At 40.7% G+C, this 72089-nt stretch overlaps 1 protein-coding gene across 2 annotated transcripts; it reads left to right on the top strand.

The window, feature by feature from the left end:
- The first annotated feature begins 28254 nt into the window (after positions 1-28254).
- On the top strand, positions 28255-69765 carry LOC100553778 (homeobox protein box-5). Of its 2 annotated transcripts, none has more exons than XM_062984646.1 (3): positions 28255-29011; positions 57556-57749; positions 68046-69765. In XM_062984646.1, exons 1-3 carry the CDS (start codon positions 28270-28272, stop codon positions 68295-68297), a joined length of 1188 nt encoding a protein of 395 aa, XP_062840716.1. In that variant the 5' UTR covers positions 28255-28269; the 3' UTR covers positions 68298-69765. The 2 variants fall into 2 exon arrangements, with proteins under 2 accessions (XP_062840716.1, XP_062840717.1); XM_062984647.1 differs by lacking the exon at positions 68046-69765 and adding an exon at positions 61314-61528 and having other exon boundaries at positions 28300-29011.
- The last annotated feature ends 2324 nt before the right edge of the window (positions 69766-72089 follow it).

The raw sequence follows: 72089 nt of genomic DNA, 5'->3' as shown, positions 1-72089 counted from the left end.
ACCACTTTGGCGGGAAAAGGCAAAGAGACACTCCAAGCAATCTTGCTGGACACTTGATCAGGAGGTGACAACACAGGTTCCTCGCCTTGAAAATGGAGAAAGCACCTCTCCAGAGCCAGAGATGAGCACTGCCTACAGAAGCCAGAAATGAAAGGAGAAGCCTTTGCCTTTGTTTGTGTTTGTATGTCTCATTGTATGTGATTGTAAAGGCACTGAATGTTTACCTATGTCTGTTGTAAATGAAGTAATCCGCTCTACCCTAGGGGAGAAGGGTGGAATATAAATAATGTGTATTATTATTATTATTATTGTTGTTGTTGTTGTTATTATTATTGTTATTATTAAGCAATAGGTATATAATGTGGACATATGTATGTTTGCATGTATTAGTGGGAAAAACAACAACCCTAGAGTGGTCATGGCTATGTGACTGAAAATAATTTTATACAGGATATACAACTGACCTGCTGCATCCATGGGTTCTGCAGCTAACCATGGATCAAAATATTTGCGGGGGGAGATCTCAAAAGCAAACCTTGATTTTGTCTTGCACTGAACACTATGCTGATGTGCAAATATGTCATATTACAACCTTCTACCATTTCATTGATCCTTAGGCTCTCTCCACTTCCTCTGGCAATCACTGTATTGCAGGTTGACTACTAATGCATCACCAAAAGAGAGGGCAAAAGAGGGTGTTTTGTTTTCATAAAACTGAAAGTTAATTCACATGCTGCTGTGTGCCTTCAAGTAAATTCTGAGTTATGGTGACCCTAAGGCAAACCTATCATGGAGTTTTCCAGGCAAGATTTGTTCCTCTGAGGCTGAGAGAGTATGACTGGTTCAAGGTCACTTGGGTTTTCAAGTCCTGTTCTACAGAGTCATGGCCCAATGTTCAAACACTATAGATTGCTGCCACTCACAATTAACATATATACATAGACGAAATATTAGAAATCATTTTTTAAAATCATTAATAGCAAATCAAAAACATTCATCCAAGTGCAACATTTCAAAGGTTCTGTATCTTAATATTAGATTTGGACTGAAGAGAGTGCTTGAAATATAGAATACCTTTGTGTATTGGTTGTGACGATGAATGTGTTTGTGGTGGTACTTGCCACAAAGACCAAACAGCAAACACTTATTCTTGGTGACTCTCGCATGAAGGTGACGGTGAATCTGCTCTATGTTTTAGTCTGAACTTTAGATGAATGATCTAAGGGTGTATTTATCTACACTGTAGAATAAATGCAGTTTGACACCACTTTAAGTCCCACAGTGCAATTCTGTGGAATTCTAGTGAGGCATCAACACTCTTTGGTAGATAAGGTTATTACCTTGTACAACTAGAGTTCCCAGGATTCCATAGTATTGAGCCATGGCAGGTAAAGTAGTGTCAAACTACATTAATTTCACAGTGTATATGCACCCCTAGTGTGCTGAAATTATTTGGGATTTAAGGTTTGATATTTTGGATGCTTCCTTTAAACTTCAGACTAAAACTTAGCACTGATCCACACACTCCCTTGATATGGGAGCTCCCAGTCATGGCTGGTAACCAATGTGACTTATAGCTCATCTCAAGATGTGAAGACACTGACAGGAGGAAATGTGGCTTTAGACCTTCTAGAGGATCACTCCATTCATTGGTCACCCTGCCAACAACACCTTGGATGTTCTTCCACCAGGACTGTACCCCACCAGCCCAGTTGTGGACTTCACTTTAAGGACCACCTTGTGGCTGTAGAGATGGGAGGTGGGTAAAGCAACAGAACTGAAATCTGCCCGCAGCATGTCTGCCTTGCTTGCTAAGAGACGCCGAGGCGCCTCTTAATAGCCCTTTAATTATACATCTACCATCACTTATTCGTTTTATTCTTCTTCTTTCCTCTCTTTTTAAAAGCCTGGGTTCTCTAGATATGTAAATATACCACACAGAACAAGAGTCCCGCTTAATTACAAAGTCGAGAACACACACTCTGCAGGCAGCCAGACTGAGGCTGGAGAAAGCAGGAGGAGGTAGGGTGCAGGGTGCCTTGGGGGGGAACACGGTGTCTACAGGAGCTCATCCAAGACAAAGGTGGTCTGAAGCAGAATTCCGGTTCATCCTTCTGAGGGCATTTCAGGCAACGCAAGGTTGGGCTTAAATCCATGGCAAATGCCCCCATCCCATATTACCCATTCATTTAATTGTAATTTGATAGACTACAATTCACAACTATGATACTCACTGAAGCGATGGGATATGTTTATTTGGAAAGATCTCCTGCAAACCAGGGAATGATTAGAGGCTGATTTGCTACAAGGGTTAGGTCACAACTAGGGAATTCATGTCCCATCAAATGCTACGGGTGGGTTTTTGTACCGGGAGGGCCCTTATTGTTATGGGCTCCCAAAGTACTGAAGAAAATGGAGGAAATGGAGGAAATGAAGAAAGTAATGCACAACCCTAATGTATACTAAGTATGATCTGAGTCAGTCCCTTACATGCCGCAGAGGGGTTGAAATCCTGTGCAGCCTATTAGTTCCACATGTAAAACTATGGTAAAGATGATCAATCAGCATCCCATATCTGTTAGTGAGCTCTACAAATTCCCCTCAGTCGTAATAGCTGGTACAAATTGGAGTAGGGCTGGAGAAGTGAATGCCTATTATTCAGTAGCCAAATCTGAAATGATTATTCATCTGCCAAGATCCACTGGAGTCCTGAAGAGGTCTCCGTTGATGATGTAAGGAGTTCAAATCTGGCTACAGGGTCATAGCCAAATGCTGTCCTGATCCCCCTGTTCTCTCTAACAGCCACATAATGCTCCAGTTTGTCATGGAGGAGGGCTCTTTGCCCACTGAAGATTGAGAAAGGGAATTCCAACCTCTGCAATGATGAAAAAAAATGATACACTCAAGTGCTAGGTCAGTGATTCTCGACCCTCCTAATGTCACGACCTCTTAATACAGTTCCTCATGTTGTGGTGACCCCCAACAATAAAATTATTTTTGTTGCTACTTCATAATTGTAATGTTGCTATTGTTGTTATTATTATTATTATTATTAAACTTTATTTGTACCCCGCTAGCATCTCCCGAAGGACTCGATGCGGCTTACAAAGGCCAAGGCCTCAACACACAATATAACAATACAAAACAAAAGGCAAATTAAAAACAATTAAAACAGTATAAACAACAAGCAATAAACAATACGCTAAAACACAATAAAACTGGGCCGGGCCAGAGTAATGGGTACAAGATTAAAAGTGCTGATGTGACAGGTGATATATAAGGCTTATAGGGCAAGTGCAGAGTGCGATATACGATCTTAGTTCTAATAAAGTGCTTATGGGATTTGGTGTTGGAGATTTCCTATTAATCTGGGAAGGCACATTGGAATAGCCAGGTCTTCAAGTTCTTTCTGAAGACTGCCAATGTAGGGGCCTGTCTGAGATCCTTGGGGAGGGTGTTCCAGAGTCGGGGGGCCACCACAGAGAAGGCCCTGTCTCGTGTCCCCACCAACCGCGCTTGCGACGCAGGTGGGATCATGAGCAGGGCCTCTCCAGATGACCAAAGTGAACGCGTGGGTTCGTAGACGGAGATGAGGTCACGGAGGTAGGATGGTCCCAAACCGTTCAGGGCTTTGTAGGTAAGCACCTGCACCTTAAATTGGGCTCGAAAAGTAAATGGCAGCCAGTGGAGCTCCTTGAACAGGAGGGTTGACCTCTCTCTGTAAGGGGCCCCAGTTAACATCCTGGCTGCTGCTTGTTGGACCAGTTGGAACTTCCGAGCCGTTTTCAAGGGCAGCCCCACGTAGAGCGCATTACAGTAGTCCAGTCTGGAGGTGACCAAGGCATGGACCACCCCGGCCAGATCAGCCTTCGCGAGGTACGGTCGCAGTTGGCGCACGAGTCTCAATTGTGCGAAGGCCCTCCCAGACACCGCCGACGCCTGAGCCTCGAGCGTAAGCGATGAATCCAAGAGGACTCCCAGACTGCGGACCTGTGGCTTCAGGGGGAGTGTAACCCCGTCCAGCACAGGTTGCCACCCTATACCCCGGTTAGATTTACGATCGACCAGGAGGACCTCTGTCTTGTCGGGATTGATCTTCAGCCTGGTCCTCCTCATCCAGATTGACACAGCGGCCAGGCACTCGTCCAGCACCCGAGAGGCCTCCTTGGAATTAGGTGGAAAGGAGTAGTAGAGTTGTGCGTCATCCGCATAGAGGTGACACCCAACTCCAAAACTCCGGATGACCTCTCCCAGCGGTTTCATGTAGATGTTAAAGAACATGGGAGACAGAATAGACCCTTGCGGGACCCCACAGCTCAAAGGCCAGGGGTCCGAGCAGGCGTCTCCCAGCTTCACCATCTGGGATCGACCCTCCAGGAAGGATCGGAGCCACGACAAAACCGTGCCCCCGAGATCTATCCCAGAGAGTGGCCCCAGAAGGATGCCATGATCGATGGTATCGAAAGCCGCTGAGATGTCTAAGAGAACCAACAGGGTCACACTCCCCCTGTCCAGCTCTCTACGGAGGTCATCCACCAAGGCGACCAAGGCTGTCTCGGTGCCGTGACCAGGCCTGAAACCAGACTGTGACTGATCTAGGTAGTTGATGTCATCTAAGGGGCCCTGGAGCTGGGAGGCAACCACCCGCTCCAGCACCTTACCCAATAAAGGGAGGTTGGAGATTGGTCTGAAATTGTTCAGCACCGTGGAGTCAAGGGAAGCCTTTTTAAGGAGTGGACGAACCACAGCTTGTTTCAGGTAAGATGGAAAAACCCCCTGCTCCAACAATGCATTAATGATCAACACAAACCAATCAACCAACCCCTCCCTGGCCGATTTAATTAGCCAAGACGGGCAAGGGTCCAGAACCGACGTGGTTGCCCTCACAGCCCCAAGGACCTCCACCACGGTCTCAGAAAGAACAAGCCTAAAAGAATCCCACAAAATCGGACAAGCAGATGCCTCAATCACCTCCCCTGGCACTGTGGTGGAATTGGAGTCGAGCTCAAGGTGTATCTGAGCGACTTTGTCTGCAAAATGCTGTGCGAAATCGCGACACCGAGTTGCTGGGTCGTCAAAATCATAATGTAAATATCTGATATGCAGGAAGTATTTTCATTCACTGGATAAATTTGGCACAAATACTCGATACGCTTAAATTTGAATACTGGTGGGGTTGTGGGGGGGAGATTGATTTTGTCATTTTGGAGTTGTAGTTGCTGGGATTAAGAGTTAACCTAAAATCAAATAGCATTCTGAACTCCACCAATGATGGAATTGAAGCAGACTTGGCAAACAGAATTCCCTTGAGTAACAGAAAATACTGGAAGGGTTTGGTGGGCATTGACCTTGAGTTTTGGAGTTGTAGTTTACCTACATTCAGAGAGCACTGTGAACTCAAACAATGATGGGTCTGGACCAAACTTGGCACGAATACTCAATATGCCCAAATGTGAACACTGGTGGAGTTTGGGGAAAATAGACCTTGACAGTTTGGAGTTCTACATGCTAGGATTTATAGTTAGCCTACAATCAAAGAGCCCCTTGAACCCTACCAATGATAGAATTGGGCAAATTGGGCTTTTGGTGGGAGGATTCGCCATCTGTTTCCAAAAAGGACGAGAAGGACAGGCAGTTTATTGACACGGTTTCTTAGAGTCACTGCTATGTAACATAGACTGTGATAGAGGTTTTACCAGTCTTTTTCAATAATTTTGAATTATTGAAATGATGTTTGTTTCAGCTAGCCAAGGTAGACGAAAAGACCCAAGAGATGACTGCTTAAAAGCAGCAGCAGAAACAACAACAACAGCAACCCTGCCCCAAAGGTAAAGCTGCTGATGGGCAAATGGAATGCAGAATTTCACAAGAAAGGATCCCATGCTGCAAGCTGAGAGGAGAGACATTCCAGAAAAATGATTAAAATGCACCAAAGCTGAGATTCTCAGGATCTTGGATTCTGCGCTGGGAACCAGTCTACACCACTCCTCCAGGCACACAAAACAAATCTATAAAGGGTGGGGGGGGGGGGGGAGAGAGAAACAATGGCCCAGATTTGAGACACAAGTCCATCTTTGCGGGGGGCACAAGTTGGTAATAAGGTGAAAGTTTTTCAGGAGCTTTTTATTTTCAGTCAAATGGAAGGTAATTGTTTCTGTTTCTGCTACCTCTTCCCTGGCCCCCTTCATCAACTCTGCTTTGTCTTGTTATGGAACGAATCCTTCTATTTCCCTTGTCAATCACTCACTTTCCTCCAAAACCTGGGCAACAAAGCAATTTTCTGTCATTAGCAAAGAAAAGCCATCACAAGTGGGGGACGGAGAACACTGACAGATGTGGGATCACCTTTTCCTGTCAACTCTTTAAAAGTATTGACAGACACCCCCCCCCCCCCCCAAAAAAAAGCATCTGCTTTGATGTGTGCAAAAGGTGCTAAGCCCTCACTGGATTATTTCAATAAAGCAATCCATGAAGTTTCAAATCTACTTAGAAAAAATCTGGACTTCCAGTCTGAAAGCCCCACCAAACCCCATGTGTGAAGATAAGTGGTGCGTGTATGTGTAGGTGTGTGCCAGCACAGAAGTGATGTCAAGTTATGGGATTGCCCCACACTCCCCCTCTTGCCTTCTCCTCCCAGTAATAAAAAGTTTTAAGATTTTTAAAAACTTTTAAGTAAACTTCATGGCAACTGTGAAGTTGTTTTTAATAATAATAATAATAATAATAATAATAATAATAATAATAATAATAAGTAGTAGTTATGGAGCTATGGAATTGCACGATGTTGGCGTTCTCTCCCTAACAGGATCACAAAGCAGCAAAACAACACAGTTGTGGCAAAACTGAGAAGTATGATAGTGAGGGTGACCATCCTGATACATTGCCAGGATCAGTGATAACATAAATGCCGCAGGATGGCAGCTTTGTGTGATAAAGTACTAGGTTTTGATCTCAGCTTTGAAGAAACTATCCAAGCTGTTTTAGTATCTTCAGACTGGGTTCAACACCTGGAATAATTCCATCAAAGTTGAGACTAAAAGCCAGATATGATTTACTCCCCTGCACTAAGATGGAAGCCATTGGCTGTTCCTATATAATAGCAGTTACTTGCATTGTTACAGGGAGTTATGATGGCAGAACGTTACTGTCATGGGGCCAGGCTGTGGCACAGGCTGGTAAGCAGCCAGCTGCAACAAATCACTCTGACCAAGGTCATGAGTTCGAGGCCAGCTCGGAGCCTGTGTTTGTCTCTGTCTCTGTTCTATGTTAAGGCATTGAATGTTTGCCTTATATGTGATGTGATCCAATGTGATCCGCCCTGAGTCCCCTTCGGGGTGAGAAGGGTGATATATAAATACTGTAAATAAATAAATAAATAGCTTTCTTTGCCAAGGCTATCCCACAAAAACCTACATCTTAAGCTAACCAATACCCCAACCAAAAGGTTCTTAAGGAGCTACAGATTTCAGTGTTGAGACGGGATAACTGCAGGGTGTTCTTGGTCATGGAGCATGTTAAGATGGGGAACTGGATAGATGCCTCAGGAGTTAATGCTGCTTGTATTGTAACAAGTCACCACTTTCTGGTGCCTTGGCCTGCAACATCTCTTAACCCTATTGCTGCCTGGCTTAAGAGGTACGTGTTGGGGGTCACCTTTGGTCATTAGGGAAAGGTAAAGCCTAGTTGTTAAGCCTAGTTGTGTCCGACTCTGGGGGTTGGTGCTCATTTCCATTTCTAAGCCAAAGAGCCATAGACTCCTCCAAGGTCATGTGGCTGGCATGACTGCATGGAGCTCTGTTACCTTCCCACCGGAGCAGTACCTATTGATTTACTCACATTTACAAGTTTTCAAACTGCTAGGTTGGCAAAGCTGGGGCTAACAGCGGGAGGACACCCCACACCCCAGATTTGAACCACCAACCTTTTGGTCAGCAAGTTCAGCAGCTCAGCAGTTTAATCCTCTGCACCACTAGGGGCTCCTACTTTTTGTCATTAACAACCACAAAAATGAATCCCCAAAGTTAAAAAATCATAAATTCAGCTTGAAATACTGAATAGATGCTAGCCATGATCTTTTCCTGAGACCACTCTCTCCTTGAGGTTTAACCATCTATCTGAAGAACTGAGCTGTTCAAAACTTGATACTCAAAGTATCAAGGCTGGTTACTTACAATCCAGTTGTTGATTCATAGCCTTCAGATATAGATTTATAACTGCTCTGTGTTCAGTTATAATATGTATTCATGATACTGGCATTATTGCTACTCCCATAAATACCCCCTAATTCCACCTTGAACTTCAGAGAACGGCAGTGAACAATTAAGATCTGTTCAACTGGCCATCAGGGTACAGCAGCATGCCCTTTCCAGCTCCCTTCCTCCAGAGATCTGCAGTGCCATGAGAAATTGCAAGGGGAGCCCTGTTTTTAATTATTGCGGCCTCATCTGTGGCTGGAGCATGATGCAAATGTCACCCTGATGCATCCCATTCAGTAACAGAACAGACCTTTAGCATTTTTTGCAGCTGCTGGCTGTTAAAATTGCTTCTGGAGATTTTGTCCAGAAGATGAAACTTTGTCATGCATTTGTAACTAAGTCACCAATGTAGTATCTTGATTCAAGAATCATAAGAGGACAGAGCTACAAGAGTTTTAAAGCTGCCATCAAGTGCTAACAGCAGACTACCAGTCTGGATGGGCACACAGAGGTCACATGGCCACAATCCCCTCCACTATAAAACAATCTGCAAGTCTAATTAAATGACAGCACAGTCATCCCTCCACATATGCTGGGGATAGGGTCATAGGGCCCCAAGGAAAGTGGGGAAACCAGGAATTTTAAAAATGCATTTTTCATTTGAAAGAACAACTCTCTAGGAAGCTTTAGGTCTTCCAGCTCAACGCGATGGACATATTTCAGTGGGAGTCATGCTGGAAAGCCTAGAAATTCATAGAGAGAACACTTCTCTAAGAATCTCTAGGCCCTTTAGTGTGATTCTGCTTGAAGTTATGTTCGAGTTACACTAGAAGTCAGAGCGATTGCTATAAACAACATTCTAATCTATGATCAAATTCATAAACATCAAAACCACAAATGTGGAGAACTGACTGTAATTAGTTTCAAATTTGCATCAGGTTGTAGTTATGATTGGAGAGTGGAGAAGCAGGAGTACTTGATCGTTTTTTGCAGGCTACCTTTAGCTCTTTACGGTGGTCATTGAGCTAATAGTTCTCTACAGAGTTATCCAACATGTTGGATACCATTTAAGATATAGGGTTCATCACCTTGGATAGATCCTTTACACTTTGAAGTAAAACCCAGAGCAGATTCAGAAGAACTGACACTGAATTCACTATTCCATCTGAGTACCTGAACTGTTTCCATCCCTGACAATTCTGATATGAATTGGAACTTTAGTTTTGGTGCCTAGTTATTGTGTCCCCCACTCCCCACCTTTCTTCCATTGCTCACTTTACCATATAAGCCCATAAGTTTTTTTGGTAGTCTCCCATTCAAATACTAACTATGGCTGACCCTGTCTAGAGTCCAAGACCACATGGGATCTTGTGCCTTCAGGTTATTTAGACCTATTTGTAGATACTTTCGGGGGGGCGGGGGGGCAACTAAATAACTCCTCTGGAGGTTTGTTCCTCTTGAGGTGGTTATATCAGACATGATTCCACTTTTCTTTAGTAGTTGATCTTTCACCAGGGCCAGAAGTAAACTAAACTACTTCCAGCCTTGAAAACAGCTATTTGAAAAGCCTCCAACCACCCTGCTGTTTCAGGTGCCTCCTGCTTACACAAACAAATTAGCCCCAGAAAATTGCATCCAGGTTGAAACATTTGGTATCCAGAACTATACCACATTACTGGGAAATAGTATTCCTATCGCTAAATCCATGACATCCTCCTTTTCATATTCTTCATGATGATAAATTCCCAAGAGGTGATCATGCTACTGTCTATGGTGGCAAAAACAATAGAATTTCCAGCTTACATTTCCTTATCATTTGTTGAATTCCTTTATCCATTTCACACAAATTGAGATTTTGTTCTCCAGCCAATATAGATTCGGATTTCTTTAGGATGAGTTGCTGAATTCAACAAATAAGAAGAAATGCAGAGGCACTGCAAGATAGGCAAAACAAAAGACAAGGGGAAAATCTACGGAGACTCTGAGCACTGGATTCAAACTACAGCAAAAGAGATTCCATTAGGAATATTTTCCCGATAATAATAAGAGATGTTTAACATTGGAATATGCTGCTTCAGAATGTGGTGGAGTCTCCTTTTCTGAATGTTTTTAAGCAGAGGCTGGATGGCCATCTGTCAAGCGTGCTCTGATTGTGTGTTCCTGTGTGGTAAGGGGTTGGACTGAATGATTCTTTTAGTCACGTCTAACCTTATGACTCCATGAAAGTTGGTATAGCATTGGGCTAAAAACACAAAACTATATATCCAACCTCTAGTTTGAATCACTACTCTTTATTAACTCACTTGGTGGCCTTGAGTAAGACCATGTCTTTTAGGCTCAGCCTTCCCAACTGCAAAATGGGTATAATAATTCTAACTTCACAGCAGGAATGGGGATTCTGTTGCTCTCCAGATATGGGACGCCAGCTACCATCCCCTCAAGACGGCATGATGGTCAATGCTTAAAGAGATCCAAAGTCCAATACCATCTGGGAGACCACAGGCTTTACCTTCAGAGGTTATTGTAAAAATTACTGCCTTGAAACTTTGGAAACACTAGCAAATGCACAGTATTATTAAAATCAGATAATTAATTTTGACAGTGACCTACATTTTTTGTGGTTTTCTGGTGCTGCTGAATATCTGGATGTAAACAACACAACGCAAGCCAGGTTCAGTTTGCTCCTCATTCTTTCTTCTGCAACCTCTTGGACTTAACAGCAAACATGGCCAAATGATCATTAAAACATCCCCTTCGAGCCACTCTTGTGTGCTGTAAGGGACACAAGGGCTGGAGTTAATTATTGAAATAATTGATTGAATGTGTCACATTTCTTGTTGACACATCCACACCTTTGCAAAGGGGTTCCAGATGTGGGCTGCAATTACACCCGTCCCCATCCACCCAAATCAGCTTAACACGTCAGGCCAAGGAGAGGATAATAAGTGGTAAAGGGGGGGGGGGGGAATGCATCTGGCAGAAAATTACATTTCTCAATTATTGCCAGGCACTCAGAAAGCAATGCAAGAAAGAGTGAAGCAATTGATAGGGGAACCCAGACAACATCTCTTCATACTAACTTCGATTACAAGGTGTTTGGTCTTCTCTGCCAGGGAGTACTGGTGCCTAACCAAACTACAACTCCCAGAATTCCATAGCATTGTTCCATAGCAATTAAATTGGTGTGAAACTTCACAAATTCCTTAATGCAGAAAAATCCCAATTGTCTCCTGAAATCTGAATAACATATTTATTTTTCTTTTATTTAGGGACTAGCGCTTTTGGGAACTAGAATTTCCAGCATCCCTAACTGCTCACCTTTCCAAACTCTGCTACAGAATGACATCAATTCAAAGTGTGTCTCTTCTTAGCTTCTAGCATAGCTTGGTCAGATAGTGAATCCATTTCAGGATTTAGTTTAGACTTTGAAGGAGTTACTCAAGCTGCTCAACTATCTTTCCACAGCAGGTTTAGCACCAGGGAGAGTTCCTTTAAAGCTGTCCAAAACCTGAACCAGATTTACTGCCCCATTAACATGGGATCGACTTGCTGCCACTGGTCCAGCGATGTGTGCAAGATTGGTCATACAACCGGTTCTACAGACCTGGTTGTATTTTGAGAACAGAATTCCCAAATTGGTTCAAAACATGTACACCTATCATGGCTCAACCTTACCAAAGGAAAGTGGAAAATCCACTCAGTTTTCACACAAGCAAATTTGAGTTGTGGGCATCTTGAATAGTCGCTACTGATGCACGATCCACCCTACACTATATGTGTCATTAAAAGAAAAATGACACAAATATTGCATAAAATTCAAAACTATCACCAGTATCCTACATTAGCTACCAAGTTGTGAATGCAAAATTAAGTTCCAGCCCCCTAAATACAGCGATTTTTAGGAGGGTTTGAAGCTGGGGGCGGCGGTGGTGAAAGGACTGCCAATTTTTGCAGCAGTTTGACACACTTTGGTGGTTTTTAAACCAAAACGTTGGCTCAGAAAACCTTTAATGCAAGGTGGAGAATGCCATGAGAAGCATAATTGAATTGAATTGTTGCCAATTGTACGCCGCCCTGAGTCCCTTCGGATGAGAAGGGCGGGATAGAAATATTGGAAATAAATAAATAAATAAATAATGGGGAGCCTCAATAACCACTATATTGGGATTTGGGTCCATACACAGTCGGAGGCCTGCAATGTCCTTCCTGTATTTGAGCAGTAGTCTTTTAGAGGATTGACCCTCGTAAAAGAGGACACCACAGGCTAAAAGAGCTTGTAAGAGACAATTGCAGCGTAATAGTTGTGTAAACTACCGCCACAGGCTTTTATCTTGGGGGAAGTGGGAAGAGTTAAGTCAAAATGCATACATGTACAAAGTGGCCTATTTGAGGACACCCAGTCCTCATCCCCACTCCCTCCAAAGGGTTTTCTCCTTGGCCCATTCCTTGTGTGTATTATTCATGGCTTGTTGCTGCCACTGCCACCGCTGCTGGGTGAACATAGCTGCAGCCGTGTGTGGGAGTGGAGACGCCAGACTGTCTGTAAAGCACTCGCTTGTCTTGTTATTAACTTCTCCTTGGGCTTCCATTAAACTGGAGCTTCTGTACTTGGCTTCAGGCTCGGCCGTTGTTATTGTGGTTTTTCATTCAGACTTTCTTTCTTTTTCACCCCCTTCCTTTTCTTTTCCCTTGGTTGTACTGCTAATGCACAATTACGGCTGTCTGGGTTTTCATTATCATAGAAAGCCTTCTGTGCAAGTTTGTGACTTGAAACATGTTTTTTTTCTCCTCCTCCTCCCAGTCCAAATATTAAGGATATTTTTTGGCAGGGGAAGTAAAATCTAAGACAACTCAGAAAGATTGTATCTAACCTTCTCAACTTTGTTATCTTTATGCACACACCTTGGAGTGCTTAACAAAAGGATGACTAAGACAAAAGAACAACAATGATCTTTGCCTATTTACTTGTGTGTTTGTCTCCCTGTCTACCAACCTATGGGATCTGCTTTATGCCTTATCAGCCTTTTAATCTTCATATGATTTCTTCTTCCTTATAACTCTTATGATGATTCCCTTTGTTGGTTTTTTTTAAAAACTATGAGCAGTTCTTGCACTTTTGCACAAACACCCGTTGGTGGTTTTGTGTTATAAAAAATTATTTGATGAATGAAATGCCCTCTATTTTGGGGTCAGCACAGTGTGATCTCTGAACTCAATGTTAGTGCCCTTGCAAAACCTACCATCATTCCTACCAAACCTCTTAGTCTCCCCAACTTTGCCTCCAAACCACTTCTATCCTCACCCCACAAGCACCACAAAATCTTATAGTACTCTTATGCTACCATGCAATGCCTTGATTTTCCTCTGCAATCTCTCTCAAAGAGGCAACCCACAACAACAACAACAACAACAACAACAACAATCACACAATCCTAAATGCTTGGGAAGTGTTTGACGTGATTCTGTGATATGAAATCCAGCATATATCTCTCATTTGCTGTGCCATATTCTGTCAATAATAGTAATAATAATAATAATAATAATAATAATAATAATAATAAATTTCTAACCCGTACCTCTTGCCTCAAAAGGACTCAGGGCAGCTTCCAAATATAACATGAAAACATGGCAAACGTTCAGTGCCGTAAAAATAAAAACATTTACACATACAATTAAATCAGAGAGAACAGCTTTGTCTAAAAGGTTATAAATCAGTCAGTCAGGCATCATTGATTGTACAGTTAAAATCTGTATAAATATATATATATATATATATATATATATATATATATATATATATATATAGAGAGAGAGAGAGAGAGAGAGAGAGAGAGAGAGAGATCTTCAATAAAATTGACTTAAATAGTCATTGTCAACTTGGTCCACTAAGATGGCAGCAGTGATATTATTCATCCCCCTCTCAGTAAGCCAACGAACAAAAATAGGTTTTTAATTCTTTCTTGAAGGAGAGGAGTGAGGGGCCTGTCCTATGTTCTTTTGGGAGTTTCAGAAGACCCCATCTCTCCTTCCGACCAACTGCGCTTGAGAGTGGGGTGGGACCGAGAGAAAAGCCCCCTCCCATGCGGAGTCTGAGCAGGTTTATAAATGGGGATGTGGGATGTCAAATAAAACTGAAGCCGTGTCATTTCCTATTGCTATTTTGAAAGGGTCTGCAGAAGAAAATGGCAATATTTGGGTTTTTCTGGGACATGTGTTTTGTAGGGAGTGTGGCCTCAGTTCTCGGTCTGTTTTATCCCAAAAGTGAATAAATCTGTAAATTTTTCTTAGTTCTGCATTTGAATTTTTGAAATGGATAGTTCTTCCCATATTGAATATTGAAGTATCATTATAAAGCTTTGCTTGGAAAGAAGAAGAAAAGGAGGAGAAGGAGGGGGAAGGTCGGAGGGTAGCATCATGAGCTTGTTGTAGTTATATATTCCAATGCAGGATCATGGCCACTGCTTTTGATAGATTTCAACTGGTTTCCCCTGACGTTAAGTCCAGTCATGTCTGACTCTGGGGGTTGGTGCTCATCTCCATTTCTAAGCTGAAGAGCCAGAGTTGTCCATAGATACCTCCAAGGTCATGTGGCCAGCATGACTGCATGGAGCATTGTTACCTTCCCGCCTGAGCGGAACCTATTGATCTACTCACATTGGCATGTTTTTGAACTGCTAGGTTGGCAGAAGCTGGAGCAACAGCAGCCGCTCACTCCGCTCCCGGGATTTGAACCTGGGATCTTTCGGTCTGCAAGTTCAGCAGCTCCGTGCTTTAACACACTTCACCACCGGGGCTCCTGGACACCTTTGTAGCTATAACTCTCAATCCAGGATCAATAATGAATGATGATGATGCATTACATACATGCCCAGTCCTTCTCTCTTTCTTTCTTATTTCCCCCCTTCTTTCTTGCTTTTACTATTTCACATGCTTCTTTAATGAACCTTTGAATTCCATCACAACTTCCATGGCACATATGGAGTCTGGGATACTTGTCCTGGTTTTCTTCTGCCTTATTTTCCATGGGTGACTTCAGCTCCATAACCACCACCCCATAAAAACCTAACCCAGAATATATGTTCTCCCCTGCCTGGATCAAAAAAGGAGGGGAGGGGGGCAATGGCAGACCCAGAGGTGTCAGCTTGCTGAGTGAAATACAGTGTTTGCACTGCCTTGTAATGTTTCTTTTGGGAAGCTCTCTGCACACAGAGGGAAAGAAAGCCACAGCCACTCTCTAATGAGCATTTTGGAAACCTTTTCCTGGGTAGCTTGTCAAGGAATGATGGTAACCTTCTGAAGGGGGAGGAAGAAACTAAGATCTTAAAATGGGTTTGTAGACTTTACTACACTGCGATCAACCAGGCCAAGGACAGAGGTGGTTTCGGTTTGGATGATAAGGGGGCAAAAGAACTCTGGAGTCTCTTCTCCCCACTGGGCTATATTTTTATTGCTATTTTTATCCCAGGCCAGGGTGGGGGTGCCAGTTCTGCATTTGCGTGTGACAGAGTTGTTTCCAAATGACGTTGAGTGGAAACATGGTTGAGCGATGGTCTCATCTGGAGGCGTTGCATCCTTCCAGACATCTTCTGCAAAATGTCCTCTTTCGCGATGACAAGATCTCCTCCTCATAAGCAAACAGAAATGCAGAAACTAGAAAAGGGTGACTGGAGAAGCAGGAACAAGGAAAGGTTTGGATTGCAGAGCTCAACATAAGCTTGGCTAGGTTTCTTTGGGTGCAATGTCACGGTTGCGGGCAGAATTCTGAAATGTTCATCTTTTGGACATAGTCCCCCAAATCTCCTGGTTAGTATGGCAGAATCTAGGAACTGTAGTCCAAGAAAGTGACATTTCCAAGTGACCATGACAATGGTGGGAAATCTGTGAGTCCTAGTCCAAGTATCTCTCGCAGGATCCAGTCTTGGATAGAGAACAGGCCTCTGCCTGAAAGCATGCTCTACTGCAGTGGTTCCTAACCTTTTTTTGACCAGAGCCCACTTGATCAGGGCCCACTTTGACCAGGGACAACTTGAATAGTGACCACCTGGGTCAGGGACCACTTGACTGAGGACCACTTTAACCAGGGACCGCTCTCCAACATTAGTACCAAAAGGGTTACAAATAGGTTTTTGGTCAACTTTAGAATCGGCTTGGTTATTTGGGGTGCTGATTCGGAAAAGTGCATTGGATAGACCACATCAGTTCTAGTTTCTGATACAGAACATAAGCCATTCAGTAGTCACTATCCGCTCGCCCATAGAAAACCATATTTAATAATCTAGAGCTGATGTGGTCTATCCAATGCAATTGTCAGCTCTGCGGAAAGGAGAGGAAATAAAATAAAATAAAATAAAATAAAATAGGTTTGTGGACCAGATTTTTGTTCTTGCGGCCCACTGCTGGGCCACGGCCATGGGTTGAGAAGCACTGCTCTACTGGAAGACTGTCCAGTCTAAATCTGGTTGATTTATAGATAAAAGAACAGAAGTGTCATACCTTAGATAACAGATGCTTCATCCATTACACATAAATAGTATGAACTTTGTGGTCACAGATAACTAAAACACAAGATAGCCATCATATAAAACATAACGCAAAAATAAACAATATAAAATAGCATATGTAATAACTATTAATGGTTTCTTAAGATCTCCAAACATAATAAATATAGCACAGTTGGCTTGAAAAAATATTTTTAAAAATCTTGAAAGCAAACTGTGATTTTGCCATTTTATATAAGAAACACTATTTTACTATGCCACTAAATATAATGGGATTTGAACATCCACAGCTTTTGCTATCCACAGACGATTCTAAAGCCAAACTCTAGAGCAGGCATGGGCAAATTTCAACCCAACAGGTGTTTTGGACTACAACTCCCACAATTCCTAACAACCTACTGGTTGTTGCAGTCCAAAACACCTGTCGGGCCAAAGTTTGTCCATGTCTGCTCTAGGGGATAAAAAAAGGGGGGGGGGGGCTCCAAAATATTACATATATGTCTGCATGATAATTTTATGACTCTTAGCAATAGTGATACACTTTGCAACAATTTCCATTACACTTCTATTAGCTTTTGCTAATAAATAAAAAGACCAATGAAATATCATCTGGGAAATTTATTTTTTAAAAGTTGACTATGTGTGTATTATTCATTTGTCTCTATAAAACTGACGAACAAAAACACAAGATAAGAAGCTTTACTAATTTTTCTCTGCTTGGGCAACTACAATTTTTGTAAGGAATTACGTGATGTTATTCTCCATGATTTTGGAAGAAATTTCACGTATCAAACTTATCTAAAAAGTGACTTTCTTAAACTCAGCACATAACAACAATCTTAATTAACTTGACTATTTCATCAGCCAAAAGCAAGCAGACACTTCCCATTGAAATACTGGTAATCTTACATTGGTTAAAATTGTTCTTTCATGTCTTTTTGCACTACAAATAAGATATGTACAGGGTGCATAGGAATTCATTCATGTTTTTTCAAACTATAGTCCGGCGACTCAACAGACTGTAGTACTGTGAATTTCCCCTCAGCTTAAAATGTCCAAAGACCCCTGAGTTAAGGAGATGACAAAAGGTAAGATACAATACTCTCATTGGCCTCTGGGTAAGTCCATCCAAGATTTTTTTTTGCACTTACTTTTTGATTAAAGTTTCTAAACTTATACAGGAGTGCATAAGTTTATTTAATATTAATACAATATAATGAGGTCTCTGTTCCCTCCTGCTCTGACTGTCCTGGTCCTCATCTGAGCTCCAGGAAGGCCTGCAGGTTCACACTGCAGAAGGAAAGTGTGATGTGGCTGCCAAAGGTCTCCATGTCGACAGGTTGCAATAAAGACAGGTGACGGCTGTTTTTTTTTCCCAGAGAAAGCGGCTCGAGAGCTTGGATTTCCATTTCCAGGCCACTTTGGGGGGCAATTATTGCATCAAATTGTGGAGCCACTGCCTTCTCTTCCCTGGTGGAAAGCGATGCCTGTAGTCTCGGAAGAAACTCAACACCAGGCAAGGTTTAATTGCTCTGGCAACAGCAGACTCAGACGAGCAAAGCTTGGCTTGCCTTTGCTTTCCTTTTCATGGAAAGCATGGCTTATTGCTGCATAGCGACACACATTGAATCAATGGGCTGTATCTCAAAGGCAAGCTGGATATCCTATTGCACAGATCAGACTTTTCACCAAGCATTTCTGTATTGCGCTCCTCTGATATAATTCCGTTTGGTTCTGTCTTTCTGCTTGGATAGGCTACGATATTCAAAGGTCTTGGAACCACTAAAAGCTATTGAAGATAAACAGATGCCCTTTGCCCTAAGATATTCAGGCTGGCTGAAGATTAGGGTGGGGAACTTTTGTCCCTACAGATATTTGGATTACAGTTCTCACAATCCAATACCATTGGCCATACTATTTAGGAGTTCTTGAGGTTAAACCTCAAACATATGGAGAGAAATATTTCCCCATACCTGCTGTAGCTAATATAGATGCCTTGTTTCTACAAGACTTTAGATAATTGGATTTAGTGAGCTTTTTGGCATGTGGAGAAGGGCCCCCAGTGGCACAGTGGATTAAACCACTAAGCTGCTGAACTTGATGACCGAAAGGTCGGCAGGGAACAGGGTGAGCTCCCTCTGTTAGCACCAGCTTCTGCCAACCTAGCAGTTCAAAAACATGCAAATGTGAATAGATCAATAGGTACTGCTCTGACAGGACGGTGCTCCATGCAGTCATGCCGGCCACATGATCTTGGAGGCATCTATGAACAACGCTGGCTCTTCAGCTTAGCAATGTAGATGAGCACCAACACATAGAGTCAGACATGACTAGATTTAATTTCAGGGGAAAAACTTTACTTTGGCATGTGGATGCATATACATGTGTAAATATGATCCTTGCTTGTTACTGTTTCTAAGCAACTCTCACAGTTTTTAACTGGGAACAGACCATTGATAGGGTTCATTTTACGGATATGGATGTCAACCCCAACTCGAAATACGCTGTCATTGGATGCCAAGATCGTAACATCAGGTTGGTTCACTACCTGCCATGAACACTAGTATGTTGGAGACACTGAACTCCAAATCTCTTGATAATCTCTCCAAATGGTTTCATGTGTATGTTAAACAGCATTGAGTACAGAGCCAAACTCAGCAGCCACCTGTAGGGGCTGAAGTTTACCCATGCCGGCCATAGAATCAGATTGGAATACATAGAATATGCCTAGAGAGAAAGATATCATTGCAGTTTTAAATCCATGCACATCTATATTCAGACTTTTCAGAATCAAGGAGCTATTGATATGAAGACCAGAAGCGTAACCGAGGCAATGACAGGGTAAGTGAAGCTCATTAGATCTAAACAAATAGCTCTAGGTGATGTTTTGAAGTTCACTTATGAATAATAGAAGCAGTTGCAACCTCTTCCTTTCCCATTGTTGATTTTGGTCCTGAGTCAGTGGTGTGAGCGAGACCAACATGCTTTGTGTAGCTGTCTTCCTATGATCTTCGTATTGTCTGCCTTACTCAATACAGATTTCATTTATGGCTCTGCATCTCAGGCTGTCAGTTCTGACATTATACACAGTTGCCTTTTTCAGACAGGGATGATTAAATCATCACTTGGAATTGCATGACTGACAGCACAATCCTAGAGGTTAACTGAAAAAAATCTCTCCAGTTTTGACTGATTCCTACGTCCAACGTAATAGCTACATCTCCCATGATTCCATAGCATGGAGTCACTGCAGTTAAAGCGATATCATTCATTCAAAATGTCGATGCAACAAGACTCAACAGTTGTCCCTCTCTTCCCACAGCAACTCGCCTGTTGCACAAGAATTCTTAAAATTATATATTGAGGTTCTGAAATCAAACCAGTGGGATTTTTTTTAATACACTAGCATATAATTACGTAATTTAGCCCTGGAGACTTGTGATTGTACTGTGATAGACAGGTAATCTATACTAGTATGGCTATTGTGGTCCCTTACAGTAATGCCAGTGACTGACAGATTTATAACTCACTTTTTTCCTAAGCAGGATTCAAAGTGGTTTAGAACATGAGTGGAGGTTTTGTTCATTGCATTTCAGGGAGAAGGGAACCACTTTCATCTTGAACAGGGAACCTAATGGCTATACCATTAGGAAGAGCGAGGCAACTGCTCTAAAAAGCAGATGGAAACTATTCCTCTGATCCATGGTTCCCAGTGTGAAGCACACACCTCACAGGGGGGCAATTTATTTTAAAAGAGGGGAAAATTTGGGAATGAGTTATTAACAGTTGATTTTTTTTGCATTTCTTATGATTCTAGGGGCCTCATATATAAATATATATTGTGACATACACATTTTAAAAATTAAAATCAAAATATACATGGCAGTCAGCTGGTGACACCACGTTAAAACAGTGGATGTGGCTCTCTTAATGAGACTTGCAATATTATCACAGGATGTCTACGCCCAACACCACTGGAAAAATTATACTGTTTAGATAGTATTGGACCACCTGATATCCACCGAGAAGTAGCAACCAGCAATGGAAGGACCAAGGCATTGAAATCTCCGGCCCACCCTCTGTTTGGATATCAGTCAGTATGCCAACGACTTAAATCCAGAAACAATTTCCTAAGATCTACAGAGATACTTGCAGGAACACCTCAGCAAACAAGAGTCCAAAAGTGGCAGGTTAAAACCTGGAACCTCAATCAGTGGCTGATACCAGATGAGAGAATCCCTTCTGGGCACACAGAAGACTGGCAACATGGAAGGTGCTGAGCAGACTGTGCTCTGGCACCACGAGATGCAGAGCCAATCTTAAGAAATGGGCTGTAAAGTGAAGTCCATGACATGAGAGTGTGAAGAAGAGCAAACCACAGACCACTTACTACAATGCAACCTGAGCCCTGCCACATGCACAATGGAGGGCCTTCTTACAGCGACACCAGAGGCACTTGAAGTGGCCAGCTTCTAGTCAAAGGACATTTAGCATAATGCCAAGTTTTTAACTTTGTTTTTGGTTTACATTATAGCAATATTCTCAATTTGCTTCTGACATGATAAATAAATAGCTGATGACAATGGAGAAGGAGAAAGCCTGCTCACAGAGAGGAGTGGTAAGAGCGTAGATTTAACTACAGTGTGCATGAGCACATAAAAGTAAGGCAACTTTCATTTCAAACACCCCACTCCTCTCAATGTTCTTTCAACATTAAAGGTTATACAAAATACATAAAATGTCTGTTCTGCAGATGAATATGAAAAAAGCACAATTATTACTTTCATAGGCAAGTCAATATCTATGAAAAAAAATATTAAAAAGATGATCAGTCACAAGAAAATTAACATCAGGTGACAGGATATTCTCATATTTTCTCACCAAATACCCTCAATGAAACTGGACATTTAAATTACCCTGAATTCAATACAGTTGACTCAAATCAATTTGTTCTTTTGTTTTGCTCTTTCATAGATGCCATGTTCTTTGGAAGCTTGTTTAGACCAAGTTAATGGCCTTTTAGGTTTCCTACACATAAATAGAGTTCACTTTATGAATAATAAGAATTATATGTCATGCAGGGGGGAGATGCTTAGGTGGGACATGTCCAAAAAGAAGGTTGGGAACCACTGCTCTAGATCCTTCCCCAGATAGCCAACAGTCTTCAGAGATGATGGTAGACATTTATTTCAAACTAGCTTAAGTGCCCAACGTTGCCCGGGTTATTTGAAAAAGTCGTTTTTTTAATTTTACAAAATGCATAAGATTGTGGGTGAACTAAAACTCACATCGTGCCAGTTTAGTCCCCTGAAACTCCATCAGTAAAATTTGTCATGTTGGGCAAATTTGCTCTAGGTGCATCATTGGTAGGGTTGAGTGTGCTCTCTGGCTGCAGGATGAACTACAGCTCCCACCATGGTAGGTCAGTCCCCCTCAATTCCCTCCAGTATGTTCCGGATGTCATGGTAGTTCTGTGTGCCAAGTTTGGTCCAGATCCATCATCCGTGATAGTCACAGTGTCTCTGAATATCAGTGAATTACAACTCCCACAAATGAAGGTCAGTTACCCCCAAACCCCTCCAGTATTTAGATTTGGGCATATTGGGTATACGTGCCAAGTTTAACCCAGATCCATTATTCTTTGGGTTCACAGTGCTCTGTGGGTGTAGGTGAATCATAACTCCTATAAATTGCCTCCAAACCTCTCAAGTATTTTTCATTGGTCATGTTGTTCTGTATGCCAGGTTTGATCCAGGTCCAGTGCTGGTGGGGGGGTCACAGTGCTGTGTCTTGATGCAGGATGAACTACAACTTCCGTCATGTTGAGTCAGTCCCCCAAACCCTTCCAGTATGTTCAGCTGATGATAAATTCTGCTCTCTTGCGATGCACCATAGAAAAGAGTAGGAGAGACAGTGGTCAGGGCCATGCAATATCCACAGCAATGGAGAGACTAAGAAACACTGGGATGTCTATGGTGGAGAAAACATATAAAACCTAGGATGAAATTGTCTCTGAATGAAAGCATTCCCTTGGGTGGTGGTCAGTCTTGTGTTTGTGGAGGACACTGGCAGGGGCTGTACATGTACACCCCAGCCACATACACACATACATATTTTCACTTTTATTATGTGTATAGATAGATTAAGCCAAGCCATTGGTCCATGCAGGATGTTACTGTCAACTCTGGCTGGCAAAAAAAAATCTCCAAAGTTTCAGGCAGGACTCTTTCCTAGCTCTTCCTGGAGAGCCTTGCTTATCTTGCAAAATTAGTTGAGATCAGGGATGGTATGGTGAGAATAAACCATTCTCATTGAAATGGCATCACAATCCTATTGTGATGCCAGCTGTTTTCTTCTCTATAAGGATCTGATAAGTCAGAGTACCTTATCCTTATGGGTCAGTCCTGACTAGTAAAGCTATGTCTCTTTCAAAGGCATAAAAAAGAAACCCAGGTGTATCTTAGAGCAGGGATGAAAACCACATGGCCCTTTAAATGTTGACTGAAACTCCCATCAGTCCAAGTCCAACATAGCCAATACTGAATAATGCTGGGAGCTGTCATTCAATAACATGGGAAAGGAGTGAATTACACTATGGAACAACATTTGAAAAATCTTCTGTTCCTGGTTTGAAAATGTTATTTCCTGCTTAATTGTGTGGTCCTAACTTTGAAAGTAGTTGTTATAGTCCAAAAACTTTGTTTTTGTGGCTGCCACAAACTATGTTGAATTGCCTGTGACTGGATGAGATATTCATTAAAAAAAATATGGCAAAATGTTCTGCAGGATGTCCCATAAAAATATAGTTAAGGCAGTTTAATAATTTTTCCATGTTTTGTGATAGAACTAATTAGGAAATTGCATTTATAACACAGACACAGAAACCGTGTCATATAGTATTATTCCACCCTCTGTTTTGCTAAGGCAAGCATGGGCAAACTTCAACCCTCCAGGTGTTTTGGACTTCAACTCCCACAATTCCTAACAGCTGGTAGTTGAAGTCCAAAACACCTGGAGGGCCACCTGGAGGGCCAAAGTTTGCCCACACCTGTACTAAAGCAAACTATGCTCCAATAAGAATTTTGTACTTCAGGATCTCTGACCATTCGCCAAAGTGGCTGGGGATGCTGGGAGCTGATAAACAACAACAACAAAACTTTATTTACATACCGCTCTATCTCCCCTATGGACTCAGGGCGGTTTACACATGGTAAACATTCAATACCAGCAGACAACATACAACAATCCAATAATAACATCACAATTTAAACATGATAAAAAATTAAAACAATGTGCTCATCTATATATATAAAATGATAAAGTTGTTTGCGCAGTGACTATAACAACAAAACTAAACATCCCAGAAATACGAAATTTGGCAACACAATACAAAAGGCTTGCCTCCAGGTTACAACAACACAACCACACCACAAAACCACAATCCAGACCCACAAAACTCACAACAACGCATCATGCGATAACAACACAACTAAACGCCCCAGAAATACAAAACTTGGCAACACAATGCAAAAGCCTTGCCTCCCAGTTGTAACAACACAACCACACCACAAAACCACACAGGACCCACAAAACTCACAACAACGCATCGTGACTATAACAACACAACTAAACGCCCCAAAAATACGAAACTTGGCAACACAATGCAAAAGCCTTCCCTCCAGGTTGTAACAACACAACCACACCACAAAACCACAATCCGGACCCATAAAACTCACAACAATGCATCGTGACTATAACAACACAACTAAATGCCCCAGAAATACGAAACTTGGCACACAACTAAACGCCCCAGAAATATAAAACTTAACAACACAACGCAAAAGCCTTCCCTCCAGGTTGTAACAACACAACCACACCACAAAACCTCAATCCGGACCCATAAAACTCACAGCAACGCATCGTGACTATAACAACACAACTAAACGCCCCAGAAATACGAAACTTGGCACACAACTAAACGCCCCAGAAATATAAAACTTGACAACACAATGCAAAAGCCTTGCCTCCCGGTTGTAATAACACAACCACACCACAAAACCACAATCTGGACCCATAAAACTCACAACAACGCATCGTGACTATAACAACACAACTAAACGCCCCAGAAATACAAAACTTGGCAACACAACACAAAAGCATTCCCTCCCGATTGTAACAACACAACCACACCACAAAACCACAATCCGGACCCACAAAACTCACAACAGTGCATCGTGACTATAACAACACAACTAAATGCCCCAGAAATACAAAACTTGGCAACACAACACAAAAGCCTTGCCTCTCAGTTGTAACAACACAACCACACCACAAAACCACAATCCGGACCCACAAAACTCACAACAACGCCAACACTTCCCCAATCCCTACATTCACACTTGGCCTCCAAAAAAAAAACAATTACAATAATAACAATGACAACAGCAACAAGAATCAACACCATCACAGGCAAGAAGCAGCCAGGCACTGAGGCTGAGAGGCCAGTCAGTGCTACACTGGGCCTCCATAAAACAATACAGTAGCATCCAACTTATCCAACCTTCATGACCACTAGAACAACAATAATAATAAACACCTACACAGGCAAAACAAAAGAAAGACTATTGTACCACAATAAAAATATAAACCGCACTCAGCAGAATCAGACATTACAACTAACAACAAACCAAAGACAACAGGGATCTCAAGCAATTATCAATCAACACAAAAATTGAACAAGGTAACAGACTTCAAATACTACTACTAATCTATATATATAAAATGATAAAGTTGTTTGCGCAGTGACTATAACAACAAAACTAAACATCCCAGAAATACGAAATTTGGCAACACAATGCAAAAGGCTTGCCTCCAGGTTACAACAACAGAACCACACCACAAAACCACAATCCAGACCCACAAAACTCACAACAACGCATCATGCGATAACAACACAACTAAACGCCCCAGAAATACAAAACTTGGCAACACAATGCAAAAGCCTTGCCTCCCAGTTGTTACAACACAACCACACCACAAAACCACACAGGACCCACAAAACTCACAACAACGCATCGTGACTATAACAACACAACTAAACACCCCAGAAATACGAAACTTGGCAACACAACGCAAAAGCCTTCCCTCCAGGTTGTAACAACACAACCACACCACAAAACCACAATCTGGACCCATAAAACTCACAACAATGCATCGTGACTATAACAACACAACTAAACGCCCCAGAAATACGAAACTTGGCACACAACTAAACGCCCCAGAAATATAAAACTTGACAACACAGCGCAAAAGCCTTGCCTCCCGGATGTAACAACACAACCACACCACAAAACCAAAATACGGACCCACAAAACTCACAACAATGCATCGTGACTATAACAACACAACTAAACGCCCCAGAAATACGAAATTTGGCACACAACTAAACGCCCCAGAAATACAAAACTTGACAACACAACACAAAAGCCTTTTCTCCCAGTTGTAACAACACAACTACACCACAAAACCACAATCCGGACCCACAAAACTCACAACAACGCATCGTGACTATAACACAACTAAACGCCCCAGAAATACAAAATTTGACAACACAACGCAAAAGCCTTGCCTCCCAGTTGTAAGAACATAACCACAACACAAAACCACAATCCGGACCCACAAAACTCACAATAACGCATCATGACTAAACAACACAACTAAACGCCCCAGAAATACAAAACTTGGCAAAACAATGCAAAAGCCTTGCCTCCCAGTTGTAACAACACAACCACACCACAAAACCACACCGGACCCACAAAACTCACAACAACGCATCATGACTATAACAACACATCTAAACGCCCCAGAAATACGAAACTTGGCAACACAACACAAAAGCATTCCCTCCCGATTGTAACAACACAACCACACCACAAAACCACAATCCGGACCCACAAAACTCACAACAATGCATCGTGACTATAACAACACAACTAAACGCTCCAGAAATACAAAACTTGGCACACAACTAAACGCCCCAGAAATACGAAACTTGGCAACACAACACAAAAGCCTTGCCTCTCAGTTGTAACAACACAACCACACCACAAAACCACAATCCGGACCCACAAAACTCACAACAACGCATTGTGACTATAACAAATACAAAATTTGACAACACAACTCATCCACCTCCCCAATCCCTACATTCACATTGGCCTCCAAAAAAACAATTACAATAATAACAATGACAACAACAACAACAACAACAACAACAACAAGAATCAACACCATCACAGGCAAGAAACAGCCAGGCACTGAGGCTGACAAGCCAGTCAGTGCTACACTGGCCCTCCAAAAAACAATACAGTATCATCTAACTTATCCAGCCTTCATGACCACTATAACAACAATAATAATAAACACCTACACAGGCAAAGCAAAAAAAAAGACTATTGTACCACAATAAAAATATAAACCGCACTCAGCAGAATCAGGCATTACAATTAACAACAAACCAAAGACAACAGGGATCTCAAGCAATTATCAATCAACACAAAAACTGAAGAAGGTAACAGACTTCAAATACTACTACTAATGTGAGTATAAAGAAGGGTGGAGGTCACAGCATAAATACAACCTAATGTAGACGGACCAACACCACCAGACTAAGCCACAGCAACGCGTGGCCGGGCACAGCTAGTGTGAGTATAAAGAAGGTGGAGGTCACAGCATAAATACAACCTAATGTAGACTGACCAACACCACCAGACTAAGTCACAGCAACGCGTGGCCGGGCACAGCTAGTTTTATATAAAAAGCAAGTTCAAATGCAGTAGAGTCTCACTTATCCAACATAAACGGGCCTGGCAGAACGTTGGATAAGCAAATATGTTGGATAATAAGGAGAGATTAAGGAAAAGCCTATTAAACATCAAAATAGGTTATGATTTTACAAATTAAGCACCAAAACATCATGTTATACAACAAATTTGACAGAAAAAGTAGTTCATTACACATTAATGCTATGTAGTAATTACTGTATTTACGAATTTAGCACCAAAATATCACAATGCATTGAAAACATTGACTACAAAAATGTGTGGGAGCGAGACTCTACTGTAGTTCCATTGGGTGATGTCCCAAACTCGTAGAGAACCAGACTTTGGGAATCCCTGTGCTAAGGGATTATATGGTTCCTTAAATATGTTGACAAACATTGATTGCTTTCCACTTCTCCAGAGGTAAAGGGGGAGGGATAGAAATCAACCTGTCCAGGCCTGTTGAGAGAGACATTTCTCCTCTCCTCCCCATCGGTATTAATTAGTTACTGTATCGTTTGCTTTCTTCAAATCTCCCCTCCCTTTCGAACCCATACTCCCCAGCCAATGTCCCCCGCAACAGGGACATATGACAAACACTCGTTCCTGCCCTCCTCTCCTTGCAATACAGGTGAGAAAAATAGACGTGCCTCAACCTGTCGGAGGCTTGCCTTTCGGAACTTCCACGGGGAGGAGAAAAGGGGGAGAGAGATTGGGGCTGGTGGGCAGGGCTTCCGACTTCAAAGATGAAGAGAGATGCTTATCTTTCAGGAGGGATGTCCCCAGGGGCTCCTGGACGCGTCACTAAGGAATCTGGCCAATCCCAAGAAGGGGAAGGAGGAGTTTGGGGACATGAAAGGAGACCAAGGAGGAAGGGGGGGGGAGGCAAGGAATACCCTTCGGGCGCCTTTCTTTTGGCTCCCCCTCCTCCTTTCTCCAACGCGGAGGAAAGAGAAGGCGTTGGTAGGCTTCCATGGACGAGTCGAGAAGGCGTCGCTTTGCTTGGTGAGCAACGATGGAGCCGGGCAACTGGTAGCACTTTCTCCCGACAGACCATTCTTGCCTCTGGATGCTGCCGCTCCTCGCTCTCCAGCCGAGGTTTGGATGATGACGATGAACTCTTTGGCTGAGAGTTTGCTGGGGGGTCCTCCACCCCCGGACCCTTCCAAAGCGGCCTTTTTGGACTTCGGGTTGGGGGGACCTCCGCCTTCTCCTCACCACCCAACCCCACCACAGCAGCAGCAGCAGCAATACACCCTCCAAGCCCTGCAGCCGCTGTCCGACGGAGGAGCCTTCCCTCCTTCCTCCTCCTCTTCCTCCGCATCTTCCTCCTACGGCAGACCCTTGGTCTATCCTGCTTACCCCGGGGCAGGCGGAGGGGGCAGCCCTCACCACGCTTTCTATCCCCACCACCCCTACCACGGCGCCTCCTACTCCTCGCCTTACCCGCAGACCTCCAGCGCCTTGAGCCTCCACGGGACGAGGCTGGAGGAGACCGGTAAGGACAGGCCCGGGCCTGGGAAGCCCACTCCATCCCTATGGCACTCCCACCCACCCACCCAATGCCATTCAAGACTAGCTTTGTATGTCCCTAGTCCTCCTTGTCACGCGAGCCGACAATAGGAGTCTTGGCTGGCCAGATAGGAAAGCTCCCTCTATTAAAATTATTATTATTATCGTCAGCTCTGTATTTCAGCAAAACAATACGTTTGAGAACCACATATGTGGATCTGATCGGGGTCAATGGTAGGGGAGATAAGGAAATAGGTTGTATATATTCAGTTTTGTCATATTTGTTGACTGTATTGTTACAACTGTTTTATTTTAACTTAAACATGGGCAGATTTGGGCCCTCCAGGTATTTTGGACTTCAACTCCCACAATTCCTAACAGCCGTTGTGAGAGTTGAAATCCCAAACACCTAGCGGGCTGAAGTTTGCCCATGCCTGGCCTAGGGGCCAATCTATAAAAATTCAGGCCTGTAGCAAGGGGGGGGGGGGTTAGGGGTTCAACCCCCCCCCCCCCCCGAAAAATTTCAGGTTATAAAAAAAACCTGGTTTACTCATGAATTTTAACTGGTTAACCAAATCCCCATGCTAAGTCTATGAGACGCAAAACATTAAGAGTCCCTCCAGGCACTATCTCAAGCAGATATTGACAGGTTTGTAGCGGGGGTGGGCGGTGCTAGGGGTTCAACCCCCCCCCCGAAATTAAAAAAAAAACCCGAAATTTTTTTCTGGCTACGGCCCTGTAAAATTATTATTGTTATTATGGACTATCCTTCTCTGTTTAGACCCCCTTTTGGAGTCCACCCTGATAATGGAACAGTACTAATATGATTGTTGTTGCTGTCATTATATTTCACTATTATTATATTTTATCATTTTTATATTATTATTATTACTATCATCATTATATTTCACTATTATTATATTTTATCATTTTTATATTATTATTATTATTATTATTATTACTGTAATCATTATTAAATTTCACTATTATTATATTTATCATATTTTATCACTTTCATGTTATTATTACTATTATTATCATCATTATTATATTTTATTATTATATTATTATTATTGTTGTTATTATTATTAGTTTCTGCAGTATAACAACTACTTTCCAAGTAGGTACCGCACAATTCGACAGGAAATAACACTTTCAAACCAGGAACAGAACCATTTTTCACATTTTGATTACCTAGTGTAATAGGAATCTTGGCTGATGGCTCTGGCGAGATGAGAAAGCTGTATCTCCCTATTAAAATATTTTTATTTATTTGTATTTATTATTATTATTATTATTATTATTATTATTAGTTTCTAGAGTATAACAAGAACTTTCCAAGTAAGTACCACAAAATTAAACAGGAAATAACACTTTCAAACCAGGAACAGAACCTTTTTAAAATTGTGATTACAAAGTGTAATAGGAATCTTGGTTGAGGACTCTGGCGAGAAGGGAAAGCTGTATCCTCCTATTAAAATTATTATTATTATTATTATTATTATTATTATTATTATGTTATTTTATTATTATATTTTTATTATAATTATTAGTTTCTGGTGTATAACAACTGTCAAAGTAAGTACCGCACAATTAAACAGGAAATAACACATTAATAATAATAATAATAATATGTTTATTTATATCCCGATTTTTCTCTCCATACGGAAACGGAGGACCCTTTCACACAGCCATATAACCCAGAATATCAAGGCAGAAAATCCCACAATATCTGCTTTGAACTGGGTTATCTGAGTCCACACTGCCATATATTCCAGTTCAAAGCAGAAAATGTGGGATTTTATTCAGTTGTGACTCAAAGAGGCTCAAATAAAAAACATTACAATACAACTTCAAATATACAAATATTAAAACAGTATTAAACCTCATTCATATTAAAACAATTCAGGATAAAACCGTAATAAAAGTATAAAAAATCACTTTCAAACCAGGAACATTATTTTTCTTCTTCAAATTTTGATCTCTTAGTGTAATAGGAATCTTGGCTGATGGCTCTGGCGAGAAGGGAAAGCTGTTATCTCCCTATTAAAGTTATTATTATTAATTTTATAGTATTATTATTCTATTATTTACTTACCTCTTTGTGTTTTTTTCCTAAAGAGATTCAAAGCCATGAGCAATGGTTCAAAACAACACCATGTATAATTTAAAACTTACACTATGTAACACGATTTTGTTTCCTGGGTTATAAATGTTGTTTCCTGATTGGTTCTACCATTAAAAACATGGGGAAAAGTTTATTAAACTGCCAAAGTTTTGTTTTTGCGGGACATCCTGCGGCACATTTTAAGTTAGTTTTTCAATGAATCTCTCATAAGAGTCTCTGCCAATTCAACATAGTTTGTGGCAGCCACAAAAAACGAAGTATTTTGGAGTATAACAACCACTTTCAAAGTAAGGACCGCACCATTCAGGAGGAAATAACACTTTCAAACACTTTTGTTTTCAAATGTTGTCACATAGTGTAATAGGAACCTTGGCTGATAATTCTGGCGAGAAGGGAAATCTGTATCCCATTATTATTATTATTATTATTATTATTATTATTATTATTGACACAACGACATTGTATGACACAGCAAACAAGATAGATATGCTGGATTTCGTATATTATTAATAATAATAATAATAATAATAATAATAATATTTACTGATTTATTTTTCTCCTAAAGAGAAAAAAAGCAGAGAACAATGCTTCAAAACAACACCATATACAATTTAAAACCTAAAGACTATCAACACACTACCATTATAGTGCAGTTTGAACTGTTTTATATGACCAGCATAGGCTGGTGGAGTCCAGTTCAGCTGCGGTTCCATCTGCCTCATGATTCCTGTGAGTGATGTTTTGACAATGAGGCGTGTATACCTTTAAGAGACGCCTCAAATAGATGTCCCTATTAAGCGTGTATCCCCTATTAATTGTCTACCCCCATAAGTGATGCTTCAGAGCTTCCGGAGGGAGTTCCTACTGAGTTTAAAAGGTTGTCCCTTTAAGCGTGGATCCCCCCAGAGCCTGTTTCCACAGCCAGCCGCTAATTCGGATTAAAGTCCTTTATGGTATGGAAAAATGTGTGCAGAGGGTAGAAAGCACATTTGGCTTCACTTGAGAACTCTCTTCTCAAACTGGAGGGAAGAAGGGGGGAGTCTTTGCCTGGAATGGGCAAGAAAGCAGGGATATAAAATGCCATTTTCAATACCATTGATATTTGGTTCTGCTTCAGTGTTTGCCTATCTGTAGATTTTAAATTGTCTTGAAATGCTTTTTATTGTAAGCTTCTTCCAGGGCCCTTCCAGACTGGCCCTATATCCCAATATCTGATCCCAGGTTTTCTGCTTTAAATTGGATTATATGAGTCCACACTGCCAGATAATCGAGGATAAACAGAAAACCTGGAATCAGATCCTGGGATATAAGGCTGTCTGGAAGGGCCCTGAGTCTCCTTGTGGAGAGAAAAAGTGGGGTATAAATAAACATAATAATCAACATAGCGATGATGATGATGATGATGATGATGATGATGATGATGATGATGATGATGATGATACTAATAATAATAATATAGCAACTTGGAATACTTTGAGAGGGTGATGTAGAAGGCCCCCTCTAGGCCCCATCTACACTGCCAAATACAATCCAGATTATCTGCTTTGAACTGGATTATATGAATCCACACTGCCAGATAATCTGGGATAAACAGAAAAATCTGGAATCAGATCCTGGTATATAGGGCCTGTCTGGTAGGGCCCTGAGACTCCTTGTGGAGAAAAAAGTGGGTTATAAATAAACATAACAACAAACATAATAATGATGATGATGATACTACTAATAATAGTAATAATAATAATAATAATAATGATAATAATAATAATATAGTAATTTGGAATACTTTGGGGGTGATGTAGAGGGCCCATTCTAGGCCCCCATCTACACTGCCAAATAAAATCCAGATTATCAGTTTTGAACTGGTTTATATGGCAGTGTAGTCTCACAGAATCCAGTTCAAAGCAGATCCTGTGGATTATTTGCTTTAATAATATGGATTATATGGCAGTGTAGAAGGGGCCGAAGTTGTCCATGGAAGTAGTGGTTTGAGTTTGGACTATTACTCCAGTCTTCCCTGCTCAGCTGTGGATACTCACTGGATGACCTTGAGAAAGTCACACACTCTCATCCTCAGAGGAAAGCAATGGGGGAGGATTAAATAAAAAGGACCCTCTGAATACCAGTAAATTCTTCCAAGAAAACCCTATGATAGGTGTGCCGTGGGTCTCTTTTGTGGAAAGAAAAGCATAAACATAATAATAATAATAATAATAATAATAATAATAATAATAATAATAATAGATCAGAAATGACTTGGAAGCATTATATAACAAGCTGTACTGGTGTGTGTTTGAATGCTTGTTTTGTTGGCGTTAGAAGGTGAGCAGAAAGATGTTTTGTCAGATATGTTAGGGCTTTTCCACACAGCCATATAATCCAGAATATCAAGGCAGAAAATCCACAATATCTGCTTTGAAGTGGGTTATCTGAGTCTACACTGCCATATATTCTGATTCAAAGCAGATAATGTGGGATTTTATTCAGCTGTGTGGAAGGGGCCTTAGTTTGTCATACACCCTATCAAAATTTCCTCCAGTATTAATCTTCCTCCAGTATCATGAAAAGAAAGGATAAGCTAGGCATACCTACTGAACAAATTATAACACTTCAATAATTGTCAAGATGATGATGATGATGGTGGTGGTGGTGGTGTATTGAACTCACTGGGGCTTGCACCTGACAAAAGAACATTAAAAAAACAAAAACAAAATTGGTTTCATTTCTTAGAACACATGCAAGTTTGAAAGCTCCCATCTTGTTATTATTTGCCTGCATTTCTTACATCTATTGAAGGAAAGGCAGGGTAGACATCAGGTGACTGCAAATTCATAATCATAATAATTTTAAAAGCTGTGTTCGAGCCAAGAAGTTTAACAAAGTTGGGTGTGTTATCAGATGTGTTTGTCTCCTCAGACAGAAAACACCACTAAATCCAATGGCCCTTGCTGTCTTGGATTTGCATAGGATTCTAATCTTGGTTTATATCTGCCCTCTTTACTGCATCCATCAACACTCACATAAGTGAAACAGCACAGACTAGCTTTGTCTGAGTAACATATACAGTTGAGCAAGGGTTTTTACAAAACAGAGGGGGGTTCTACAATACTTTTTTGTGACTGGAAATCTACAATTTACAATTGAGAGACAGAAATAATAATAATAATCATCATCATCATCAACTGCAAAAGGCCACCCTACTGGGATCTGCGCGCATCATCCGAAAATACATAACACAGTCCTAGACACTTGGGAAGTTTTCGACTTGTGATTTTGTGATATGAAATCCAGCATGTCTATCTTGTTTGCTGTGTCATACAATAATAATAATAAATATCACACAGTCCTAAGTACTTGGGAAGTGTTCGACTTGTGATTTTGTAATACGAAATCCAGCATATATATCTCGTTTGCTGTGTCATACTATGTCTTTGTGTCAATAAAATAATGATGATGATGATGAATGTATTACCTGCCTCTCCGAGGTAGGATACAACATCATTAAAGCAAGAGATCAAATACTATTAAAAGACAAGATATACAGAGTTAAAATACAAGTTAGAATCCACTAATGAAATGCAATAATAATAATAATAATAATAATAATAACAACAGGAAAAACTCAGCCGCTATCAGGACCTCAAGATTGAACTTCAAAGACTCTGGCAGAAACCAGTGCAGGTGGTCCCGGTGGTGATGGGCACATTGGGTGCCCTGCCAAAAGATCTCAGCTGGCATTTGGAAACAATAGACATTGACAAAATTATGATCTGCCAGCTGCAAAAGGCCACCCTGCTGGGATCTGCGAGCATCATCCGAAAATACATCACCCAGTCCTAGACACTTGGGAAGTGTTCGACTTGTGATTTTGTGATATGAAATCCAGCATATCTATCTTGTTTGCTGTGTCATAATAAAATAATAATAATAATAATAATAATAATAATAATAATAATAATAATAATAATAATTGTAGACGATTAATAAATGTAGAAGATTAATAAACTCAAGTGCATTACAGGGTGCACTATATAATGAAAATAGGAAGTTTTTTTTCATGACTGAGGCCTCTTCTACACTGCCATATAATCTAGTATCTGAACCCATATAATCTGTTTTGAAAAGGATTATATGTCAGTTTAGACTCATATAATCTAGTTCAAAGCATATAACCTGGGATCAGATACTGGATCAGTGTAGATTCAACTTGTTCAAGAAATGATATCTTCCTGTAAATGTTTTGTTTTCCAATTCAACCGCCTTCTCCCTGATCACCTGCTGGAAACAAATCTCTGAGGTGTGGCTCTCAAAACTCCTATCCCTGGGGGCAGCTCACCTGATAGACACCAAAACATCACAAGTGTTCACTGGTGGATAAAGGGGGAGGTGAACCTGCCTGGAAAATATAGCTCGGTGAAATGCTCTTTGAACACAACTGAGATCTTGCTGAGAAAGGATCTTTGCTCCCTCTTGTAACAACTAGGAATCTCTTTTCCAGCCTGGCTGGGGATGATGGGCATCTTAACCCAAGGCATCAAGAACAAAGCTGGAGGTGGCTATTAGGAGTTCACTGTAAAATGAATGAAGTTTGACTCCACTTTGACTGCCATGGCACAATGCTATGGAATCATTGGAGTTGCAGTTTTACAAGGTCTTTAGCCTTCCCTCTCAAAGGATGCTGGTGCCCCACCAAACTACAACTTCCAGGGTTCCATAGCATTGAGCCATAGCAGTGTCCAAATGCATTCATTTTATTCTGTAGATGCACCTTAGATAGCATATTTTTCATATATTTCTCAATGCAGCTTCGTTGGTTCAGTATGAGACCTCATCTGCACTGTTATATAATGCATTGAATTGCATTATATGGCAGTGTAGACTCATATAATGCTGTTCAATGCAGTTAAACTATTATATGTCAGGGTAGATGGGACCTAAGCCAATGTAATCCTGGCTCAGCACAGGAAAGAAATTGAACAAATTGCCTCCCCTTTCAGTTTCATCAAGTTCAGAATGCTCTTTCACTAGCATAGGTTAGTGGCCCACTAAACTACAAATCCCAAGAATGCAGCCATGGTAGTTGAAGTAGAATCATACCACTGTAACTGTGTGGTATGAAAGGGCCCCAATATGCTTTTGACTCCTGATGTTTACAAGCATGTCTAGGACTCTTTTTAGGCCTCAGTCTCTTGGTCTATAAAATAATAAGTGCTACAAACAAAGTCTTGGAGGTTTGTTATTGGTGTTTTGTAAAAACAAGTAAGACAATTGATTTAAAAGTGTGCTGTGCTGATACTTTTTCCATCTTAGGATCCATCTATGCTACAGAATTAATGCAACTTGACATTTAAATTGCTATAGCTCAATGCCACAGAGTTCTGGGAGTTGTAGTTTTATAAGGTATTTAGCCTCGTCAAATTACAACTTCCAGCATTCCACAGTGTTGAGTTATGGCAGTTAAAGTGGTATGTTGTCAAAGGCTTTCATGGCCGGAATCACCGGGCTGTATGGCCATGTTCCAGAAGCATTCTCCCCTGGCGTTTCACCCACGTCTATGGCAGGCATCCTCAGAGGTTGTGAGGTCTGTTGGAAACTATGCAAGTGGGGTTTATATATCTGTGGAATAATGTCCAGTGTGGGAGAAAGAACTCTTGTCTGTTTGAGGCAAGTGTGAATGTTGCAGTTGATCACGTTGATTAGCATTGAATAGCCTTCCAACTTCAAAGCTTGGCTGCTTCCTGCCTGGGGGAATCCTTTGTTGGGAGTGTTTGCTGACCCTGATTGTTTCTTGTCTGGAATTCACCTGTTTTTGCATGCATAATTGCATGAATTTTACAGTGTAGATGCTCCCTTAGCCAGCATGTGTTGGGCCCCTTCCATATTGCCATATAATCCAGATTATCAAATCAGATAATCCACATTATCTGCTTTGAACTGGATTATATGAGGTTTGATCTACACTGCCCTATATCCCAGGATTTGATCCCAGATTATCTGATTTGAACTGGATTATATGAGTCTACACTGTCAGATAATCTGGGATAAGGAGAGAATCTGGGATAAGCATCCTGGGATATAGGGGAGCGTAGACAGGGCCTGAATCTATATTGCCATATAATGTAGTTCAAAGCAGATAAACTGGAGTTTATATGGCAGTGTAGAAGGGGCCTTGGTTTTATGGTACCTGATATATTTATTCTCAATGCACCTTTCACTCTATAATGTACCATAGAAGAGTCTTTGGTGGTCTTCCTATTTTGGTTCCCATTTTCCTCTGAGAGGAAACTCCATTTCTAACTGCCTTTGCTTATAATCACCTCTGTTCCTGCTTTTCCCCTTGACATTTAAATTGAAAGTGCCTCCAGGTATAGCCTTGTTGTCTCTCTTGCACTGCTGTGTAAAACTATCCTGCAACTTGCCAGTGCATATAAATAGATTCTCACATGAAGACAAAGTCGTTTAAGCCACCCAACAAGTTTTATGGCAGGTCTTAGGTTGACATTCTAGGGCCAAGTCCAATCTGTTTCCAATGTGGTATGGCCCTTAACCATGTGCAGAGTATCTTTCTTCATCATGTGAGACTGACGTGTCTTGATCTCCCTTTAATCGCTATGGGTGCATCCCATGGGATTCATAGTTTGGTGAGGGCCCTAAAATACATCTGCTATGATGAGTTGTAGTTTAACAAGATATTTAGATTTCTTTGCCAAAGAGTGCTGGTGCTTCTCCGAACTCCAACTCACATGACTCCATAGCAATGAGCCATGGCAGTTAAAGTGGTGTCAAACTGTATTACTTCTACAGTGTAGATGCACCCTATACCTATCTTTTCCCCCTCCCCCTCACTCATGTACTTGTAAGTTGGGTTGCTATGAGTTTTTCTGTAGGGCCATGTTCCAGAAGCATTCTCTCCTGACATTTTGCCCACATCTCTGGCATCCTCAGAGGTTGTGAGGTCTGTTGGAAACTAGGCAAGTGGGGTTTTTATATCTGTGGAAGGTCCAGGGTGGGAAAATGAACTCTTGTCTGTTGGTGGCAAATGTGAATGTTGCAATTGGCCATCTTGATTGGCATTGAATGGCCTTGCAGCTTCAAAGCCTGGTTGCAAGGCCATTCAAAAGAAAGGAGGAAACAATGAAAATGAACAAAATCTGGCCACCAGTATTAAAGAATTCCAAAATCAGGACAGTAAATAAAGAACAACACTAAAAAAGCAGGGGAATTACAGAGAAGAAACAACCAGTGCTAGCTAACACCTCCAACAAAGGATGCCTCCAGGCAAGAAGCAGCCAGGCTTTGATGCTGCAAGCCCATTCAATGCTAATCAAGGTGGCCAGTTGCAACATTCACAGTTGCCTCAAGCAGACAAGAGTTCTTTCTCCCACCCTGGACATTCCACAGATATATAACCCAAACTTGCCTAACTTCCAACAGACTTCACAACCTCTGAGGATGCCTGCCATAGATGTGGGTGAAATGTCAGGAGAGAATGCTTCTTGAACATGGCCATGCAGCCCGGAAAATTCACAGCAATCCAGTGATTCTGACTATAAAAGCCTTCCACAATACTTATAAGTTTTTTTGCCATTGGTTTACCAGAATAGGGCCTCTTCTATAGAGAGAAATACTGTCTCTGTTTCTATTAGGAGCATTTCTGTCTATTAACATTTTGGTCTGGAAAGAGAAGTCTTGCCTACATACTTAGATTCCAGCACTTTGTTGACACATCTGATGGTCAATTTTCCTTCTCATTTCTCCATCCCAAACCCTTTCCTCCTGCCATACTATCCAGGGATATCGTTGAAACAAGTCCTTTAGGAACTGATCCCAATGATTCTGGAATTGCATGTTGCCAAATATTTCAACCCCAACCCCCTCAACCCCTGTCCAAAGGGTAGCATTTTAAATAATTTTGACAAAATCCAGATGTTTTCTCAAACATCGGGGCAAACTCTGTGGAATCCTTTAATGGGAAACGGCTTGACTTTTTGTTTATTTTTTTTTTTCAAAAACGCATGCAAAAAAATATTAATATTTCCTTGGGTCGTTTTGCATTGCAAATGGGCATTGCAAATGGGCCATTTTGAGGTTTGCTTTGCATAGAGTCCCCAACAAAAATTGGCTTTCAATTGAGATCCCAACAAAATTTTATTTTTTAAAAAATGAAGCTGTCTTCTGAGACTTTCTGAGAGCGGCAAAGCCTGATTTGTGTGCCTTGTTTGTTTTGGGGCCTGCTGTGTTTCGAAAAAATTATTATTGGATTTAAGAGACGCAATTGATCTTGAAAAAACAAAACCAAACATTTAAAGCCGCCCAATGGTCCCGAAATGGAAAACACATGAATATTGTAACTCAAAACATTTTCTTTTGTTTTGATATTTTCCCAAAAAAAAAAAAACCTGAAAGGGGAAATGCTAGCTAAATATATACATGCATATATGAAATTGAATTAGGAATAGGGAAGAGAGGGCCTCCTGTAACTCTATAGTTTGGATTTCTGCAATCCTATAGTTTGAAATGATTTCTATCTTTCCAAAGCAGTCCCTTTTTCCATATAGATCAGGCATGGGCAAACTTTGGCCCTCCTGGTGTTTTGGACTTCAACTCCCACAATTCCTAACAGCCGGTAGGCTGTTAGGAATTGTGGGAGTTGAAGTCCAAAACACCAGGAGGGCCAAAGTTTGCCCATGCCTGAGATAGATATATTCTTTCCATTCTTAATGGAAGAGAGTATTGGAAGTTATAATTGTACAATGACCCTTTACCTATAGAGATTGTCTTGGTATCAGCTATTGGATGTATATAGAACCTCTTTGGCCCCTTCTACACAGCCATATAAGATCCAGATTATCTGCTTTGAACTGGATTACAGTCTGCACTGCCATATAATCCAGTTCAAATCAGGTAATCTGGATTTTATATGTCGGGGCCTTAGAAACAAGTCTTTTGATCAATAGTAATGTGGATTTAAAATTGATCCATAATCCAATTGGCTTTATCAAAACAGACAATATAAGCACAACATACAGTATACATCTAATCCATAATCCATGTGAAATGAAAATCCCTTTTGAATGGTTGACTCACCAAAAATTGAAATACAGTAACACATTAACATCAAACTTCAGAGGAGTCTTTAGTTTGACTTAACTGGGCTGCTATTAATTGCGGGGTTATTACCGTATATACTTGAGTATAAGCCGATCAGAATATAAGACGAGGCACCTAATTTTACCACAAAAAACTGGGAAAACATTGACTCCTGTATAAGCCTAGGGTGGTAAATTTCAGAAATAAAAATAGATACCAATAAAATTACATTAATTGAGGCATCAATAGGTTAAATGTTTTTGAATGTTTACATAAAGCTCAAATTTAAGATAAGACTGTCCAACTCTGATTAAATCATTATTCTCATTTTCTTCAATGTAAATGTGCTTATGTAGCCTTTAAATAATAATAGAGTAAAATAATACATGTAATAATAATAATAATAAATACAGGAAAATAATACATATAATAATAAATAGAGTAAAATAATAAATGCAATAATAATAATAAGATCAGAGTGAAATAATAAATGTATTAATAATAATAATAATAATAATAATAAAATAGAGTAAAATAAATGTAATAGTAGCAACAATAATAGAGAAAAATAATAAATGTAATAATACCAATAATAATAGAGAAAAATAATAAATGTACCATATATTCTTGAGTATAAGCTGACCCAAATATAAGCCAACCAGGACCCTCGCCCAAGTATAAGCTGAGGGGGGCTTTTTCAGTCTTAAAAAAAGGGCTGAAAAACTAGGCTTATACTCAAGTATATATAGTAAATAAATTTGTATGAAGCTGTCCAGTTCCTAAAACATAAGTCGTTTTCTGTTAGCCTGTTCAGGGCCAATTCCCTTGCAAAATATTGTCATGTTTAGAATTGTACTCAGGAACTGTTCTTACTCTTTGGAAAATAGGGATGAAATTTGAACTCGAACTTTTGAATTGCAGCTATTGATGGGTGGCAAAATGGGGGATTGCCTCCCCTGAAATTTTCCTATAGTTCTCCAATTTCCAGCATTGTAGAATCGAAATTTGGTGTTTCTTCACTGTAGAATTAATGCAGTTTGATGCCACTTTTAACTGCCATGGCTCAAAGCCATAGGATCTTGGGAGTTGTAATTTTAAAGTGCCAAAGTGTATTGGTGCCTCACCCAACTAGAAATCCCATAGCATTGAGCCATGGTAGTGCAAGTGGTGTCCAACTACATTCATTCTCCAGTGGAGAGATGCACTTTTAGATCTTTATTCACATGTATTCTATTAGCTGTTTATTTATTTCTTGTGTCGGAAGTGAACTGGGGGTACGAGCTGTAATATATTTGAAAACACAAAGATTTTTTTTAAAACTTGGCATTAATATTAAATGTCTTTTGCCCAGTAGCTGCCCACTTGGACTGCCTCTGGTGTTGCTATTAGAAGGTGCATTGTGCATGTGGCAGGGCTCAGACTGCATTGAAGTAGGTGGTTTGTGGTTTGCTCGCATGTATGTCGTGGACTCTACTTTATAACCCATTTCTTAAGGTTGGCTCTGCAGCTTATGGTGCCAGAGTGCAGTCTGTTCAGTGCCTTCCAAGTCTCCCAGTCTTCTGTGTGCCCAGGAGGGAGTCTTTCACCTGGCATCAGCCACTGATTGAGGTTCTGGGTTTTAGCCTGCCACTTTTGGATTCTGGTTTGCTGAGGTGTTCCTGTGAGTATCTCTGTAGTTCTTAGAAAGCTATTATCTGTGATCACATTCCCTTGGTCATTTTTGTCTTATCCTTCTTCTGGCCTAAATAGTTCTTTCTAAATACTGTACTAAATACTCCCTTAGGGCCCTTCCACACAGCCATACAACCCAGAATATCAAGGCAGAAAATCCCACAATATCTGCTTTGAACCGGGTTATCTGAGTCCACACTGCCATATATCCCAGTTCAAAGCAGATAATGTGGGATTTTATTCAGCTGTGTGAAAGGGACCTTAGTACAGTGTTAAAAATTTGGTGGCTGAAGAAGAAAAATAATTTGCTGCCCAAGAAATCTTATTGTGGAGCAGCGCTCTCATTTGGCCTGTCCACCAGTTAGTTATACTCCTGGTATTTTTCCCAACTAAAGGAGCAAGAAGAGCCTTTGAACATGTACAGAGTGCTCCAGGGCCAATGTCAACTGATTATTAGAGCTTTGGGACATCTCTTTCCAAAATTTGGGGCCATTATTCCAGCTGTTCCTGCCCTTTTACTTCAAAAAGAGTGGGAAGCCTGACTGATCACCCATGGCTTCCTCCAAGTGTCTGTTTATATCGCTGAATCCCAGCCACCTTTCTTTGTAATTGACACCTGTCAAGATCAGAGAGATATAGGTGATGTCTTAATGATCTTGGAGGCCAACTGCAGCAGCAAGAGGAGGAGGAGGGAATCTATGAAAGCGATTGCTAGTCTAGTCCCTTGGCTGAAAAACAACATGTCTTTATTACTCTGAGTAGGGAACCACAGCAATGACTAATTATTCTTGGAACAGGCTCTGATTCCAAGAGATGATTGTTAGGGGCGCATCTACAAGGTGGAATGAATGCAGTTTGGTACAGTTTTAACCACTATGGTGCAATGCTATGGACATAATGAAAGTTGTAGTTTTCTTAGGTCTTGAGTCTTCTCTGCTGGGACTTCGCCAAAGGACAACTCCCAGGATGACATAGCATTTGAACCAGCACTGATATAAAGCAGTGTCAAACTGCATTGATACTCCAGTGTGAACCCATAGGTCTAAGATGGCACTAGGATGGGGTCACAAACTTTTGTTACACAGCAGCAGTTATTATTTTTGGGTTGCTGTGAGTTTTCTGGGCTGTATGGCCATGTTCCAGAAGCACTCTCTCCTGACGTTTCACCCACATCTATGGCAGGCATCCTCAGAGGTTGTGGAAACTAGGCAAGTGGAGTTTATATATCTGTGGAAAATCCAGGTTGGGAGAAAGAACTCTTGTCTGTTGGAGGCAAGCGTGACTGTTGCAATTGGCTATCTTGATTAGCGTTGAATGGCATTACAGCTTCAAAGCTTGGCTGCTTCCTGCCTGGAGGCATCCTTTGTTGGGTGGAGTTATTATTATTACATTTACTATTATTATGTTTATTTATACCTCACTTTTCCTCTCCAGGAGGCTGGATCTACTCTGCCATATAAAATCCGGATTATCTGCTTTGACTCGGATTATATGGCAGTGTAGATTCATATAATCCGGGTTTTTTCCGTGTCAGGAGCGACTTCAGGAATCAGGTTCAAAGCAGATCTACTTTGTTAACTATCTCTGCTTTGATTATATGGATTATATGGATGTATAGATCTAGCCTGTCTTTGACTTCATTGAACTCAATTTTTTTATGTATCAGAAGCGAATTGAGCCAAGTCGCTTCTGGTGTGAGAGAAATGGCTCCATCTCTCTAGTTATTATCAGGGCTTGTGGCTTTGATAATTCATTAAAATGTATATATTTTGAATTATCCTGTCCCGGGCATCCCCAGATCTACCTGGGGGAAAAATACCCTTCGAAACGATTCAAAATGCAGCCTTTGTTTGGACTCATCTCTGCTGCCGTTGCGAATGCTAATAATACTAATATTACTAAGAATCGGCTAGCCAGAGGGGTAAGACTGTTCATGAGCTTGACTTGAAAGGCAGCGCTGCCATTCCAGCCCCAAATGCGACGCCTTGGCAAAGTCAAAACCAATGGGAATCCAAACGATTGTATGAAAACATACGCCGTTTCGCTTTCTTTGGTGGCTCCGGATCGAGGCGTCGTTGCTTTAATTTCTCAGGATCTTTGGGAGGCAACAAATAAATGGATTTATTCAAAATCGAAAACCGGGGGAGGCCTTTTTTCCCCTCCCCCCGTACACCTTTCCTAACGAGTTTTAATGGGTGTCTCTGAAAATAATTTTCACTGAATGCGCCCGACTCCCCCCCCCCCCCCCCCGGTATCTTTGTTTAACATTTCTCCTTGTCAATCTTCCATTCTATTTTATTTTTTGTTATGTTATTATTTTTGGGATTTTATTACAATATATTTAATTTTATATTGATATATTTTCATATAATAATAATAATAATAATAATAATAATAATAATAATAATAATAATATATTTTTCTTGGTGGAGGAAATCGGAGGAAATACAGGCTGAAAAATGTCAAACAAAGTAAGACACAAGTATAAAATGTACACCGGTATAAGATTATATTACTGTATATTATATATTATTAATGTGTTGTCGAAGGCTTTCGTGGCCGGTATCACTGGGTTGCTGTGAGTTTTCTGGGCTGTATGGCAATGTTCCAGAAGCATTCCCTTCTGACCTTTCGCCTGCATCTATGGCAGGCATCCTCACAGGTTGTGAGGTCTGTTTGAAACTAGGCAAGTGGGATTTATATATATGTGGAAAGTCCAGGATGGGAGAAAAACTCTTGTCTGTTTGAGGCAAGTGTGAATGTTGCAATTGGCCACCTTGATTGGCCTTTCAGCTTCAAGGTCTGGCTGCTTCCTGCCTGGGGGAATCCTTTGTTGGGAGGTGTTAGCTGGTCCTGATTGCTTCATGCCTGGAATGCCTGTTTTCAGAGTGTTGTTCTTTATTTACTGTCCTGATTTTAGAGTTTTAAAAAATACTGATAGCTAGATTTTGTTCATTTTCATGGTTTCCTCCTTTCTGTTGAAATTGTCCAGATGCTTGTAGTATAATATAATATAATATCAGAGGAAATCAGAGGAAATACAGGCTGAAAAATGTCAAACAAAATGAGACATAGGTATAAAATGTACACCGATATATCATTGTGTTGTGTTGTGTTTGTTGTGTTGTGTTGTATTGTATTGTATTATCTTGGCGATAATAGGAAGTAATAGGGGCTGAAAATTTTCAAACAAAAGGAGACACAGGTATAAAATGCACACCAGTATATCATTGTGTTTTGTTGTGTTATGGTGTTGTATTGTATTATCTTGGCGGTAATAGGAGGTAATAGGGGCGGAATTTTTTCAAACAAAATGAGACACAGGTATAAAATGTTCACCGGTATACAGTGATTCTCCTTTGCATAGAGTTACTTTTTTATTTTCAACGACAGGCAAGTTCAGGGTCTCTTCGGAGTTGAGTTTCCTCCCCCCAGAAAGACAATAATTCCAGGGTGTTAAATATCAGGTTAATTTGACTGGTTCGTTTCTGCCGATTCTTTAGTGATCTTTTTTTTCCCCGTCTGGTTGCCTTGACTTTCGTGATTAATTTCAAGTCTAAACTCCGTTTCGAGTCTTTTCAACCGTGGTTCATTAAAGCCTCGTTTGAAATAGCCGGTAATTGACAAAGGAACTCTTCTCTCGATTTGGGTCTTCTTTGGAAACACTTTAAACCAGCTTCAATCCGAACTAGTGTCGTTGCTTAAAAGGAATCGAACCTAAAGTGTGTTTGTTGGTTCAAAACTCTTGTTTGTCGGTTCTCTGCCATGTGCACTTTGTCCTTCAAGGCTTCTCCTTCAAGAATCGAAATATTTCTAGACTGGGAATGAATCGTTGTTTCCGAGAAGGTTAGGATCTTGATTTTTCAAAGCTGGAGTCATTCTTTGGATGTTGAATTCGGGCTGAATCCGAATTAAATCCCCCTGTGCTCATTTAATACCCGCTCCTTGGAAATACGCGCAAAATGGGAAAATTTATTTCAGGTGTGGGCTTGTTGAACTCTTAAAGAAATACATACATGCCTTGTGCATGTATAGATTTTTGTATATGCATGTGAGAAAGACATATACATCACATATATTTGAATGTGATGTATCCGTGTGCTATATATATATATGTCTGTGTGTGATATGTGTGTATGTATATGTGTTTATGTGATATATAGATGCACTGTTTGTGTGTGATACATATGTATGTATGCTCCATAAATATAGACATGAGCATTAGATATATGTATGTATGATATATATAAATGTCATGTGTGTAATATATATGTGTGTGTGTTTGGGCACTATATTTGTGTCTGTGTATATGTGTGATATATAGATATTAATATATACATGTGTGTGATATGTATGTGTGATATGTATGTATGTGTGAGATGTTTACATGTGTTTAATATACATATGCCTGTGTGTGAGAGAGATGTTTGCATGTGTTTTATATATATTCCTGTGTGTGATATGTGTGTGTGTATATTTGTTTCTGTGATATATAGATATAGATGTAATGTTTGTGTGTAATATATGTGTGTGCATATGTATGTGTGCTCTATCAAAATATATGTGTATGATATAAAGATGTAATGTGTATGCATGTTTGATTTATAGATATAGATATAATTGGTGATATATGTAACAAATATGTGTGTGAGATATATATCTGTGTATATAAGTGTGACATATAGATATGAGTGTGATATATGTAATCTATGTGTATGAGATATATATCTGTGTATATAAGTGTGACATATAGATAATGATATGAGTGTGATATATGTAATCTATGTGTATGAGATATATATCTGTGTATATAAGTCTGATATATAGATATAGATAGTGTGATATATGTAATCTATGTGTATGAGATATATTGTGTATATAAGTGTGACATATATAGATATGAGTGTGATATATGTAATCTATGTGTATGAGACATATACCTTTGTATATCTGTGTAACATATAGATATAGATGACATGTGTATGGCATCAGGTGCATCTCACTGTAGATTTGATGTAGTTTTACAGTATATCGCTCAATGCCATGGCAGTTAAAGTGGTGTCAAACTGCGTTAATTCCCCAGTTTAGATTAGTTGAATGCCAGTCTTGGGTGAAAATTCCATTTAAGCCCATGTCAGCCCTGATTTCAATCAAATCCCATTGATTTCAAGGGGAATGAAAACCAATTCAACCTCCCTTCCCTACACAATAATATTATGGCTTCGTTTTCCTGGAGGGTGTGGTGTTCTTTATTTCTTCTTCATTATCATGATTATGATTAAACTCCTTGTGGGTTATTGTTCTTTTCTTTTTTTTTAGCTCAGACACTGCGACAGGCGTCTCCGGTTAGTTTTTTTAAAAATGCTTTTGAAAAATTAAATTATTCCTCAAGGGCTTGGTCCTTTCATCTTTTCCAACTCGCGGATGCCTCGTGGATGATGAAAGTCTCCTAAAATCTGCCCTTCCAGCCTATTGAAGGGAACATTGGAGTGTGGGGAGGGGAGGTAAGGTGCATCTACACTGTGGGATTAATGCAGTTTGACATCACTTCAACTGCCATGGCTCAATGCGATTGAATCCTGGGAATAATGGTTTTACTAGCCTTCTCTGCCAAGGAGGGCTAGTGCTTCAACAAACTATAAATGCCAGGATTCCATAGCAGTGAGCCATGGGGTCAAACTTCATTAATTCTGTAGTAAATCCGGCTGAGTTCAGTGGGCTTGAAACCTGGAAAAATCTGGTAGCAAAATTCCCAGGGTTGTTGTTGTTGTTGTTGTTATTGGTTGCTGTGAATTTTCCGGGCTGTATTGCCATGTTCCAGAAGCATTCTCTCCTGAAGTTTCACCCACATCTATGGCAGGCATCCTCAGAGGTTGTGAGGTCTGTTGGAAACTAGGCAAGTGGGGGGTTTACATATCTATGGAATGCTCAGGTGGGAGAAAGAACTCTTGTCTATTGGAGGCCAGTATGAATGTTGCAATTGCTTGATTAGCATTGAATTGCCTTGCAGCTTCAAAGCCTGGCTGCTTCCTACCTGGGGGAATCCTTTGTTGGGAGGTGTTCTTTCTCATCTCAATGGAGAGAAATTCCTTTGCAAGACCTGTGCTTCTTTTGACCCAAATGGCAAGTCGTGGATTTGACCTGGGGAAAAAGGTTTTGCAATGGGATTTTTCTTTTATGGATGTACAGTATATGAAAGAGGAAGGCATTACACCCCACTCCCCCAAAAGCCTGGAGCATGTTAATCTCCTTTCCTCCAACTCAATACAACTACTTAACTTAAATTACTCAATTTCTTTGTTGAATCTAGTGAGAATTTTTTAAACGGAGTTGACTTCAGCCTAGTCACTCTGAGCTTTTTTTAAAAAAAGGAGAATAAGGGTGCATCTACACTGTAGAATAAATTTACTTTGACACCACTTTAACTGTCATGGCTCAATGCCTTCTTTGTCAAGGAGTCCAAGCTACAACTGCCACGATTCTATAGCATTGAGCCATAGCAGTTAAAGTGGTGTCAAACTGCATTCATTCTACAATGTAGATGCACTCTTGGAGAGAAATCACAGGGCAATGGAACTCAAGTTTGGTAGGTCTACTCAGAAGTAAGATTCCCAGATTTAGGACCCTTCCAGACAGGCCCTATATCCCAGGATCTGATCCCAGGTTTTCTGTTTATCCCAGATTATCAAGCAGTGTGGACTCATATAATCCATTTTAAAGTAGAAAAAACCTGGGATGGGATCCTGGGATGAAGGGCCTGTCTGGAAGAGCCCTCAATTGCACATTCTTTTGAGGGAATAAATCCCATTGCATTTCTTCTGTCTCATGCTCTATGTCTGTGGTTCTCAACCTGTGGGACCCCAGGTGTTTTGGCCTACAGCTCCCAGTAATCCCTGCCAGTTTACCAGCTGTTAGTCTTTCCCAAAGTTGGGAACCACTGGTGTAGGAGGTTCATCTTAAAAGTCTCTGCAAGGTGACCCCAATTGAACTGGACAAAGGGTGCATCCATATTGTAGAATTAATTCAATTTGACATCATTTCAACTGCATGGCTCAATGCTATGGAATCCTAGGAATTGTAGCTTGGTGAAGCACTAGCACTCTTTGGCACAGAAGCCTTGTAAAGTTAAAACTCCCATGATGCCATTGAACCAGAGCAGTGAAAGTGGGATCAAATAGCAGCAATTCTACAGTGGATGCAATCATTTTGGGAAAAAAAATCAAATCAGTTAGAGTTTATCTATTCTTAATTTGTTTCAAACTGTCACGGATCCTATGCCAAGAAAAATACATTAAATTAATGGATAAATTAAATAACAAATTTCCTGAATGAGTCCCCAATCTCATGAGACCACAGACTATGCTATTTGGTGATATTGCAATTCATAGTCCAAAGACTGCAATCTCCATTTCCAAGTGCCTCTCACTTGGTGCCCTTCCGAGAGATTGGACTACAGCCTCCATTATTCTGGTTGGGGTGATGGGAGTTGTAGTCCAACTTACCTCCAGGATACAGGTTTGAGGAAAGCTGGGAGCCAATTGAATAGAACTCAACTAGATAAATATCCCAAAGGATTAAAATGGCATGGCTCTTGCTATTAGAAAACCAAGATTAGGAAATAGAATGTGTTCCAGCTATATATTCTCCTGTAGGGATTTTTTTTTAAGTTGGCAAGCACATATTGCAAAAGGATCCAATCCAGTTCAAGATGTCTGTCTTAAATATTACAATCTGCTATTAAGTTGTATTACTAGTATGATTATCATCTGTATTTGTCATATTTATACACACAAAGAGATAGTAATCATGCTAATAATAATTTTAGCATAATACATAACACTTTTGATAGTTAATAACACTTTTACTCAATGATCGTTATACAAAGGCATACAAAGGTGATGTTGTACAGATAGAGAAGGGAGCAGAGAATAATTGCTTGCCTGAGGTTGCAGTCCTATGCAGTTATTTGGGGGTGACTCATGTTGGGCTGTTGTTGTTGTTGTTGTGCGCCTGCAAGGCATTTCTGAGCTATGACGACCCTATTGCTGGGTTTTCGTGGTAAGATTGGTTCAGAAGAGATTTGCCATTGCCTTTCTCTGAGGCTGAAAGAGTGTGACTTGCCAAAAGTCACTCAGTAAGTTTCATGGCGGATCGGAAATTGAATCCTGGTCTCCAGAGCTATAGTCCAACACTCAAACTATTTTCTGCTTCATCAGTTAAACAGATTATATTCCATTAAGATGTGCTATGTCTAGGGTAACACAGATCGGTTACTGAGACAGCAAACTATATTAACAAAACTTTACTTCTGTCTTGTGGAATAGAAGAAATGAACAGTATCATTTACATTGCTTTTATAGTCAATATTTACTGTCTTTGTAGTTTGAAGCATGACAAATGCCCACATTGCCTGTCTAGCTATCAACTCTGGCTGTTCAGTGTGAGTGCACTCCTGTTTACTAAGGAGTTAGGCTGTATTTCTATACACATTCATCTACACTGCAGAATGAATGCAGTTTGACATTACTTTAGTTGCCATGGCTCAATGTCATGTAATCCTGGGAGTTGTAGTTTGGTGAAGCACTGGTCTTCTTGCACACATATACACACACATATATTCTAATATCCCACCCTGGACATTCCACTGATATATAAACCCCACTTGCCAAGTTTTCAACAGACCTCACAACCTCTGAGGATGCCTGGCAGAGATGTGGGTGAAACATCAGGAGAGAATGCTTCTGGAACATGGCCATACAGACCGGAAAACTCACAACAACCCAGTGATTCTGGCCATGAAAGCTTTTGACAACAGGTTAAAGATGATGATGGCAATGATATTGAATTCATGTATATCCCACCTTTTTACCAATAACGGTACTAAAAACATGTTAAAAACAATATAGATTAAAATTACTGTATACAAAAACATCAGTGTAAAGTATAGATGATAAAAGTTACTTGGAAGACGTTTTTAAAATCTATGAAGTTAACATCATTATGTTGTTGTGTCTCCTTCTATTAATCTCTTTGCCACCCCGAAATCTCACAGTAAAAAGGAAAGGCATTTAAAAAATAAATAGATTGCTAATCAACTTTTCAAAGGCAGCAGATAAATTTTTAAATATGACATTTAAGGAAGCAGCATTACAGTGGCCCATGCATTTTGCAGGATTTTTCTTAAGCAAAGAATATTCAGATATGGTTTTGCCAGTTCCTTAGTCTGAAATATAGCCTACATCATATGGCATTTGTTGGTGGTCCCCCATTCAAGTACTATCCAGGGCTGACCCTGCTTAGCTTTCAAAATCTGGTAGGAATGCTGCCTCTAGGATTTTTAGGGTAGATTTCAACTATTTTCCCCCAATGACTTGCGAAAACGTTGTCTCCAGCAACTGTTATCTTCCTTATTATGGCTTCTATGGAAATACAGGGCTGTGGTAGATTAAGGTGCCTGGGGAGTGTTCTTCGTTGAGCCTAACAGCTTGTCCTTTGCTTTGCATGTCAATTGAACTTCTTAATTAAAATTAATCCCATTGAGAATTAAGTACAGCTGAGGGATCTCTCCTTCCCTCCTTTGCCCTGACACACTTTCAAGCCAAGATGAGGGATAACAAAGCCTTTGATTGGTCAACATTTCTCTTCTGAAATTGTTTGCATTTTGCAGGCTGGCTTGCTTCAACTCAATTACCTCTCATTGGAGAAGAAGTAGTGTGGGTTTTTTTTTTTGTAAACAACAACAAAAATAATGAAGAATTCTTAATGTAATGCAATAAGTCTGGAATTTTGAGAAAATTAATAGAACTGGAAATTAAAATTGGGGCCCATTAGAAAAACACAGAAGTTAGAACAGTGGTTCCCAACCTTTTTTGACCAGGGACCACTCTCCAACATTAGTACCAAAAGGGTTACGAATAAGTTTTTGAGTCAACTTTAGATTTGGTTTGGTTATTTGGGGTGCTGATTCAGAAAATTGCATTGGATAGACCACATCAGCTTTAGTTCCTGATACAGAACATATGCCTTCTAGTAGTCGCCAATGTGGTCTATCCAATGCAATTTTTTGAATCAGCACCCCAGATAACCCCAGGAACTAAAATGAAGACACCAAGGCACCACCGCTTCCAGGCGCCATATAGAACTGCTCCGCTCAGGGGGAGGGAGGAGGAGGAGAAGCAGCAGTCAGGAGACTTGTTGTTGTGCCTTTCGTGGGTAGTCAGCCTATCCCCTCCTGATATCCCCCTTCCCTGTTGCCTTGCACTATAAGAGGCTTTTGCGAGACCAGTCACTCTCGTTGCAATGGTGTAGTAACTATGAGGCTGCGGACCATATTTTAGATCTTGGGGACCACTGGTGGTCCATAGACCACAGGTTGGAAACCACTGTTTTAGAATATCAATGTCCAAAATGGAAAAAAAGTTATCCAACCTCTAAGTTTTTAATCTTAGCATAGTGAATTTCTCTGTCCAGGGCCCAGTGCTATTCAGCATCTCTATCAATGATTTGGACAATAGAATAGAAGTCATGCTTATCAAATTTGCAAATTGGGAAGGCTAACCAATACCTCAGAGGAGAGGATTAGAATCCAAAATGACCTTAACAAATGAGAGAGCTGGGCCAAAACTAACAAAATGAATTTTAATAAGAAGAAATGTATGGTACTACAATTTAGGCAATACAAATGAAAGGCACAGAGATAGGGTGAGTGACAACTGGCTGGAAAACAATGTGTGTGAAAAGGATCCAGGCGTCTTAGAAAACCACAAGCTGAACATGAGTCAACAGTTTGATGCGGCAGCTTAAAAAGGCAATATGATTCTAGGTTGCATCAGTAGGAGTATAGCACTGAGATTGAGGGAAGTCATAGTTCCACTATTTTGGTCAGATCTTACCTGGAGTAACATTCAAGGTGGATACTGACAAGCTTTCTACATCAGATAGCTCCTGTTTTTAAAAAGAAATCTGGAAAAATTAGAGATTTAATGATGAAATATGGGTTAAATGTAAGTTTGATTTACCCATCAGAATTGGATATTATCTTTGTACGCACACTTTTTGGTGACAAGAACTGTCAGATGATCTGCATCAAATCTTTACAATAACCTATTTGGAAAAGGAAATTTTATTCTGTTTGTACTATTGTATACACGTACATGCATTTCTGTGAGAGGAAGTATTGTCCATATTTCCCCATTGCTCATGTCTTTAGATGTTGTCGTTTGAAGCTGCTTCTTGTAGTCCTTGTGATCACCATTAATCAGGAAGGATTTGGACATCATCATTACGTTGCCATGTTACAATGTTGTCATGTAGACGAATGGAGATGGCTATGTGATGACATCAGAAAGCCCATTCAGAACAGTGGCATTGTGACCTGTCTTCACTCTGCATTCTGAACTCCAATGTCCTTGTTTCTTTCAAACATAACCAGATCAGGTAGTTTTGGAGCTTCTCACAGGTTGCCCCTAAAGCATTCTGCGATTTGGTTTTTCTGTGGAGTTGTTTCAGCCAAATAGAGCTTTAAAACTCAAATTTCTGCTTCCTATATCATCAATTGCTCACAAGTATTTCCAGGAAATTTACTCGCAACATATTTTCCAGAAAATTCCAATTATGCATGTTATTGCAGAGTACCAGTTGAGATGCTCTCCATCTGCCCTCGTTTCTGCATTAGATATTAATTCAAACTCAAGATTGGTGATGAAAATCTAGAGTGGCGTTTAAATATTTCTGCTGTCTTGAGTAGGCATTTATTTAAGAAGCAGCTTGAAAAGAAATGTATGCCTCTGATGTAATGGGCTAGGATCCCATTAGGATTCCTGGAAATGGTAGTCTGGTGAGACTGCAAATTATTATTTCAGGATTAACACATGCATATTCCATACATTATATTCGAGATCAACTACAAGAAATTGATAAGTTTCCACACATAGCCAAAGTCTTAGTTACTTTTCCCAGAATGTATGAGCACTCAAAGATGTTACTGTTATAAAGGCATTTTAGGGTTAAGTACGTTATGCCCTGGTCCTAAATCTATATCTTAAGGCCTAGATCTATTCCTGTTTGTATACTTCTCTTGGAATGATTGTAGATATATATATATTTGCAAATAAATAATTAATGTAGATTTCTACCCCATGGACCTGGGCATGAAACCTTTAAGTGGCTGGTAACATTTCTCATGCTTATCAGCACCTACTTTTCCCCCTCTGGGTGCATCTACACTGTAGAATTAATGCATTTTCACACCAATTTAAATTCCAAGACACTATGGCCATGGCAATGTTGATTCACGGATCTGATTATGCCCATCAGATTATTGTTCTACTTGTGTGAAGCCTTCATCAAGATGTCTTCAATATTGTCCATTCTTTTGAATGATATCTGGGGGTCTATCTTGAGAGTCTAATACACAATGGACTAGATGCAGATGTTTCCTTGGAAAGTCTTGTGAAATATTGGTGACATGATGAAAAGCACAGCTAGCTATATTTGAGACAGACTATGTTCCATGTTCTTTTCTCAAAAGATCAGAACAGGGATCATCTGGTTAAACTTGGAAGCATTAATTAGATGGGCACACCAGATCCATCAGTGGTTCCGCTAGTATGCAAGCTTTAGGCCTCTTCCATACAGCTGTGTAAAATCCACATTGAACTGGATCATATGGCAGTGTGGACTCAGATAATCCATTTCAAAGCAGATATTGTAGATTATCTGCCTTGATATTCTGGGTCATATGGCTGTGTGGAATAGAATAATATATTTAGAAGAGACCACATGGGCCATCTAGTCCAACCCCTGCCGTGCAGGAAAAGCACAATCAAAGTGGAAGGGCCCTTAGTTCTCAAGTCTTGAACTTGCATCTCTTTTGTACTGTGTAATCCTAGGAGTGTGATTCCATGTTAATGGTCATGGCAAAATCCTATGTGATCCTTGGGTTTGTAGCTCAGTAAGGCACTACAGTTCTCTGGTTGAAGTTCTGAACACACAAATGTTTTCAAGTCACCTGTAAAGTTATGGTGGCCCCATGAATGTCACAGGGTTTTCTTAGGTGATAGGTAGTTCACCATTTACTTCCTCTGAAATATTGCCAACATTATCTATTATGATCCTATCTAAGTACTACTCAGGGCTGAATCTGCTTAGCTTCCAAGATCAAACAGGATCTGTTGCCTTTATGGTATTTAGAGTATTTAGTATCCTTTGGCTATCACTCCTCAAACAGAAAATCTCCATGTTGCTTTCACTTTTTTTCCCAGATGAAAAAACCCACAGCCCATGTACTAAGACAATACAGAGTCCAGCAGTTTGCGGCTCCCTCTTTGGCACAGGATATATTCAGAGTTCTGCTTGTACAAAAATATGATAGTTAAAGCAAAATATAGCACTGTTATTGTATAGACTGAATAGGCCTCTGAGGTGTGAGCATCAGAACATAAATAAGTATCAACATTTATGGGTTTTCTATATAAGTAATGGTGGTCTTTTGTTCTTGTTACTTTTCAATCCAAAAAAGGTGTTTCTCCCTTATCTTATTCTATATCAGATTGTATGTGACCATTCTTGAAATTTGCCCACTCATAAAAGTTCATTTTTTTTTTTCACGTCAGGAGCGACTTGAAAAACTGCAAGTCACTTCTGGTGTGAGAGAATTGGCCATCTGCAAGGATGTTGCCCAGGGAACACCCAAATGTTTGATGTTTTACCATCTTTGTGGGAGTCTTCTCTCATGTCACCACATGGGGGGCTGGAGCTAACAGAGGGAGCTCACCTGCTCTCTTTGGATTCAAACTGCTGACCTTTTGGTCTGCAGTCCTGCTGGCACAAGGGTTTAACCCATTCCTCCACTGTGGGAACCTATAAAAGTTCATGATATCAGTTTCATTCCCTTAATATGTTTGTTTATACATAAACTGAAACAGTAAGTTATCCATTAAGGAAACTTGCAGGGTAGGCGATTTCACTTTCAAATCTCTCCATTCAGGTATTTTTGTTCCTAAAGAGTACCCATGGTAATTTATTTTGTCTGAAGATAAAAGATGTTGGGAATCTTTAATAGTTTTTGATTAGAGATATTTCAGTAAGGAAAGTGAGATGGAGCATATTCTCTTCTGTCCTTTGTCCTCAGCTTACTTCAGTTGCTGCAAACTGATTTAGAAGTAAAAAAGTCCTTTATGCTCAATTAACTTAGCAAAGGAGAGAAAAGTGGAATCTTGCCCTTCCCAAAAGACTCAGGCAAAAGCAAACTACTGCAACATCTCCCAAATCGTCTGTCCATTTTCATTCATAACTTTTGCCATCGTAACCACACTCTGATTTTGCTTGACCATACCTGTCCTGGTTTTAATCTATGAAATGTTGGAGGGCATTCCAAAGTGCAATCATCTTTATGGGGAAAATAGCTTAAAGGGATCTCACATCCATTGTGACTCAACTGTCTCCTCCCTTCAATGATGTTATCTTATTAATGAAATAAGGAGAATTCTGTATGTAAGTTAGAATTAAGAAGTATAAACTGTTTTCAGAAGTGATCCACACATTTGAGAGAATGGTTCTAGGACTAAACTAAAACTTAACATGATGACATAGCGTAGCGTGGAGCCAAGTTAATCTTTTGTAGACTATTGATAAAATATAAAATATGATAGGACTGATGTATCACCTGGTGCACATGGACGCTGTTGAATGAATGCAGTTTGACATCACTTTAAAGCTATGGCATAAAGCTATGGAATCCTGGGACTTGTAGTTTGGTGAGGCACTAGTACCCTCTGGGAAAGAAGTCTAAAAGTCTTATAAAACTACAAATCCCAGAATCCCATAGCATTGAGTCATGGTGGTTAATATGGTGTCAAACTGCATTCATTATACAGTATAGATGCACCCTTGGACTTACACCATCATTATATTCATTTTTTAAAATGACATTAAGTCAAGTTCTGTCCAACTCTCAGGGTTGGTGCTCATCTCAATTTCTAAGACACCTCCTAGGTCATGTGGCTAGCATGACTGCATGGAACGCCGTTACCTTCCCACCGGAGCGGTACTTATTGATCTACTCACATTTGCATGTTTTCGAACTGCTAGGTAGGCAGAAGCTGGGGCTAACTGCAGGAGCTCACTCAACTCCCCAAATTCGAATCACCAACCTTTCAGTCGGCAAGTTTAGCAGCTCAGTGGTTTAATCCACTGCACTACTGGGGACGCCTATTTTACTGTACATACATTATATATATCTCTTTGAGGACAATAAAGATGTTGAGATACAGTTCTCATACAGAGTCTCATTATCTTTGATTCATATTATTCCAGGGTCAAGGGGCTATGTTTTCTATTTGTTCCAGTGCTCAAACTACTAGTATTTTAAACTAAACCTCTGAGATGGGGACATGGACTAAGAAGGTATTCGGAAGCCTACTTTAGAGTATGACAACTCCTTCACAGACCTGTCAAAAAAGGGGCATCATTTGTATTTCTAAAGCAATGGAATAAGTCTGACTTAAATGGGATCATAATAAGGGATAGGAACAAAAATGAACCCCTTGTCCGAAATTTGTCTCTTGAATGCTTTAAGTGCTTTGCTACACATTTTGATTATTACTATCTTTTCTTTCTTTCCAAATTCCTTTTCTTTTGAAAAGAGTTTGAGAAGTCTACCATCATTGAAAACGGGGAAATCCGCATCAATGGGAAAGGGAAGAAGATCCGGAAACCACGCACCATCTACTCAAGTCTCCAGCTTCAGGCCCTCAACCAACGCTTCCAGCAAACCCAGTACCTAGCCTTACCTGAGCGGGCGGAGTTAGCAGCACAGTTGGGCTTGACTCAAACCCAGGTGAGATCAAAAGATACCTTGGCACTTCCTTCTGTTTATTCATTACTTAAACATGATTTGGAAGTAGGGAGTTACAAGCCACACAGTTGCCTGAAACAATGGGTATAAAGAGGAGAGGCGGGTAACAAATATTATTATTATTATTATTATTATTATTATTATTGACACAACGATGTTGTATGACACAGCAAACAAGATAGACATGCTGGATTTCGTTTCACAAAACCACAAGTCGAACACTTCCCAAGTGTCTAGGACTGTGTGATGTATTTTCGGATGATGCGTGCAGATCCCAGTAGGGTGGCCTTTTGCAGTTGGCAGATCGTAATTTTGTCAATGTCTATTGTTTCCAAATGCCGGCTGAGATCTTTTGGCACGGCACCCAATGTGCCCATCACCACCGGGACCACCTGCACTGGTTTCTGCCAGAGTCTTTGAAGTTCAATCTTGAGGTCCTGATAGCGGCTGAGTTTTTCCTGTTGTTTTTCATCAATGCGACTGTCACCTGGGATGGCGACATCAATTATCCAAACCTTGTTCTTTTCCACAACTGTGATATCTGGTGTGTTGTGTTCCAGAACTTTGTCAGTCTGGATTCGGAAGTCCCACAGTATCTTTGCGTGTTCATTTTCCACGACCTTTGCTGGTTTGTGATCCCACCAGTTCTTTGCTGCTGGCAGGTGGTACTTGAGACATAAGTTCCAATGGATCATTTGGGCCACACAGTTATGCCTCTGTTTGTAGTCTGTCTGTGCAATTTTCTTACAGCAGCTGAGGAGATGATCAATGGTTTCGTCAGCTTCCTTGCACAGTCTGCATTTTGGGTCATCAGCTGATTTTTCAATCTTGGCCTTAATTGCATTTGTTCTGATGGCTTGCTCCTGGGCTGCAAGGATCAGGCCTTCTGTCTCCTTCTTCAGGGTCCCATTCGTGAGCCAGAGCCAGGTCTTCTCCTTGTCAGCTTTTCCTTCAATTTTGTCAAGGAACTTTCCATGCAGTGTTTTGTTGTGCCAGCTGTCAGCTCTAGTTTGTAGTGTGGCTTTCTTGTACTGGTTTTTTGTCTGCTGTGCTTTGAGGAGTTTCTGATTTTTGACTTCAATCAAAGCAGGTTCTTCACTTTGCTTTACATATTCTGCCAGGGCATGTTCTTCTTCTTTGACTGATTGTTTTACTTGTAAGAGTCCTCTGCCCCCTGATCTTCTAGGCAGATATAGCCGGTCAACATCACTGCGAGGGTGCAGTGAGTGATGAATGGTCATGAGTTTTCTTGTTTTTCTGTCCAAATTGTCCAGTTCCACCTGTGTCCAGTTTATAATGCCAGCAGTATATCTTATGACAGGCATGGCCCAGGTGTTTATGGCCTTGATGGTGTTGCCTCCATTGAGCTTGCTTTTGAGAATTTTTCTGACCCTTTGTGTGTATTCTTTACTGACCACAGTTTTCACATATTCATGCTTGATGTTGTCCAGCTGTAGTATGCCCAGATTATTATTATTATTATTATTATTATTCCCCAGTAGTTACTTTTTAAAACTTCTTATAGGACATCAAGTAAGTAGTTTAACTACATACTAGTAATAACTAACATGTTACCAATTGGGTTGCTGTAAGTTTTCCGGGCTGCATGGCCATGTTCCAGAAACATTATCTCCTGATGTTCGGCCAGATCTATGGCAGGCATCCTCAGAGGTTGTGAGTTTGTTGAAAACTAGGCAAGTGGGGTTTATATATATCTGTGGAATGTCCAGGGTGGGAGAAAGAACTCTTGTCTGCTTCAGGCAGGTGTGAATGTTGCAATTGATCACCTTGATTAACATTGAATAGCCTTGCAGCCTCAAAGCTTGGCTGCTTCCTGCCTAAGGGAATCCTTTGTTGGGAGTTGATTAGCTGGCCCTGATTGTTTTTTGTCTGGAATTCCCTTTTTTGAGTGTTGTTCTTTATTTACTCTCCTGATTTTAGAGGTTTTAAATACTGTTAGCCAGATTTTGTTCATTTTCATGGTCTCCTCCTTTCTGTTGAAATTGTCCACAAAATTTCTTTCTCTCACCCTGGACATTCCACAGATATGTAAACCTTACTTATGTAGTTTCCAACAAACGTCACAACCTCTGAGGATGCCTGCCATAGATGTGGGTGAAACGTCAGGAGAGAATGCTTCTGGAACATGGCCATATAGCCCGGAAAACTCACAGCAACCCAGTGATTCCAGCCATGAAAGCCTTCAACAACACATGTTAACAATTATTTTTAAAAGTAACTTTCTAGGCTGTACTCTAATAATAATAATAATAATAATAATAATAATAATAATAATAATAATAATAATAAATTAGACTGAAATACTACACCAGCTAGGACACAGAATCAGTTAAATAGACCTATAAAATCATATATATTATTACAGTAGACTCTCAGTTAACTTGAACTCTCAAGCAACTGGCCAAAAAAAATCTAAGAAATACAAGTAATTTAAAACAAATTTAAATTAAATTAAATTAAATATGAGTAATTTAATTTAAAATATGTCGTTATTTAAATTAAAATATATGTATAATAAAACTGTGTTACATAAAGTTAAGTTTGTCTTTATTTGCTTATAATTACTGAATTTCAATATCAAGTCAAGGCAGAGTTTAGGGTATGGTATAGTATGGGATGTTGTATTAGGCTAATGTTTAATATTAACTCTTAAACAATCGGAAACTACATTTATCCGGCATCTAGCAATCCCCATGGGTGCCACTCAGCAGAGAATTTACTGTATTATTATCATTATATCTATTGTGTCTCACTTTTTCGAGACCCAAAGTGGATCACGACCTTTTTAAAAAAACTATACAATTTAAAATCCTAAAAAATAGAAATGAATTCAGTGTTACAGTTTTTTAAAGATTTCTGTTAAAATATCCCTAAAACAAACAAATTAAACCTGTTGATAAACAATTCAATACATAGTAGAAAGAATCAACCCATACTATAAAACTCAGGATTTAAGATAATTTTCTCTGAAGACCCTGTTGCTTTGTATGCCAAACTCAATTCAGTTTCCCCTCACACTAACCTTGTAAGGTTGGCCAGGTGGAGTGGTACGTATAGTACGTAACCTGCTTGAGGCCATCCAGGGAGATGCATGTGACATTACTCACATGTGTCCATTCTGGCTCCACCACGCCAGTATGCAATTTTCAGTGGGAAGGTAGCATGGATTGCATGTGTGTGTGTAGGAGTGATCTTATCATTTTCCCCCCGGTCTCCCGGTTTCCTACCTCCAACTGGCTTTTTCACCTTCTGATGATATGAGGCAGGTGAGAAATATAATATATTTCTCCTATGGGCCCCTAGACTGATAGAAGTGAGTGTTCATAGACAGAAAGCTGAAGACACCCTTCCCAAAATCCATCCTTCTCAATAGAGCAGTCTTCCCTGAACCCAATGCCCGCTGAACGAATTGAGTAACAATTATCCCCATCCCCATCCAATGTGGTCCTATTGGCTGGAGTGGGAATTATAGTCCATCTGGAAGGCGACAATATTGAAAGAAGCTGTTTCAAAATCTTTCCCCAGGGATGTCGCTCAATATTAAAAACAAAGAAGAAAAGCTGGCCTGGATGAGGAGACAATAGACTTGACAAATGCCCTATGAAGTTGTACATGTGTCTGAGAAACCAAAGTGGCTTACCACATTTGAATAAGAACAGACACTGTCAGGATAAATACATTTAAAACAATGAACTCACACAATGAATGAAAAAAAATAAATAAAGTACGATGCCCTTTGTGTTTCTTTTAAAGAGAATTTTAGAAAGTGGGGCCACCAAGGCTGGTGACCACCAAGGCTGACACACAGGCAACCTAGAGACACCTGTATAGCAGATGCATGGATAGAAATGGCTTTCTGCAAATGAATATTTTTGCTCCACATTGTGCCAAGATGGAGATGTACTTTGCTCTGCATTAGTTCTGCATTCCTCTGCAGAAGCAAAATTGTGTTGCTGAAAACCTATCCCAACTCTGTCTCATAGGCCACAAATTCCATTGATGGAACAAACGAACCAAACAGTTGTCAGACTACAGAGAAGCCATTGAAATCCACAAGCATGGGGACAATTTCAACAGAAAGGAGGAAACCATAAAAATGAACAAAAGCTGGCTACCAGTATTTAAAAAAAACCCTCTAAAATCAAGACAGTAAATAAAAACCAACACTCAGAAAACAGCAGAATTCCAGACAGGAAACAATCAGTGCCAGTTAACGCCTCCCAACAAAGGATCCCCCCAGGCAGGAAACAGCCAGGCGTTGAAGCTGAAAGGCCTTTCAGTGCTAATCAAGGTGGCCAGTTGTGACATTCACACTTACCTCCAACGGACAAGAGTTCTTTCTCCCACCCTGGACATTCCACAGATACATAAACCCACTTGCCTAGTTTCCAACAGACCTCACAACCTTTGAGGATGCCTGCCATAGATGTGGGCTAAACGCCAGGAGAAAATGCTTCTGGAACATGGCCATACAGTCTGGAAAACTCACAGCAATCCAGAACCAAACAGTTTCTTGGGGAAATCATTTGACTTGGAATAATCTAGTTCGTCCCTCCTAATCTGAATGCACAGCTGATTAGAAACAAACCAAGGAAAGACCCTTTCTTTTTTTTACACCTGAACTGAGAAATAGATGCACTCTTCCAAGAAAAATACCCATTTTACAACACCTAACAAGTTTTGAATGCCCCCCCCCCCCAAATCTTCACCATCAAGAATTGACAGGTTTTTACTTGACTTGCTCCCTCTCTACCATAAAAAACCCAAATCTTTTTTATGCCTCCGGCTGAGGACTCACCCCTGACATCTGTCTGTCTCAAGCAATCAGGTTAAGCTGTTCAACCAGCTGTAAAGGAGGCTGCTGGATGGGAGGAACGTAACTTCTGACAGTACCGATTCCCTTGCCTTGCCACATCTTTGCAAACTCTGGACATTCCTCAGCTTGAGGCTCAGGAAGAAACAGGAGCTGTGTAGGACCACGGGTGTGCTACTGATTTTACTATCTGATCTTACTCATCCCATATTTTCTTTTTTCTTGGTTTGAAAAGATGTGAAATATACATGCATACACACAAACCCAGATACATATCCAGATATACTAATCGGTACCAGCTAGTGGACAATATATACACATGCATACAAACCAAGAAACACATATCCTGATATACTAATCGGAAACAGCTAGTGGGCAGGGCCGGCCCAAGGAAATTTTCAAGTGTAGGTTCACAGAATTTTGGCACCTCCCCCCCCCCCCCCCCCAAAACCAATTAGGCATCGGATTGTTGCCAGTTGTGAGGCCACCCTGGGTCCTCTTCAGGGTGAGAAGGGCAGAACACAAGTATTTTATTTATTTATTTACATCACTTTTACCCTGCCTTTCTCCCCGAGGGGACTCAAAGCGGCTTACAATAAATAGGCAAAAATTCAATGCCTAAAAACAATTAATATAAAACAATCTACAAAACAACAATTCATATAAAACAGGTACCATTGCAAAATAAAATCACATTATATAAAATTTTAAGCATGTCCAAGATTAAAATCCATTCAGTATGGTAAATAAATAAATAAATAAATAAATAAAATCAGGACAGTAAAAAAGAACATTCAAAAATGGGAATCCCAGACATGAAACAATCAGGGCCAGCTAACACCTCCCAACAAAGAATCACCCCAGGCAGGAAGCAGCCAGGCTGTGCTCCCACCTAGGTAGGCCGCTCCGCGCCATTGCCATGGAGACCGAAGTCCCACCATTCCCCCACCACCCCAGCTGCCAGCGCCAGCACCGTTTTCGCAGGAACAAAACGGTGCTGGTGCTGGCGGCTGGGGTGGTGTGGGATTGGTGGGCCTTCTGTCTCCATGGCAATGGCGTGGAGTGGCCTACCCAGGTGGGACCCGTGCTCCTGCCTAGGTAGGCCGCTTCGCGCCATTGCCGTGGAGACGGAAGGCCCAACTTTCCTGCACCACCCTGGCCGCCAGCGCCAGCACCGTTTTCACCAGAACAGAACAGTGCTGGCGCTAGTGGCCGGGGTGGTGTGGGAATGGTGGGCCTACGCGGCCGGGCCCAGGCCGAAGTTGGGCCCAGGCCAGGCCGAAGGCCCAAAGGAGGATGAGGCGGGTGGGTGCGCGCATGCGGAGGCGCCTCAACGGCGCCCCAGGGATTATGGCGCCACAGGCAAGTGCCTAAATGGCCTCACGGTTGAACCGCCCCTGCTAGGGCAATATATACATACACATACAAACCCAGATAAATATCCAGAGATACTAATCGGTACCAACTAGTGGCATCCATATCAATGGAGCAGCGAATCTACCCTGGAATTTAGTTCAAATTTTAAAGCGTGTATCCAAGCTCTTTGGGGTATAGGATTTTGTACTTTAAACATTTTCATTAAAGTTTTGACTAAAACCTGATATTTGCTTGTTGTGTGCCTTCGAGTTATTTCAGGCCCTTTCCACACAGCTGAATAAAATCCCACATTTTCTGCTCTGAACTGGAATATATGGCAGTGTGGACTCAGCAGATATTGTGGGATTTTCTGCCTTGTTATTCTGGGATATAGGGCTGTGTGGAAGGGCCCTCAGACTCATGGTAATCGCAAGGACACCCTATTATAGGATTTTCTTGCCTCTTCAGAGGGATTTTGCCATTGCCTTCCTTTGAAGCTCGAAGAAAATGACTTGCCCAATGTCATGCAGTGGGTTTCATGGCCAAGCAGGATTCAGACTCTGTTATCCAGCGCCCTAGACTTATGCTGAAAACACTATACCACTGTTGGCCCCCAATAACATGGGTTCCCTTAGTTATTATTCATACCCATATAAGCATGACCTTACATTCTATAAATGCTTGTTTCTTGACTTTTCATCAGGACCAAAACTCTTCCGTAAGTCCGAAAGATGCATTGGTAGATCAGCATTCAGAGCTATGTGGAGATGAGTGTTAGCACAAGCACAATACTTCTAAACACAACACCAATTAATTTGCCTTTGGATTGCGCCTTGTCTTCTAAATACACTTGTGAAAGGGAAGCAGAAAAACAAACAATGGCGAGTGTTGTTTTTTCAAAAGAGAGAGCTGGAGGTGGTTTCAGGGAGGCTTTGCTTCTCCTGATGCATGCACTTTTTTAAAAAAGTCCCAACCTTCCTCCTGGACACACAGGTTTTGCAGGTTTCCGAAACAATGCCAAGGCCTCCAAAACCTGTTTTCTGGTGACGAAAGTGAGATGAGTGTTCACACAATGAGCTGCAATCTTATCCGCTCCAACATTTCTAAGATGCAAACAGGGAAACATGTGGCCAAATAATCAGTGTGTGGTCAGGATGGCAAAAATTATTAATGAGGAAAAACTCAAGCTAGTAAAGGCTGCCACAGATTCCTTTTGCCAGTGCCCACTGGGGAGGGTGAGATATTTCCTCCTCTCCTTTATTTATTATTTTACATCTTTAATGCATATGTTGCCTTTCTCCTGGAGCTGGATCCAAAGCAACAGTGTGAAATAATTGCAAACAACTTTTGTATTTTGAAATCAGTTTGCATCAATTGAGCTAAGCTGAGGACACAGTCAAAGGGAGGAAAGAGGCAGTGTAGGCTCATATAATTCAATCTAAAGCAGATAATCTGGATTTGGAAACTAGATTATATGGCAGTGTAGATTCAGCCTGGGTGACCTTAGGCAAGTCACCCTTTTATGGCTGGATCTACACTGCAATATAATCAAGTTTCAGAATGCAGATTAACTTCATTGAACTGAATTATATGGCAGGGTAGACTGAAGGCCCTTCTACACAGGCTCTAAAACCCAAGAGAAACTGGGATAAAAGTGTCTGTGTGTGCAGGGGGGGGGGGATTGGCTAGATGACGCTTGCTGAAAATGAGCACTGGATCACATCAGAGGCTGAAAAACACGGGTTAATAACGTATGCTTAAAATCTGAGATTGGACAAAAATGTGAACATTTGCATAATTGTATATCCCTGCACTCACACACACACACACACACACATATATATAGGAATTTTTGAGATACTCTGATGTGGACTGCTCTAGTGCATGTGACTCCATCTGTTTACAGCTGATGAGAATCACAAACACACAGGTGGCTGAACAGAAGCACAAATAGAAAGCATTTTCCATGAGAACACTCTGCAACCATTCCTTTGTTTTTATGTTTATGAAATTAAACAGAGCTTGAATGTACACAGTGGGCACCAGCATAGCAGGCAAGTGACTCCAAAGGGAAGCAGGATTCAAGAGGGCAAACGTGAAGGCAGCAGGAGGATGAGAAGAGATTATAATAAATTTGCTCGTGTGCACATTCATATACCGCATCAGCACTTATGAGGTCCAATGCATCTCAGAGAATCCATTTTTAAAAATTAAAAGAAAATTTCTGGTGGATGTCCCACATCCATCTTGCGAATTTCTAAAATCCACTACAAACAAACCTGTCAGGGCACCAGGGGACTATTTGCCAGGACCGACAGCTCCATGTTTGGACTTGCTTTCAGGTACCACAATTTTTTGCCCCACTTCTTTGTCCTGGATTATGAGGTTGTCTGGAAGGGGCCTCATATAATCTAGTTCAATGCATTAAATCTGCATTCTGATTATGTGGCAGTGTAGATCCAACCTTAGAAGAAGGCAACAACAAACAGTCTCTGACTAAATCTTGCTAAGAAAACCTTTTGATAAGATTGTGGTAATGCAGAGTTGACTTGAAGGCACACATCAACAATCAGGTATTAAATCTGGGATGTTCTTCAGGCATTTGCTGTACCACGAAGCTATGGCTTGGTTTCAGCCACAGTTTTAACCTTGAGCTGGGGTGGCTTCTTGTGTGTGAGACAAAGAAAATGCATTATCAACAGAAATGAGGTCAAAGAAGACATTGATTTGCATAAAATTAGTCTGTGCTAATGTATACATATAAATTATACATAACTGGAGTTGTCTAAAAAAATATTTTTTTCCAAGCTGAGATCTAACACTATTTGTTTTGTTTTCACATGGTGTAGGCTTTTTTCACCATTTGCATTTCTCCTACATTTAAAACTATAATTCCCTATATGAAACTATCAGAGAAGATGAAATGACTTCGACATCCAAACTTTTGTGGAGAATGAAGTCCTAGTTTTTTTTAATGACCTCTTCCTCTGGTAGTTTTCCACTGCTACGAAATGCCCTGAAGATCAATGTTTACGTTTTGGCCTTTCTGTTCTTTCCACAAATGCCATTGCACAATCAGCATTTTTTTTTTGTTGGGGGAGCAGGAGGTATTGAGTGAGAAAAGTTGAACTTTTGGAAAGGTTTAGTAGGGGTCAAGCGGCAGATGAGTGCAGTAAAAAGCAAGTAAGGGCAGGTTGCTCAGACATTATCTCCTAAAGTCATTCTCCATAACTTGAGAAGTGTTGTCATCCTTTATTATTCCAAGAGTTTTGGAAGATGGGACATTGTTATTCCCATTTTATAAATGAGGGAATTAAGACAAATTGAGGAACCCCAAAGATTACCATGTGCCAGGTCAGACCTCTGTTTAAATGGCTGCTCAGTCCAAACCCAATTTCAAGGTAAAAATCCATAAAATGATAGAATAGAGAACCATTAAAATAACATTTAACCATCAATACAACACTAAGCATCTGGTAATAGCCTTCTCTACTTTTGCATTACTTTCGACATTTTCATTGATATGTTTAAATATAAATTTGATGCAAATCAGTATACAGTGTTCCCTCACTTATCGCGGGGGTTACGTTCCAGGACCACCCATGATAAGTGGAAATCCGTGAAGCAGGGACACTATATTTATTTTAATATTTATACATTATTTTAGTAGTTATACACTATTTTAAGTCTTTATCAACCAATCGTATGTTGATAAATCGCCTCCTTCTCCTTCCGTTGCCTCTTGGGCTCCTTTTCTCTCCCTTCAGATTCTCCTTCCTCCCTTCCTTAGGCTGTACATTTTTGTGATTTATAATATTCTTTTAGAGTTTATTGAAAAACTGTGAAACAGCGAATCTGCAAAAAGTTAACCATGAAGTTGTGAGGGAACACTGTATTCTTTTATCATCTTTTGGGGTGATGCATAGATTCCTAATTCCAACAGTATCCATAAATGGAACTTCTTCTGTTTTTAAGTCAGAAAAGTATTATTTCTGCAAGTAATAATGTCTGATGAATTTGTTCAGTTCCTCCCCACTGTCTAATTTTTTTGTATTTCCACTTATACCTTTTTCCTTTCTTTTCTGCAGGTCAAGATCTGGTTCCAGAATAAACGTTCCAAGTTCAAAAAGATTATGAAGCAGGGCTCCAGCATACAAGAGGATCACCTCCACAATTCCTCATCTCTGTCTCCCTGTTCCCCCAATATACCCCCACTCTGGGACATCCCCATGGCATGCAAAGGAACCCCCCTCCCTGCTAACAGTTACATCAATAGCTTTGCACCTTGGTACCACCAGCCCCAACACCAAGACACCATGGGGAGGCCTCCAGTGATGTGACAAAAGCAGACAATGTAATTTTGGCCCATATGCTGTGCCTCTTTTCCTGAAGCTCTAATCAGGAACCCCGACACAGGACAAATGGGGGCTATGGCTGGAGGGCTGGCATTTCTGAAGGAATCACCAGCATTTCTCTTTTGACGAGAAGCTCTCCGGCAGGAAAATGTGGAGATGGACTTCCCCAACCTGTTCAAGAACCAGCTCGTAATAGCAGCAGCGGAACATCTGAGGTGGAGATAAGGAACGGCATCGACAACCACACCATGAAAGTTGAACTCAGAACTCCATTCCAAGTGCTATCACTTCATCTTGGGTTGACAAGAGTGGCATCTATGTTCTTCTTTCATGGCATGGACGAGTGTTGGATCTAGTTGTGCTAAGTAGTTGCCACGGGTTGGCTTGGTTTCAGTGCCTTAAACAGTTTTTACCGTAGCAATTAAACAGGTTATATTTTTTGCAAACATGGAAGTTCAGACCATGATGGTTTTGTGTGATATATTTATGCCTGTCACATGGCTGCTAAAGGCATTAGAGCATTGGGTCTTTATTACCACTGAAACCCGAATTAGGATGGTGAAGTTCTGAACTGGATAATATTCTGCATCAGACAGATGTGGGAGGGGAGGAAAGAATGCAGAGTTCAATGGAAGTTGAATAAAGACATGAACTTGTGCCGCTACAGCAGGCATGGGCAAACTTGGGCCCTCCTGGTGTTTTGGACTTCAACTCCCACAATTCCTACCAGCTGTTAGGAATTGTGGGAGTTGAAGTCCAAAACACTAGGAGGGCCCAAGTTTGCCCATACCTGCTCTACAGCCATTGGACTCTAGCTCCCATCAGTCCCAGATAGGAATAATAGCAAGTAGAGTCTAGTAGCATCCAGAAGACCACACTTCCTCATTGGCATAACCTCAATATGGGCAGGACAAAAATACTTCTTAACCTGGAGAAAATACCATCTCTTTCCCTGGGATTAGAACTGGCAAGACCTTGTACCCAATGGATTCAATATGCCGTACTCCCGCCTTAAAAAAGTGTGATTATAGCTGTAACTAAGCCAATATCCATACAGAGCTCCAGTTTGCTCACATTATAAAATAGGATTTTTTTACAGAGCCAAATTTGCTTTCCTCTGTGTTACTAATACGCATTTGTTTGGTTTTTTTAAAAAATGTCATAAATACAGGATTATGTTTACATTTGATGAAAAGTTTGTGGAATGTAATCCCCATTTCTCCTCCCTTTCCATTTTTGAAAAAGGCAATTCGTATTTCTTACATGAAGTCCCCACCCATTTTTGAGTTTATTTAACTAAACGATTTTAAAACTAATTTAACTTTTTCTCTCTCCCCACACATTGCCAAGCATACTGATAACAAATTATTTATTAAAGTAAAACTTTTGGTATATTGTATTGTTTTCTCTTTATAAACAGAATGTAAACTGATAAATATTTGTTTTGTACAAATTATTGGTGTTGTGCTCTTTTTATGGTTCTCCTAAAGTCTGAAGTTAAAATTGAGACACTTAGTAAATTGATAATTATCTAAAGTCTTGCCAAGTCAGTTAAAATACAGTAGGGATGGAAAATTAGGTCCTTCACAAGTTACCAGGCTCCAACAGACATCGCTTTCTGCCAGTATGAACTAGGGTTTGGAAGTTACTACAACTCCCAGCAAGTCCAGTGATCACGTTGTCTAGGGAGTTATAGAATCTGTAGTCCAAAACATTTTTTCCCAAGCTTCTGTCATGGGCATGGATATGGGGTGATGGTGAGTGTCACCCAACAACATCTGAAGGGCACCATTGCTTTCACCTTCAAAGTATGGTATAAACTTTGAATCCACATCAAATCACATGGTGTTACTCATTACCAAACATTTAGATGCTCAAAGGCCCCACAGCAAAAGCATCTAAAAGTTGGTAATGAGAAACCTCATGTGATTTGATGTGGATTCAAAGTTTATACCATTAGCATTAAACTTTGGTTTGGGGCGAACCACTTCATGCCCTCTAGCACTCACAGATGAAAACTAGAACATTTATGAACAATCAACACCAAATTGTGATCAAGATGGTAACAGTTATGAAAGCGGAATATCTAGGAGAGACTGTAGCGCTTTGCTCTTGCCTGAGCCAACAGGGAAGGATAAAAGCCCATTCTCTCTTCTCCCTTCCTGTTGAATAAATTGAGTTCAACATGCAGCAACTGAACTAAATAGGACAAAGGAGGAAGTGGGAAGAGAGGAAAACAAGGATATTTTAAAAGATGTAAAAAGCAGCAGCGGACTAATCAGGTCTATCCCTGCCAAATCAAAAAAGTTGAGGGGTATGCGACCCTCAACAACTTCCTAGACCAACAATGTTTCCCTAAACCTAACATGCAGAGTACTCATTCAAGCATCAGGCTACTACTCTGGATACAAGGACTTAAATTCCCGCTTGGCCATGGAAACCCACTGACTGACTTTGGGCAAGTCATACTCTCTCAGCCTCAGAGGATACCCCTTCTGAACAAATCTTTTGCAGCCCCATTTGGATATTGCCAGCTGTGCTGCCTTTCTCGTTTGTCTCATAATAACATTTCCATGACTTTCCCTGGGAATGTTGCCTCACCGCACCTTAGACTTCAGGATGTAATTACCCTAATCCCCTCACAATGCCCCAGGAAGACACCGGAAATCACACAATGAGCTTGCACAAGGGCCCAGGGGTCTTCTTCCTCTTCCTATCTGATACGATCAAATTTATTCCTGGTAACTCTTCCTTATAGCTGTCCCCAATCCAGACCTTCCCCTGGGGTTCCCATTGAAATGACCAACTAACTCCCTAAGCGCCTTTTGTTTATCAGGACCGACACCATTGTATTATTTAGCGCTTGAACCCATTTCAGCTCATTATTGCATGACCTGCCACATTCTTCCTGAATAATGCTCCTCTCAGAGTGGATCACTAAATGGATGCAAGCTTCAAAATAATTCAATGACTGTTTATTAAAATCTCCCGCCATGATGGAGACCAACCAGCAATGATGTTGGAGGGAATCCTGAACCAACCATGTAGCAGATCCTAGACGGACACTTTCAGAAGCAATCAAAAGCTAGCATGAGAGTCATGAATAGCTGTCAAAATGTAATAAATATGCTCTGTATTCACAATTGAGGTATGCCAGTTCTTTGGAGTGCTGTCTCCACTGATTTCCTCTCTGGTCATCTGGGTGTCCCCTGGGTAACGTCCTTGCAGACAGCCAATTCTCTCACACCACAAGTGACTTGCAGTTCCTCAAGTTGCTCCTGACATGGAAAAAAGAGCAATAAACCTCTAAATTTTGCCTTCAACCCATCTATGTCTCATTTGGCCTTCTGGAATGCTAGACATGTTGGACTCTGAACCTACGGTTCTTGTGGAAGCTGAAATCATATAACATTCTAGTTTCCAGAATTTCCAGGGTAGCACAGCTACTGGCAAGGAGATTTGGATGAGGTTGCACTCCATAACAAGAGTATTTTTTAACATCTGGTTCACTCTTTCATGGATGGCGCTTTGTGACAGCAATGCTGAATACAGACGTTTAAATTTCCTGCAATGCACTCGAGTACAAGGAGATAAACAACATAAAAAAATCCAAGTGTTAGTGTTTCCGACCTCCGTCTGGAAGCTGCTTTCCTGTCTGTTGGGTTCTTATACTAGGTCTGTGACCATATAGTTCAAGACATTTCACTGCCTAAGGAAGAATAGCAAATAGCACACACTACCCAGCTTGAGTGAAGATGCATAGTCCTCAATGCTTGA

This window comes from Anolis carolinensis, chromosome 6 (genome assembly GCF_035594765.1).
Source record: "Anolis carolinensis isolate JA03-04 chromosome 6, rAnoCar3.1.pri, whole genome shotgun sequence".
Classification (NCBI taxonomy): domain Eukaryota; kingdom Metazoa; phylum Chordata; class Lepidosauria; order Squamata; family Dactyloidae; genus Anolis; species Anolis carolinensis.
The sequence above is the reverse complement of the archived record's forward strand: the minus strand, read 5'-3'. Positions and strand labels throughout refer to the sequence as shown.

Bases quoted from the DNA above. Each gene is read 5' to 3' on its own strand.
- LOC100553778 (XM_062984646.1), top strand. From the start codon at position 28,270: ATGCTTATCTTTCAGGAGGGATGTCCCCAGGGGCTCCTGGACGCGTCA. The intron at 29,012-57,555 runs GTAAGGACAGGC...TCTTTTGAAAAG, and splicing joins GACGAGGCTGGAGGAGACCG to AGTTTGAGAAGTCTACCATC. The intron at 57,750-68,045 runs GTGAGATCAAAA...TCTTTTCTGCAG, and splicing joins TGGGCTTGACTCAAACCCAG to GTCAAGATCTGGTTCCAGAA.